The sequence below is a fragment of the Lissotriton vulgaris genome, unplaced genomic scaffold (genome assembly GCF_964263255.1).
Source record: "Lissotriton vulgaris unplaced genomic scaffold, aLisVul1.2 SCAFFOLD_1492, whole genome shotgun sequence".
Classification (NCBI taxonomy): Eukaryota; Metazoa; Chordata; class Amphibia; order Caudata; family Salamandridae; genus Lissotriton; species Lissotriton vulgaris.
Window position 1 is genome coordinate 786 of NW_028243325.1, and position 72,089 is coordinate 72,874.

At 45.6% G+C, this 72,089-nt stretch overlaps 1 protein-coding gene and 1 long non-coding RNA gene across 3 annotated transcripts; both read left to right on the top strand.

The window, feature by feature from the left end:
* Positions 1 to 7,078: 7,078 nt before the first annotated feature.
* LOC147668414 (uncharacterized) lies at positions 7,079 to 33,715 on the top strand. The gene is made up of 2 exons (XR_015304069.1): positions 7,079 to 7,209; positions 32,953 to 33,715. It is a non-coding gene; the product is annotated as an uncharacterized LOC147668414 (long non-coding RNA).
* A 381-nt stretch (positions 33,716 to 34,096) lies between these two features.
* On the top strand, positions 34,097 to 37,425 carry LOC147668415 (uncharacterized). 2 transcript variants are annotated; one of them, XM_086948561.1, is made up of 5 exons: positions 34,097 to 35,012; positions 35,181 to 35,264; positions 35,517 to 35,804; positions 35,886 to 36,142; positions 36,227 to 37,425. In XM_086948561.1, exons 1-5 carry the CDS (start codon positions 34,361 to 34,363, stop codon positions 36,659 to 36,661), a joined length of 1,716 nt encoding a protein of 571 aa, XP_086804687.1. In that variant the 5' UTR covers positions 34,097 to 34,360; the 3' UTR covers positions 36,662 to 37,425. The 2 variants fall into 2 exon arrangements, with proteins under 2 accessions (XP_086804687.1, XP_086804686.1); XM_086948560.1 differs by having other exon boundaries at positions 34,097 to 37,425.
* Positions 37,426 to 72,089: the final 34,664 nt, after the last annotated feature.

Consider the following 72,089-nt stretch of genomic DNA (forward strand, 5'->3'; position numbering starts at 1 on the left):
ATTGAACTGTTGAATGGTGAATGCGTGTCTGACCCAAGTGGGATTGTGGATTGCTTTGTGGATCACTTCCAGACGGTTTACCAATCGGTGAGCGATAGAGATGAGTGCGACTCCCGTTTGCTCCTGCGTGATATTGCGCTACCCTGTCTCTCGGATGAGGACAGGTCCATTATGGATGCGCCTATAAAGGTGGATGAGGTCGCTGGTGCTATACGTTCCCTTCGATCTGGTAAGGCTATGGGGCCCAACGGTCTGCCCATCGAGCTTTACAAGTTGCGTCCTGACAAGATGGCGGCATACTTGCGAAATATGTTCATGGAGGCCTTTGAAACTGGCCTCCTTCCTCTTGATCAGCGCTTGGCCACTATTGTTGTCATACACAAGGACGGTAAACCTCGTGACCGATGTACTTCCTATCGCCCCATTTCTTTGCTTAACGCGGAACCTAAGATACTGGCTAAAGTGCTTGCTACTCGTTTGCTTGCGGTCATCTGCGACCTGATCCATCCGGATCAATCCGGTTTTATCCCGCACCGGAACACTGCACTTAATCTTCGGATGCTTCATGGAGTTCTCGCGAGAGCTGGGACGCTGACCGAACCCGCCATTTTGGCTTCCCTTGATGCCACCATGGCTTTTGACACCATCGAGTGGCCCTATCTCTGGGCGGCTCTCTCGAAGTTCGGTTTCGGCCCCAATTTTATTGCCTGGGTCAAACTCCTCTATGCACAACCACTGGCCCAGGTGGTGGTAAATGGCAGGGTGTCTGGTTCGTTTACACTTGGGCATGGCACCCGACAGGGTTGTCCGCTGTCTCCATTGCTTTTTGCCCTAGCGCTGGAGCCGCTGGCAGAGTGGCTTCGGTGGGAGCCCTCGATCAGGGGCATCCGGTGGGCCCCTGATCTTGAAGATCGTGTCTCGCTATATGCTGATGACATTCTCCTTTATTTCACCTGACCCCAGAAGTCACTCAATGTGCTTTTTGACGTCCTCACCTCCTTCGGGGAAAATTCGGGTCTCGTCATCAACTGGACCAAATCCTGCTTTTATGTTCTGGCAGGGGAGCTCCCTCCGTTGCCTCGTAGGTTCCCGATCCAAGTGGTTGAAACTGGTTTCAAGTACCTGGGGATTCATATCTCCTTGGATTCTTCCGTCGGTTATGACCGCAATTTGTATGCTCCTCTCCGGCGTCTTAAACTGGACGTCCAGCGGTGGCGTCGCTTGCCCCTTTCCCCGTTGGGGCGTGCGGCTCTTTTCAAGATGATGTCGCTCCCTAGATTCTTGTACGCACTTCAAAATGTCTTCGATCCTATACCCTCTGGGTATTTCCGTGAGGTTGAGAGCCTTCAGAGGCAATTGATTTGGGATGGGCGAGCTCGTATCTCCTTACCCAAACTTACTTTGCCGTGGTACGATGGCGGCATTGCCCTCCCAGATATCAGGCGCTACTGCTGGGACTCCCAGTTGAGCGCGGTTAATCATGTAACCTATTCCCCTGGTTTTGCTCCTGCTTTTGCGATGGACAAGCTCCTCCTGCCGGGTGGGAATTTTAATAGGGCGCTGTATTCCAAGGAGCCATTCCGCGCCCTGACTAGTCCCAGGAAAAGTGCTGTACGAGTGTGGAGGGATGCAAGTGCTGCTACGGGATGGGGCGACAGGTTGACACGAATGACGCCGCTGTATGACTCTGATAGATTGGGTGGCTTGTGGAGAACGAAAGGATTCGATAAATGGGACACGATTGGCATCAGCAAGGTGGAGGATCTCTGGTCCAAGGGCACTATTAAGTCCTTTGAAGCTCTTAAAGTGGAATACGAACTTGATGACAAGGAGCTCTTTAGGTACCTTCAGGTGCGACACGCCTTGATCTCCATTTTCCCTCCGGGGACGGAGATTCCCCAGTCGTCGCCGCTTGAGGATCGGATTCTAGATGGCCATGTGCCAGACAGTACAATATCTCTGATCTATAAAAAGCTTATTAATAACAGGGCGGATCTCCTTGTGCGACTCAAGGCTTCGTGGACCGCCGGCGGCTTGGAACTCGATGACGAGGATTGGCAGATGGCCGTCTCCTCCCCTAAGGAGGTGGCCATTCCGGCTCGCCTTCGTTTTGTACAGCTGAAGATCCTTCACCGAGTATATATGACTGGTACGCGACTGGTGCGGATGGGTTACTCGATTGATGGGTTATGTAAGCGTGGCTGTGGAATGAGTGGTACCTTTTTACATATCATTTGGGAATGTCCTGTGGTGTCTGCCTTTTGGTCTAGAGTGCATGCAATTATGGAAAGGGTCACCGGGGTCTCTCTCTTGCCTGAGGCCCGACGGTGCCTGCTTAACGTCTGGGAGCCCACGGATTGTACTGCGGCTCAGACTTTTTGGGTTACTCTTGGTAACATGATTGCAAGAGGGATATTGCTCAGCTCTGGGGTTCCCCTAGGCCACCCATGATAACTGCTTGGAAGGAGAACATGGACTGGTGCATGTTCAGGGAGAAGACGGTCTATGTGGCTCCGGGCAGGATTTAGTCCCAGTAGAATGCATATCGTGGGAATATTTGCACGCCCCCCATTTGACTATACCATTGATGCTACATTGTACCCGTAGTTGACGTTCCGGACGTTTGTCTGTGGTAATTTTTATATATCAAGCTGCTCGTCACTCCCCCGTCCCTAGCCATATGTCTCACTATTCTATGGAGTTTGGTTCCCTTGCCCTCTCTACTAGAGTCCCTGGAATCGTTCTTTGCCATGTGTCTGTGTGGTTTTTTTGTTAGATGTTCCTTCACCAAAATTTTAAAATAAAACCTATTTCATCCTTTTGCTTATCCTGTACTATGCGCCTGATGCACCGAGAAGTTGCTGATCTATGTAAGAAATGTAGGCTTCAAGATACAATGTTATGATGCTATCTGTCATAGCGGCCGGCCCATTGGGTTGTAGGCAGACGCTGTGTACTGCGCATACCGGAAATAAAGGTTTAAAAAAAAAACGAAAAAAAAAAACATTGTGCAGCGGGGCAGGTTTGTCCAAGCATTCCCTCCCCTCCTCCTGAGTTCAAAACAGTTGCCCCACTAAGATGGGTAATACTGTTATTGTAGGTACTGAACAGACCAATTTTAAACACTTCAAAACTCAAATTATTTTGAAAATTGTTGAATTCCCCTAAGCAGAAGTGGGTAACATCACGGTATAGATTATTACTTTGAAAAAAAATGTTTGATTGAGGCAATGCCTACAATTCTTGCCTCTTATTTGTTGCCTTTTCCTTGTGACGAGCTGATTTTTTCCCCATTGGCATCATATTAATCCTGTAAAGAGCCTTTTTCCTACTTTGTATTTCATGGTTTGCTTTTAATTACCTCAGGGTACCTCATGTTAAGGTAGTTTTCATGTGTTGTGTTAGATTGCCTTGTGTCTTAGCCTGTTTGGAATTGTCTTGCTTTTTGTGCTGAAATGTGAGGCATATATTACTTTGATTTATTTTCTGTTTGTTTCCCTTTGGGTGCCCTGCTTTGTCGTGTGTTGCCTTAGTTTGCCATGTGTTGCTTTGTTTCAAGTCTTGTCGTAGGTTCTCTTGTGTTGTTTTACTGACCCCATTAGTTGTCTGTTTGCCTTGTTGCTTTATTCAAGGCCTGCAATGCCTTAGGTTGCCCTATGTTACCTTAGCTTGACTTGTTGCTCTACTTTTCTGTGTGTTGTCTTTCATCGCTCTGTTCTTTCTGTGCATATGCGAGAGATTAAGCTATTGACATTGTAAATGACAATGCCATTTATTTATCTGTTTTCAAAACCAACACATAAATAAAAAAATTGTCATTTACAATGCCAATAGCTCTAACTTTGGCAAAGGCGAGACCGTTGCATTGTAAATGCTTGTTCCTTCTGTTACCTTAGTTGTTCCTCACCGCCATAACCGCAGTGTCCCCTGCGGCCATGCCCCCCTGACTACCCATTCGCTGCCCCGCTCTCAACCACACACAACCACACACACACAACCACAATCACAAAACCACATACAACCACATACAACCACACACACCACAACCACACACACAACCACACTCAGAACCACACACACACAACCACAACCACACACACTACCACACACAACCACACACACAACCACACACACAACCACACACACACGACCACACACACGACCACACACACGACCACACACACAACCACACACACAACCGCACACACGACCACACACACAACTACACACACAACCACAAAACCACACACACACACAACCACACACACATACAACCACACAAACACACACACACACACACATGACCCTCGACCCCACCAGGTAGGTCGCTCCCCCTCCGCACAGCACCACTTGTGCCCCAGCTGTCGCTGCTGAGGAAGTTAAAGGCTCTCCACCAGCAGCAGGCTACCACCTGCACCTCATCCCTGGTGGCCAGTGGTAGGCCGAAGGTAGATTGTTCATCCTCCACTTTATTGCTTTTATTGTATTGCCTGTATTTTCATTGTTGTGTCTGTGACTGCTGCTGTCTGTCTTCCCCCGCTGCCGGTACGTGGTCCATGCCCCTTTTTCTTCCCTCTGTTCCCCTTGCGGTCCTGTGCTCTCTCTGCCCGGTCTTTCCTACTATACCCCTCGCTGCCCCGGTGTCTCTGCCCTGTTTTCCCTTCTGTTCCCCTCTCTGCCCCTGTGCCTCTCTGCCTGTTCTGCATTCTGTTCTTAGCTGTGCCTCTATTTCTGTATTCTGTATTTTGCCTCTGTGCCACTCGTTTTTCCGGTACTTCTGTGCCCTTTTTGCCTTCTGTGCCACTCGTTTTTCCCTCGTTTTTCTGCCCCTTTTGCCTTCTGTTCCACTCATTTTTTGTTCATGTCTGCCTTCTGTGCCACTAATTTTTCCCTCGTTTTTGTGCCCCATTTGCCTCTGTTCCACTCGTTTTACTGTGCCCTCCTGCCCTCTGTGCCACTCGTTTTCCCTTGTTTTTGTGCCCCTTTTGTCTTCTGTTCCACTCGTTTTTTGTGCCCTTTTGCCTTTCTGTGCCACTTGTTTTTCTCTCGATTTTGCGCCCATTTTTTCTTCTGTTACCTTCGTTGTCCCTCACCGACCTCGCCGCTGCGTCCCCTGCGGCCCGCCCCCTGACTGCCCATTTGCTGCCACCTCCCCATATATGCCGGCCGCTGCGCGGTCGTGCTAAAGGCACGCCTAAGTCAAGCCCGTCTGCACCTCCGCCCCTGGATCATGCCCTGCCAGAACCCTTGGCCCCTGCACCTGCCACGACGACCGCCGCCACTACGACGCCTGCACTCTGCACGCTCTCAACTCCGGACGGAGCCACACCTGCTTCAAGGCTGCCCCGAAATGCAGGCACGGCCCCTTCACCTGCCGGAACTGCAGCTACACCAGCCTCGGAGCCGATGAACAACCCGCCAAGAAAGACCTCAACCACCTCCGATGCATACTACTAAACACCCGCTCCGCACGCAAGCATGCCGTCGAGCTCTGGGACCTGCTCGACACAACATCCCCGGACGTCGCTTTCTGACAGAGAACTGGTTTAACAACTCCTCCGCACACGACATCGCCATAGCCATCCCTACAAGAGGCTACAAGATCACCCACAGAGACCGCACCAACGGAGTCGGAGGAGGTATCGCCATCGTCCACAAGAACAGCATCAGGGTCTCGACTAGCACCGACAACACGCTCAGCACCGCCGAACACATGCATTTACAGATCCACACAGACCCTAACTCCACCCTCAGAGCACGACCTCAACATAATCTCCTATGCCGATGATACTCAGCTGATCCTCTCCCTCACCAAGGACCCCATCACCGCCAAAGCCAACCTACGCTCCGCCGACCTCTCACTCACCACCGTCCCGCGCATCCGAAGAACAGCCACCGGTGGGAGATCCTTCTCCTACCTCGCCCGAAGACATGGAACACACTCCCACTGAGCCTACGACAAACCCAAGACCTGCTGACCTTCAGGAGGATACTCAAGACTGGCTGTTCCATCAGTAGCGCCCCCCGCACCTTGAGACCCTTGTGGGTATGTAGTGCGCTCTACAAATGATTGATTGATTGATACAACCACACACACACACACACAACAACAAACACACAACCACACACATACACAGCCACACATGCACAACCACACACAGACAACCACACACGCAACCACACACACACACAACCACACACCCACACACAAAAATCTTTCACTTTTTGACTCATACATTTAGCAGAAACATAACTTAGTACCATTAAAATAGTTGTGATGGGGAACATTCATGTGGGGTTAGGATTGGCTCGACCAGAGTGGTTGCTGACTTGGAGGAGTATGGAGTTGACCACCTTGCCTGGTCCGGTTTGGATACAAGCCAGCGATGCTTTGCTGCAGGCTCATTTGCCCTGATAGCTGGTCAACAGTTTGAGGAGGAAGAGGAGGTGAAGAGCTGGCTAAATGTGCCATGAGGCTGGCAGTTCAGTACATCCCTGAGAAGGGAGCTTTGAGTCCTGTAGTGTTCCTCTTATACCACGTGCAATTCACCCTCTCCAAAGCCTCAAGAATTCCTGGGTGTGAAGGGCGGCTGATTCTGATTGGCTGCTTGATAGTTTTCCAGAAACTCATGTTCTTGTTTGTTCATGTTTGTCAGTAGTTAATGAAACACGCCCAGGCGTTTTATCTCTTCAGTTGACAGAAGCTGCAATAAAAGTTTCTTTGTCGTTACAAAATAATATGAATGGCCAACGAGCCTCTGTAGGTCAAAGAACGGAAGGGCTGGGGAACTATCATTCATCTCACTGCTAATCAGAGCCATGTCATGCTTCATCCTCCGTCGGGCCTCTGATTTGGCCAACATCGCTTAGAACACAGGGACTTTAGAGACCATCCTTTTAACGAGAAAAACAAAACTACAAGTCCCATAATCAATAGTGGTGGAAGGTGTCACACATGACCTGGGACAACATCCGATTCAGCACATCCAGTTCCATTTTTTAAGTATTTGACACAATATTGAATTTATAACCTTTTGTTTTTTATGGTCATGAGTCACCAGAATACTAAAACGTGTCTTTTATTTTCAGGGTCACTTAAGTAATGGTCATCAGCTTGGAAGCTCTGTTCATTCTTCAGTATTTGTCATTGATCTCCACGTGTGGCTGGTTTGGGTCTGCCTCCTGCATCGTTCCCGATAACTCGCACAGGTAAGGAGCTTGTAGCAGCAATATTATAACCCCTTACTCGTCTGTAAGAAGTGCGCTCCGAGGCAGGTATCCGATCATTTTTGTGAAACAAGCAAGCGCCCATATCTGCTATGTACATTTGTTAAAATAAAACACAATCAAATGACAGTATACTGTTCCGGAGGTTCAGTCCCAGAGTCATTATCTGTAACTGAACGCAGACACCCTAGGAAGCATGTGCTTTTAAGACAAGTTGCGTTCACTCACCTGAAGGTGACATGCTTCATCATTGGGATATACTCCTCACCAGGCAGACCCTACAATCCCTGGCGGGCACCACAAGAGAGCACTTTGTTGGAGATCTTTTATTAAGTACGCCAGTTGAACATAGTAGGACAGAGGATGTTGTGTCATAAGATGTGAGATTGGTGAAAGTCTGAATATAAGATCAACTATCGACCAGTTGCCGCAATATAGTTAATGTGATCTTCCTGGTCCATGTTGAGATTAAAAACAGTGGCAGAGAAATTGAGGAACTAATGGCCCCTATCACTGTGTGAAACTGTCGATCACCTATGGACCTGCTGGAAAGCTGGAGTCTATACTTCAGGCCAACTTTTTTCATGCCTTGTGTAGTCATGGAGCAATCTGTTGGCATTTCATCAGGACCAAATATGGGAAAATGGGTAAATGTGACCTAATCTTCTCCACAGCGTGAGGAGCTCTGTAACTCAAAGCCCTGCACGTGCATAGGTGATAAGGTGCCTATTACCATCTTACTACCACAGGTGAGCGCTGTCTAACAGAGTGCACTAGATACGATAACCCTCCTAAAATTCAGGGCATACTGACTTATCCAATAGCGAGGACGCCGCATCAGAGGGCAACTGGTTTGAAAAGCACATGCTTCCTAGGGTGCCTGCGTTCAGTTAGAGATAATGTCTGTTGGACTGAACCTCCAGAACAGTATACTGTGAGTTGATTTATATGAAGAATGTGTATACTGGACTGCCATTTTCCTCTTCATCTCTTGCGATATGTAAAATAAAACACAACACACCAGGAGGCCAACAAATCTATCATACATTAAATGCAAAAATAGCAAAAGGCCAAGCAAACTAACAAGTGACAATTGTCTGTGCAATGGACGAGAGCATCCGCCCTAAAGCAAGTTGGAGTATATAATGCTAATGCTACACAATGTATTTTTATACACTTTTCTCCTAATACAAGTCAATGAAACATGAACACGAGATAGAAACAGTTACTAAAACAACACTAATGAGTAGGAGGCAGGATCTTCTCTCGAGAGGATTGTGAGGAGTCCATGAGGTGCAGATCAAAGATACACAGAAAAGCTGAAGAATTCACTGTTTCTGGAAATAACACTTCTGTTTGTCAATATTCAATTTACTACAAGATGCAGGAAAGTGTGCAGATGGACATCACTAAATAAAATGGTTCTGGGCCCTAATAGAATCATATAACTTTGCAGGCACATTAAGGCGAACAGACACATCAAATTAATATAAGAATATTGTAATTTGGTGATGCAATATATCAATGCACGTTGTGGCATTCATGTGTAACCAAATCGGTGTTAAAGAAACCAGTATATCCAGTTATGCTCAATTCCTTCTTCCCAGTGGCCACCACTGCTGCTATCCAGCTGTATTCAGCGGTGTCTCCTGTGACCTGGAATCCTACATTTAATCAATACCAAAGGTCGTCAATGCTTCTAGCCAACTCCGGTCACTGGTGCCACTCGCACCCCCACCACCCTTGGGCCTGTTATTCTTTTAGCCAGCTCCAGTCAGTAGTGGCCCCTTGGACCTGTATGTAAGCCTACTAGCCAGCTCCTGTTAGTACTGGCCCCTGGGACCTGTTATCATCCTAGCCAACTTGAGTCATTAGTAGCACCTTGGGACTAGTGATCATACTAACCAGCTTCAGTCAGTATTGGCTCCCTGAGACCTATTATCCTGCTAAGTAACTCCAGTCAGTAGTGGCCCCTGTACCTTAAATCCTGCTAATATTCAAAACCAGAGGTCAACTCTACTGCCAACCAGTTCCAGTCAATATTGACATGCATTGTTACCCTGCCTGTAATGAATACCAGAGGCCAACGTTGTTGCTAGCCAGCTCCAGTCACCAGTGGCCCGTCACATATTATCCTCAATAGGATCAATGCCCAAGGCCTATGCAGCTGCTAACCTGCTCTAGTCAATAGTGACCTCCCAGACCTGTTATTCTGCATATAATCAGCAAGGCTTTGGTTCTAAAAACACTCACCCCACATCCTTATGGTATATTAGCAATGTAATTTATTTACATCACACGGTAGGTACTGCACTATATCACATGATCCCAAAAACAAAGAAAATCAAAATGTCCCTAACCGTTCAACACTTCACCTTGTCAAAAATGACCAAATCTCACCAAGCACTATAGCATGCCGTATCACATGGCACACTCAGCCACAACATGACCAGATACCACGGCAGGGATTCGGGGCCATTAATCCTATGTTTGAGGCATGTGTGCTGTAGATGTAATTGCTTTGCATACTCCTGCCATCTTGTGTTGGGTCCGGATGTTTGCAAGTTGTTTTTCTTTGAAGAAGTCTTTCCAGTCACGAGGTAAGGTGACTCTTCCTTTCGGTGATAGTGCACATGGGCATTGACTCCATTGTTAGATAGTTTTTTACCCCCAGCGGGTTTGGATGTGTATTGCTGCGCTCCGAAACCGTTCTTCAGGTTCCCCTTGGTAGGCAGTCCACTTTACCCTCGACAGTATTGTTTCAGTATGCATTTCTTTGTTCTCTGCGTTTCAGATCAATCAACAAACTATCCATTTTCGATAGAAAACCTTGCGGGCAACCGTCGGGCTACGTAGGGCCAGCCTTCTATAAATGGAACGGACTCCATTCCATTTCTTTCCTTGGTACCACACCAAGTACCCTCACACCGACCTACATCAAGTTTGTAACTTATGCCTCTCTCCGGAGCACAAGGAGGAAGACTGCGACGCTTGTAAGTCGTTGTGGTCCAAGAGGACTCTACCCGATCATCAGGCTCGATGACGAGAGAGGCAGCGCCAAAGCATTCAACACACTCTGGATATCTTTGCAGAAGAATCTGACCAAGAAGAGATAGAAGCATCCTCCGTAGAAGAAGAGGCCCTCTCGATTCCAGAGTCTGATTCCGAGCTCGAAATCTATCTGGAGTCCCAAGATGTGCCTTCGGCACATGGTACAGTGAGTACCGAAGAACCCTTGCCCCCTAAATCCTCTTCTAAAACTCATAAGGCTACGGCACCACCTCTGCCTTCTGGTCAAAGTCGGCACCGAGACAATGTTTCCAACGCCACGTCCCTCGGCACCAAAACAAACCGTCAAGCCTTCCAGCTCCGGATCGAGTCAGAAGAAATTTCCTTCGGATCCGAAATCATCAGGCTCCAAGGACAAATCTGGTTTGGAGCCTAAACCCTCCGTCGCGAAACACAATCATGCTTCGGAGCCAAAACCCTCTGCTTCGAAACACAATCTCGCTTCTGAGCCGAAACATTCTAAAGACTAGCCGACTACCGAGGACAATGTTCTTGAGCCTCCAGAACCAATTTTAGACGTCCTTAAGGCCAAATTGGATCCCATACAAAATACATTTGTAATGAATCCTGATACTGGACATAAATCCAGCGAAGCACAAGCATCCTGGAGAGGACACTTCTGATAAGATTCCCTTAAAGAGGAAGGAGATGGCTACTAGCCATGTTTATCCTGCGTCACAACCCTCCCTACCTCCACCTTCTTTTCCACAGTTAATAATTAAAGAGCCCTTACACATAACACCTCAGGGATCTCCACATCCAGATCCAGATGTGGACAAGGTGATGATGATGCTCATTTGCCTGCAGACCCATGGAACGATTACACCATTGACCTCCAGTAGACAATGAGCCAGACCTTTACCCAGCAAAGCCATCACCACCAGATGATAATATGGCTTATGATCAGCTCATTGCTTGAGCAGCAGAGTATCATGGGGGTACCATACATAAAGAGACATTAGAGGAGGACTTTTTATTTGAAACACTTGAGTCTACGCACAGGTCAAGTCAAACACTCCCTATGCTTGAAGGCATGATGAGGCATGCAGATGATCTCTTTAAAGATCCTGTCAGAGCATGTATTTTAACTCCAAGGGTAGATAAAAAATAAAACCCTCACCATCAGATCCTGCGTTTATTAAGGGACAATTACCTCTTGACTCCCTAGTAGTGTCCAACGCTTGCAAAAGAGCTAACTCGCAAACCTGTGGAGATGCACCTCCCCCAGATAAAGAATCCAAACTTACAGATGCCTTGGGGAAACGAGTAGCTGTTCAAGCCCCTAACCACTGACGCATCACAAACACACAGGACCTACTAGCTAGGTACGGCAGGGCACACTGGGATGAGATGGAGCAAATGCTCCAATATCTCCCAGGCGAACACAAAACTAAGGCACAGCAGTTAGTTGAAGAGGGGAGACTCATTTCTAAGTCCTCAATGAGATGTGCTTTAGACGAGGCAGACACCGCAGCTCGGGAGATCAATACCAGCATTCTCCTTAGAAGGCGTGCATGGCTTAGGATTCCAGCTCGGGAGATCAATACCAGCATTCTCCTTAGAAGGCATGCATGGCTTAGGCGGGTCCCAGCTAGGGAGATCAATACCAGCATTCTCCTCAGAAGGCGTGCATGGCTTAGGATTCCAGCTCGGGAGATCAATACCAGCATTCTCCTTAGAAGGCGTGCATGGCTTAGGATCTCAGCTCAGGAGATCAATACTAGCATTCTCCACAGAAGGCGTGCATGGCTTAGGGTCTCAGCTCGGGAGATCAATTCCAGCATTCTCCTCAGAAGGCGTGCATGGCTTAGGCGGGTCTCAGCTAGGGAGATCAATACCAGCATTCTCCACAGAAGGCATGCATGGCTTAGGATTCCAGCTCGGGAGATCAATACCAGCCTTCTCCTTAGAAGGTGTGCATGGCTTACGATCTCAGCTCAGGAGATCAATACTAGCATTCTCCACAGAAGGCGTGCATGGCTTAGGATCTCAGGGTTTCCTGAGGTTCAACAGCCCGTTTTGAACACTCCCTTTGACAAAGAACACCTGGTTGGTCCTGTAGTTGACCAATCCTTAGAAAAGAATAAAAAGGACACTGAAGTAGCAAAATCTATTGGAGCACTCCAGTCCCCATCCAATAGAGGCTCCTTTCGCCGCTCGTTTTACACAGCAGGGTCCGAAACAACATCCTCAGACTAAAATGCTTCCTCTTGCAAAGGTAACATAAAATCCTTTTCCTCTAGAGGTTTCTACAGAGGAGGGTATAGAGGAAACAATTCCAAAGGCAGACCCCTGCTCAAGAAGCCCTCAGCGCCCCCACCGACCTCAAGAACTACCGACCCATCTCCCTCCAAAGTCACAGAGAAGATCGTCCATACCCAGCTAACAAAATTCATCGAAGAAAACTCCCATCTCAACCCCTCCTAATCTGGATTCCGCAGCAACCACAGCACCAAGACCGCTCTCCTCGCTGCCATAGACAACATCCACACCCTCCTCGACCAAGGGCACACTGCAGCTCTGATCCTACTTGATTTTTCTGCGGCATTCCACCGTCCCCCACCGCACACTCACCGGCAGACTCCACGACGCCGGCATACAGGGAACCGCCCTTGACTATATCCGCTCCTTCCTCACTGGCAGAACCCAAAGAATCAGACTGCCACCCTTCCTCTCCAAACCCACAGAAATCAACTGGGGAGTACCACAAGGATACTCGCTCTGCCACACGCTCTTCAATATCTACATGGCCCTCCTCGCCACCATCGTCAAACAGCACAGACTCAGTATAGTATCCTACCCCCACGACACCCAGGTCATCCTCTCTCTCACAAAGGACACTACACAATCAGACAACAGTACATCTACTTCACCAGTTGGGGTTTACAATAATTGCACAAAAATCTCACCTGTTTCCGGCACAAGTGCAATCTTATCTGGGAGCTTCCATCAACACTCTCAAAGCTCTAGCCACTCCCAATATAGCCAGGATTCACAATATCCAGGCCACACTATTACAATTTCAACTCAACCAATCATTACCCGCCAAAGTCTTCATGCATCTGCTGGGAATGATTGCATCCTACGTTGCAATCGTACCTCATGCAAGCTTCACATGCGTCCTCTGCAACAATGTCTAGCGAGTCAGTGGAGTCAATCACAGTGGGCCAGATGTACGACGTGATCTTGCATGCGCAAACAGGTTTGCGAACCCGTTTGCACATGCAAAATCACTGTTGGCCGTGTACAATTCCAAAATAGCAAGTCGCAGTTTATTTACGACTCTCTATTTAAGAATTGCAAGTCGCAATTAGGAAGGGGCATTCCCTTCCTAATTGCGTCCGCAATGCTATGTGTGAATGTTTTGTGACCACAATTGCGGTCGCAAAGCACTTGCAAATTACCACCCTCTTCAAGAGGGTGGTAATGCAGTCGCAATTTCGAAAGGGTTCCCAGGGTACTGTGGTAAATAAAATTTACCGGACTATTTTTCTATACATTAAATGACAATAAAGGATAGCTCAATAAAATGAGAGGCAGAGTCCGTGGTATCTGAGTCATACGGGCTTTAATTAAGCAACTCGAGAAGCTGGACATCTAGTTCCATCACCACGAGGGTTCAGGAAGGGATATTCAACATATTATTAACATCACACATTATATATAGTAAAACAGTATAATTGCATTGAATACAGTAGGCGTGACAAGTGAAAAGAAGAAGATAAGAACATATGGGCGTAAAAGAAGGCGTGTAATAGGCGTACACGGAGGTGTGTGCTAGAAACGTCACAAAAAGTGTCATAAGTGGGTGGATGCATAGGAGGATTCTGCAGGGTCAGCAGAAACCTTTATTCTATATGCGCGCGCAACTGGCATGACGTGGTAAGGACGTGTAACTGGGGAGAGCTGGGGGACTTGACTTTAGCTCTAGTAGAAGAGTCTTGGTGTCTGGGATGTCAGAACGACCTGCACCTATAGCCTATCTGATATCTCATGTTTGGAGGATGTGTTGTCTGAAGTAAAAGGTCTCTCGGGCAGGGGCCATACATCACTGAATACTAAGGAGTGCATACGTGTCTTGGTACAATGCGCGGGGGCCATGGGCCTACCATAGTAACGGGTGCTGTAAATCGCTTGCAAGGAGACAGGAAGGCCGGGCCCTTTACTCTGCAGCCGGGAATATGTTTACCTATTTCACTAGACTGGAATGTGTTTTCGAGGAGGCTGAGCAGATAACTGTAGGCAAAATACTGTCTTGGCAGGCAGACCAGGCCGAGCCGGGCACCGCTTCGCTGGGCAGGAAGTAAGGCAGAGGTCAGGGATGCATACCTAAACGGCAGCTTTCAGAGACAGAAGAGACTTCAGAGCCTCCATTCAGGGCCTAGCTCGGCAGAGCCAGGAAAACGTGGCTTCGCTTTAAAAGTGCACTATGTAAAGACGTTGGCAACATGGGTTTAGAAACCAAATTAATGTTGCTTTCTTGGAGGACTTGGTAGATAACATGTTAACGTTGGACGCAAATGCATTTGCGTCTTCATTTTCGGCCATGGAGGGAAAATGCATGGAGGTCATGCACATACATGGGACGTTGGGGTACACGATAGGGGACATACCTGGTCATATAAAATTCGATTTTCCTCATTCCCTCCTTGTCCCCTACGTTCCCTTCAGGATATATCTATGTTCATGAGACCATCTATCTGTTCATATAACATCATTTGCTCGTCCTTTCTCATTCGAGCACGGGATCGTGGGCGTGGACGGGGAATATAAGCTGTGGCGCACAAGCCGCAAATCGCTGGCCCACATTGTAGACAAAGACAACAACTGAATACTATAAGGAGTATTATTCCTAGGAATGACAGTACTTTCCATCCCCAGGCGGATATCACACTCCAGAACCAACCGGACCAAGTCCAGGTGCCTGGATTCTGGTGCATCTGGTGAGCTATCTCATGAAGCCTTGTGATGGCTTTGTATACTGACGGTGCATTATTAGGAATGAAAATGCAACAACTAGATCCGATCACTCTACAGGCCCCGCCCCTATCGGCCAGGATGACGTCAAGGACAAGGCGATTTTGAAGAACAACAAGTCTCATAGCAGACTGCTCTTAGGTCAAGTTACCTAGGGCAAAAGTAGTCTCATTCACTATTGCTTCAAGGGTACGTGTCAATCTACGTATTATTTATTATTGTTTTGGACAGGACCTATAAACCAAAAGTAACCTTTAATGTAATTCTTATACTGATCCCATGCCGATTCGGAATAATCAATAACAGGAGGAAGATCTCTCTTATGTCTTACATGCACAAGACGTGAATTTCGATGATAATCAGGTGGGGCTAGAAAAACAGGTGGCAGTAGGAATGCAATGTAACATGTTCCATCCCAATCTAAGGGCAGACGTACATAAGCTGTTGACCCACAAATAAAATAGGAATGGCGGGAAGCTTTGAAAGTAGACTTTCCTTTATCACTGTATTCGACCACAGTACTACAATCACTGTGTCCTAGGTGTACTGAACCATTCTTTCTAACGCATAATTCACCTTTCACTGGTAAAACTGTTATAGATGGCAAGTCCACATTAGTCTCGGACTGGACGTTCAGAATCATAAGATTAAGTGTAAAATTCCCTAATCCATACACTTCATTTTCTAGATCAGTTCCTGTCCTTTGGGGAAGACCTTCCTTGTCTGGGAAACATGCTCTATTCATAACTGTATTCAAGTCTCCCCATATCCAATTGCCTTGGGAAACTTTGGACTTGCTGTCTAATGATGACATTAAAGTAAACCATGCTCCGCACGAACCATTGTGTGAAAACGGATAAGGAAAAAGAGGCAGAGCTCCCTTGTATTTCTGATAGGGAGGGAGTCGGCCACATACCCAGCAATTTGTGACATTGCTGGTCTGGTGAGAATGGTGTAACATACTGATAAAGGTGTTGTTGCGCAGTGCAAGTCGATAGGAGAGTTCGTGTGGGGGCAGGTCACTGAAAGTGTGCTCTACGGTATCATTGAAAAAAACATGTACGTGTGAACCATGAGGAGGAAAGAAAACATGTAAAGTCCAGCTTATACCAATAATCGTAAGACTCAGAAAAAACATAAAAAGTAACGTGATAATGCATCTGCTGTGCAGATTCTTACAGTATTTCATTTTCTTGACTTTCTGTCTATCTCTCTCACTATGTGGGTCTATCTCATACATGTCAGAAACCTGTCTAACCGCTTCACCCAGGGGGGACTTAAACAATTAAACGCTGTCTGACTTACTAGACCTCAACTTAGTTCTGTATTCCTGTTGCGGAGTTTTTTCTAACAGGGGGAGTTTAGAGTCTGTATCAGGGCAGTCTTTGAAAAAAGTCTTTGGACACAGTCCACGAAATCTCTTCACGTGGCTGGAGTGGAGCCACCCCTTCCTTCCTTCGATCTTCACAGCGGTCCGCGTGGTCATCAACACCAGTTTGGGTTCCTTCCACCTGGGCTCCAGAGGGCTTGAGCGATCGAAATTGCGCACGCAGACCAGATCGCCTGGAACGATTTCATGCGGTTTCACCTGGGTGTTGTCCGGGAAGGCAGCCGCGACCTGTGAACGACAAGAGTGTAGTGCAGACATCAAGGAAGCTAGGTAATCTGTCAGCATGTTACTGTCAACATCTGTGATTTTGCGGGGCATAGGCGTACCCCACATGTTTGGGGGACGACCGAAAATGATTTCATAGGGGGACAAACCAGTTCTAGAATGGGCTACCATATGCATGTAAAAGAGGGCAACCGGCAGGGCTACCATCCAATCTACGCCTTTTTCTGCACAGACCTTCGCTAAACGTGTTTTCAGCGTCTGATTGTGTCTCTCTACAAGGCCAGCTGCCTCGGGATGTCGTACACAGTGGAATTTCCACTGGTATCCTAACAGGAGTGATACCTGTTTCATAACCTCGGACGAGAATGGCTGTCCATTATCTGAATACACGACACGGGGCAAACCATATCGTGGGAAGAATTCACGAACCAACTGCTTGGCAGTGGTTACGGCAGTGTAATCTGGAACTGGATATGCTTCTGTCCATCTGGAAAGGGCACATACAACTACAAGGACGTACTTGAATCCGCGACATCTGTCCATCTGGATATAATCCATCTGGAGGACTTCAAAAGGGTGGTCAGGAGGATGAAATCCACCTTGTTCCACGGGAATGCCTTTGCCTGGATTGAACTGGCAACAGATCATACAGGTACGTACTTTCTGTTTCGCTGCTGCACGTAAATGCTTGTTGAACCATATATTCTGGATGCTGTCTAACATGGCTTTTTCTCCTAAGTGTGCTGGACTATGTGCTGTATTGATGATAACTTGAACCATAGAGTCGGGGAGAAACCATGTGGCCTTTCCCTTCGTCAACCATCCCTGATCTGTCTGGACCCCTCCTTGTTCAGACCATTTCTTGATTTCGTCTGGAGTGGCATGTGTCTGTATGTCAATTACATCTTGTGTGGGATCCCTGGCTGTCATGCAATGTGTCAGTGATGGTACATCTGTCTTTGTCGTGTCAGTTGGAATGTCTGTATGAGTCTGAGCTGTAAGCTTGGCTGTTCGATCTGCCAGGTCGTTACCCTGGGAAATAAAATCAGTGACTTTCGTATGTGCTTTGCACTTCATGATGGCTATGGCTGTAGGCAAGTGTATTGCTTTTAACAGAGCTTGAATGAGGGGACCATGCTGTATCTTGGCACCGTGGGAGGTCAGAAAACCTCTCTCTTGCCACGACTCCGACTCCGAATGCGTACTGTGAATCCGTGTATATGTTTACTTTCAGGTCCTTGGCTCGTACGCAGGCTTGGGTCAGAGCGATGAGCTCTGCTGCTTGAGCAGACAGTGTGTCAATACGATGTGTTTCTATGACTTCAGTTTCAGTAGTCACTGCATATGCGGCTACTAGCTCTCCTGTACTTGTTCTCATGCATAAACCATCCACGTAAAGTGTCAGGTCGGGGTCAGTCAATGCAATGTCAGTCAAGTCTTGTCTGGGCTTTGTTACGGTATTAATGACTTCCACACAGTCATGTGGTACGGGATCTGCTGTAACTGAGGGTAACAGTGTAGCTGGGTTCAGTATGTTGCAACGTCTAATTTCTATGTGTGGCTGAAACAATGTCAGTTCATATCCTGTCAGTCGTGCTATGGTTAAGTGTTGAGTCTGTGTTCTGTTTAAAAGAACTTCCACGGAGTGTGGAACCTGTACTGTCAGAGGATGTCCTAATACTATGGAATCGCTTTGTCTGATAGCTAGAGCTGTTGCTGCAACTGATTTCAAGCACGCAGGCAGAGCCTGGGCTACTGGATCCAATGTACTAGAAAAATAGGCACAGGGCTTGTGTTTTCCTGCTTGATCTTGTGTGAGGACAGGCAATGCTGTACCGTCGCGTTCAGTGACAAAAAGTGTAAAAGGTTTGCTGTAACATGGTGTCGCTAAAACAGGTGCTTGACATAGGGCTTTCTTCAATTCGTCAAAAGCAAGTGTATGTTCCTGAGTCCAAGGGAGGACAGTCGAAGTTGCTGCCTCCTGTGTTGTCAATTGTATGAGTGGCTTGGCTAGATATGCATACTGGGGAATCCATTGTCTGCAGTAAGAAGTGAGGCCAAGGAAGGCCCGTACTTCCTTTTGTGTCTTGGGTTGTGGCAAATGTGCAATTAACTGGATGCGTTCAGGTGTCAGCTGTCTCCCCCTCTTGGACAGCAAGTGTCCTAAGTAAACCACTTGCTGGGCACAGAATTGGAGCTTCGAAGGGGATACTTTATGCCCCTTTTCGGCCAAAAAATACAAGACTGTCAGTGATGCACGTTCACAGTCACGTTCTGTACGGGCTGTGATTAACAGATCATCGACGTACTGGAGCAGGGCAGTGTCAGTTGGCATGTGAATACTGTCTAGTTGTCGTTTCAGTACTTGACTGTAAATACTAGGACTTTCTGTGAACTCTTGAGGTGCACGTGCAAATTTGAAGCTACGGCCATTTAAACAGAATCCGAAAAGGTACTGGCTTTCTGGATGAATGGGGACACTAAAGAAGGCGTTCTTGAGGTCAATGACAGTAAAGAACGCTGCTTCGGAATCAATGGCAGTCAATAGGGAAGAAATGTCTGGGACTACCGGGTACTGGGGTATGATGCATTTATTTAATTCTCGAAGGTCGATCACCAGTCTGTAGACTGGAGGTGCATTTGGGTCAGTTCGTTTAAGAATCGGGATGATTGGAGAATTACATACATTGGAGTCAGTTTCTACAACCACTCCTTGAGCAATGAGCTCGTCAATAATTTTCAATAAGGCTGCTACAGCCTCAGGTGGCAACTTGTATTGTCGGATTCGGGGTAGTACAACTCCTTGCTTGAGAGTAACGGGATATGGCGTAATATGCATGCAACCTACATCAGTCGGACCTTGTGTCCATAAATGTTGTGGTACATTCTGCAATCGTGGATCAAAATCTCTTAACACATAATGACCTTTAAAATCACGTAAAAACAATCTCACTCCTTCAGGAGAACAACAAATCACTGCTCCCAGTGCTTTCAATGTTTTAATACCAAGCAAGTTTTCTGGACATGATTTCGTAAGTAACAAGTCTGTAGTACGGGATAACGGGCCAACTTCTAGGGAAACTGGCTTTGACACTTCGTTAACAATAGGCTTTCCTGAAAATCCCAGGGAAACATTCTGTGAGCCTGAGAGGGGTGCCCCTGGAACCTCGTCATGACTGATGGTAGTTCTGCTCGCCCCTGTGTCAATCAAAAATTTTCTGTCTTTCCCTAATACCTGACTATGTACATAGGGACCCTCTTGATCTACAGGAACCTCGATAAGGGGCAAGCCAACCTCCCTCTCTAGGCTGTTTCATGAGTACTGCTGATAATCGGGATAATCTGACTGAGCATACTGATACATTTGCTGTGTGACATGTTGAGTGGCAGCTATGGGTTGGGGTTGGGGTACCGCTACTGTCTGTTGTGTGTTCTGAGGAGATCGCGTATTCTGTGGAATATTTTGCGGAACCTGATCTTGTCTAGGAGGACGCGGTCTTTCTTTCGTCCTTCCTGTAGCAATATTGTATTTCAAAACGGTACATTCATTTATATAGTGACCTGGCTGCTTACAATAGTTGCAATTCCCTTTAACGGGAGCTACAGAATGACTAGTCTGTATAGTACCCCTCTTCTGACTGTCACCTGGAACGGACTGGGCAACTAGTACTTTCATTTTCGTATCTTTAATACGTCTCTGTTCATGTTCGTGTTCTTCTCTGATTCGATTCTGGTGATACTGTAACATTTATAACATTTGGGAAGGAGTATTAGCTTGCCATGTACTCTCGACTTTCAGAACTCTATTTTTAACCTGTGGTAAGGAATTCTCTACTAATTTGGTTACGAAAAGATGTGGATAGGATTCACTACTTGTTTTCAGGCCGCTATTAATAATGAAACATTTCTCGAATCTGGAATAAAAATCACTAGTGTCTTCGTCTTGTTTCTGTTTGCAGGCTGAGATTGCATCCCAGTCTTCCTTTTTAGTTGCTAGTAATCTTGGCAAAACCTGTACTAATAACTCGGGCATTGCTTTGGCAAGGTCCCCGAGACCAGTACCAGGGACTCGTGTATTTTCTTCGTTTTCTAATGCTGCCCAATCAATCTTTTTCTCTCCCACCTCCCATTGTTTCTCTTTCAGTTTCTCGTAAATGCAAGCAGGCAACAGTACTTTTAACATTTTAAGTATATCGGGATACGTATACTCTCCCATGCGGAGCATGTCTTTTAATTCGCGGTGAGACCCTGCAGGGTCTTTATCATGGTACGGTACTAATTTTTTCATTTCCAATAATTCCATTTTCGTTGTGGGGGTGTAAACAAATACTCGTTGAAGCGTACCCCCCGTTGTCTGAACAGGATGAACTTCTCGTAAAGGATTCTGTCTGTCTATGTAAAATGTTTTCCTTACTGGGGGTGGAACGGGAACAAAATGTGGAGTCAGGAAAGTTCTGTACTTGTGTCTCTGTTCTAGAATGACATTAATTAAATCGGTACCTAGGCCTCTCCATCTTTTTAGGAGTAACTCTTCCAATACATTATGTAGGGGACCTGGATCAGAATGCTGACTTTCATACAGTGTAATGAGGTGTTGGATCATGTACATACCAGCTAGTCGCTGTTCGTCTGGGGAAAGATTAAAAAATGTTTGGGCTACTACGTCATCTTGATATACACTAGAATTGCCGGCCCATTGGACTGCTGACCGGGCTAGTTCTTGTTCAGGCATAGTACTAAGTTCACTGTAACCTATTCGATGTTTCAATACCTTATCGGTAGCTTGGAATAGATGCTCAAGAGAACATTGTTCTGGTATGGGAGGAAGAAAACGTTTCTTGCATTCTGGGCGTATGGGTCTGTCAAAGGGGTTCGCCCTACCTACATATGCTATTCTGTCTGGATCCTCAGCTTCTATATCACTGTCTTCTGAGACATCACCATCCGTTTTCTCGGCTTCTCTTGCTTCTTTTTCCCTTGCGTGTATTTCTATAATTTCTTTACAGATCTTTCTGTACATAGATTCTATACAACCTTGTTTACTATGTTTACCATCGGCTATGTTGTCACTCCATTTTATCAGAGTTTTCATCTCGTTTTTATCTTTACCTGGCTGGTCTTGTTCCCTTATCAAACAATTTATCAAAAACTGTAAGATCATAGTTTGAATCTCCACTTTCCTGTGTGCCATGGCTTCGTGAATACTTTCTGGTTTTTCTCCTGTTCTAATAAAATGATATATGTTGTCTAGATGTTGCTTCATGTCTGGAAAAAGAGTCAAATAATTCGTAACACGTCGTATACTTCCACTTTGTGACGGTGTCTAAAAATACTGGCAGACTGGAAGACGGAAGACACCTCCTTGGTGCCTGTTCAAACAGGCACCAAGAAGCATCTTGCCGGTCTGCATTGTAGAGGCTCACGCCGGATCCTGAAGACTCTGTGACACAGGACACAGACTTCCAGACATCTCTGACGCTGCTCGACGTTCCCAGCAAAGCTGAGACCCGTGGCGGACACGAGATACGTGATACGGAACTCCTGGACATCCTGCATTTTGCAAGCTGGATCTACTTTCCGAGGTATTTGGAAGTTGTGCTTTGGGGTGCTTGAAGCCCCAGATCCGAGCCACATTTGCACCGACGCACAGGCCTCCACACTCTATGAGTGTCCCGTGGAGCCCGCTCCTGCATTTCAGCTCGACGCGTCTTCGCGGTTCCTTGCCCTTTGGCTAGTGAGCCCCTGGAAGACTTTCTTTTAAAACTAACTCGCTTTCCTGGTTGCTCCAGGCTTGCTCCAGCTTCCCTACAAACGATAAGCTCCTCAGACCTTGCTGGTCTGCTCCGAAGCCAATCTTCATCTCCTGCGTAGATTGCGTTTGCCAAGGCTTGTTGGGTCCAATCCAGATACCGACACCGCAGTCCACTAGATCCTTCGTGGGACAGCTCGAATCCAGCTCCTGGTCATTGTCGACGCCTCCTGGTCCTCGTGGCTGCAGAGACAAGCCTCACTTCTTCACCTGAAATCACCCGAAATCGCCTGGTTCCTTCCTGGTCACTGGCTAGTGACCCAGACTCTGTCCCTTCTGCTTTCAGGTTCTTCAGATCTTCAATCCACTCTTGGATCAACCTGGACACTTTTCCTCTGGTCGCCTTCTGCACTTCTTCGCAGCTCTCCATTGGAATCGACGACGAAACCCGACACGAAAAGACACCTACGCACCCGGCTTCCCTGGGTGAGGTAACTCGAGTACTCTGGTGCTCCTGCGGGTATTGACTCTCCTAGTGTCCTAGTCTAAAAGGGCTCCATCGTAGTTCCCTCCCGTGTGCCCATAATCTGTAACTTTGTAACTTCTTCGTTTCCCATAGAAAGTCAATGGTAACCTGCGGCTGTGTTTAGTCACTGCACGCGTCTCCCGTGGTCCTCCTGCATCCTAACCGTTGGTTGTTTAGAGTAGCCCCAGCGATTCCACAGGCTATAGGCCTGCTTTCTATTCCAAAACTGGTTCTTATACACACGTTTCTTTTGATGACGTGATGGGCACTGTTGTCTGCAAAAGTACAGACTTTATTCTGCTTAAAGTATCAATTTGTATAGAAGAGACATTCAAATTAGGCGCTACACACACACACGGTCTGGTTCCTCGTGCGCATAGCCATGGCTGCAGCGCACAGAGACCCTACACTGCTGCACACAGAGGAAAAAAATTAGAGGGAACATTGAATAGGACGCTGGATTGCATGTGTAGATAGCTCTATGCTACCTTCATACATGGCCATGGCATTACTCCACTTGACTCGTTACTGCGGTCTCTGTCGCAGTCTGGGCAGTTCTTTACAAATTTATAATGGTGCAGGCTCATCCCCGGCCACCAGTATACTGATTGTAATTCGGTCAGAGATTCCTTCATCTGTTTGTGCCTTGGACCTTCACCCATGTGTGCGTCTGCTATTAATAACTTTCTCCGATTCGTGTTTGGAATTTCCCTATCCCCCACTCCAGGGATTCGAGCAAAATTGCATAATTGAGTGGATAGTTCACAGGTAATGCTGCACAGTTGCCTTTTGAAGACGTTTTAACTGCCAGCATGGTTTCCCCGCCTATGTATTTTTCTGAACGCTTTTTTGTGGCTACGGAAGCCGGTTTACTTGCTTCCGCTATGGCTGTATTAGCCAATGAATTCCCTGCAACATGCACGCCATCACGTCAATGACTCAGAGTGTGTATCACGTGAGTTTTTTGTAGTTCTTTCTGTAAAAGAACTACTTGTTTCCAAAGCATCTTATGCTTGATTGTGGCACCTGTGTCATCCTTGTAATCATTTTGAACCCAGCTCTGCAAATCATTATTGTAGGAGTTGACGCAAAAAGGCGAATCGCACACGATTAGTGTCGAGGATTCACGTTCGGCATTTTCAAGAGCCATCTTTAAAGATCTGATTTCAGCTCGCTGAGCCGAACATTTTCTCAGTGATTCAGTTTTTGTTATTTTCGGTCTGAATTTACCGCAGAGCCAGCGACCTTTAATAATCGCGCAGGCTGCATCGTAGGATTTATCTTCTACATTGTAATGCTGTACAAATCTGTCTGTATAGATTATACAGGAGTACTGTTCTAGAGGGAGAATTTCGATTGGCAGAGGACATCCTTTTTCATATTTTAAATCATTCAGTTTTTTCATGTGCGGGGTGAAATAGTATTTCACGTCTTCTGCAGCAAGAGAATTTTCCCACTGTATCCATTTCGGATCCAGTGACACTGTAGGCAGGTTTACTGGGCTGAATAGTGCCTCGAAGGTGGATTCTGCTGTGAGAACAGTGATCCTTTTGCCTTGTGCTAGTGCTCGTTCTTTCGCTATAGCAGTTTGCACTGCCTTTACAGTATTTTCTGTGAGACTGAATGTTTTTTCTGCTTGTGTGTACAAATGTGATTTGTAAGCTATTGGTACCGTTTCTCCCTCATTAGAGGTCAGGTACGTGAATCAGCATCTTCCTGGGATTACTCTGATTACAAGGTTGCGTGTATTGTCACGTGTTTCTAATTTTGTTTTCGCTAACATGTCTGTTTGCAGTGATCTCATTCAAATTTCCGTGTGTTTTTGAGTCCAGTTGATTGGTTTAAAATCAGGTTTAATTAATTCGTAGAGAGGTTTAATCCTCTCTGCGTAGTCTAGAATGTAAGTTCTTCCGAAATTCAGGAAGCCTAGAATCGATTGTAAGTTCTTCAGCGTTTTGGTGCTTGGAGTACAGCGCACTTCTCTAAGAAGTTGTCCGCTAGGCTTTTTCCTTCACTTGATAATTCGTATCCTAAGAATAAGACTGTTAGATGGGCAAATCTCGACTTTTTAAAGTTGAATTTGTAACCCTCTGCTGCGAACCCAAGTATTATGGTGTTCACCCTTTTCAAGTGAGTATCCAAGTCGTCGTCTGTGAGATAGATGTCATCGACATAAGATAATGCCTCATCATCATAGATTTGTAGTAACTCTGTTACTCTGGCTGAGAATAGTCCTGGGCTGTTCTTAAATCCCTGTGGGAGCCTACAGAAATTTTTCTGTGACCCCATTATTGAGAAAGCGGTCAAGTATCTGCTTTCTGGTGCAATGTTTTGGCAAAAGAACCCATTAGATATGTCTAATGTCGTTTTGTATTTTTTGCGAACTATGTTATTCATTAGTGCCGCACTGTGGGAATTTTGTACTGCAAATGTTTTGCAACATGAGTTAAGGTGTCTGTAGTCCAAGACTAGACAATATGAATCGTCTGGTTTGGAGACAGGAAACAAAGGATTGTTCATTTGAGAGGTGCATGTTTCAATTACCCCTTGGTATTCAAGTTGATCTAAAATCTCCCTGATCTGTTTTTTAGCTTCTTGCTTAATTGGGTACTGCCTTTGTGCAGTCGGTTGACTTTTTAACTGGATTTTGTGAGGAGGAGAGTCCTCATCCCATCCTACATGATTTTTGTATAATGCTGGTGCCTGGGCTACTGCCCATTTCCTTGCATATATATATTTAGTGTGATAATAGCATAATCATTTCTTCGCCGTGAGGGCACTCCCTGACAAACTCTGGGGCCAATCTTTCTCGGCTAACAGGATATCATAGCCTTTTGAGAGGTTATCCCAAAATAGACCCCTTATTTTTCTAGTCTTATCTCCCTCTATACGCAGTGTTATTTCGTATATCTTATGAAGTTCGCTAACTCTGGTGTCTGCAGTTTCTACCTGAATGTATTCATTCGTGTCCACTGTCTCCAGATGACTCATCAGGATCTTGAGAGCTATGGTGATTTCTGCTGCACTGTCTAGCATTGTCTGTGCCCACTCTCCGTTTTTCAGCTGTGTCCTCAGTATTCTCGGCATGTTCGATTACTCTAATACTGGCTACCTTCTTCCTTGGGAATTGTAATTTTATACTTTGAGCAGGTTCCTTGTCTTTGGACTTGGTGTGCTCTTCCCTTGTGTCTGACCGTCCTCTACTTTCCGATTTCTGCGAAAAAGATCGAGAGGGATGTGTATCAATACTTTGATATCTATCAGGCTTTTTCAAGTTATCCCTATTTCTAAGGTTATATCTTTTCTCAGAGTGCTCCCTCTGGGGAGACTGGTGTTCTCGAGTCGGAGTTCTTTCCCTCCGTCAAGGAGACCTTCCTCTGGACTGGAAAACTTTTTCTTTGAGAGTGGATTGTTTATTTCCATCCCAGCTCTTTTTAGGAGTGTTTAGGTTATTTTTAATAAATAATTTTTCAGGATTTTCGAGTAGTTGGGGTTTTACTGGTTTCCCACCCAAACTATCTCTACCTAATTCTTCATAGCATTTTTCTATGATTCTGGCAAGCTCAATTGGTTGATCTGTTATATCTGTTTCTTTCAATTTCTGGCGGATCGCCACAGATGCTGCTTCTCCTTTTATATTGGCTAGTAATATAGCCGAGACCTGCTTGAAGTCTTTCAGTAATTTCATACCAAGAGTTAAAGCAGGTTCTGGACCGTATTCATTCTGAATTTGTTTTAGCACATCCGGTATTACCGCCATGGACGGAACACCATGTGTTTTTGTGTAAATGGAAGCAAAGACTGTACCCCAAGTGTCACAGTCCTCCACATGTGGTGCGACCCCCATCGGAAGGCAGATAGTCAGAATTCTGTGTTTCTCAATAGGGGTTGTATTCGAAAATTCTGCCTCTATTTGAGTAATTTTCTGTGCTAACCAGAAAGGAATTTGTTCCCGTTTTGCAGGAGTTTTTCCAAGACATGATTGTATGTTTTGTGGTGTAATTTTATTTGTGTTCTCCTGATGAGGGGTCAGCTGTGGAACATTAACAGCTGTTTGGACTGTTGCAGTCCGCATTACATATTGGACTAACTGTCTATGTATTTTAATCAGTAATTTTAGCTGTGCTAAAAATTCTTCTCTTGACATTTTTTCAATGTCTGGATGTGGTGTGTAGCAGGCTAGAACCGGCCACGTTGCTCCTGGTCTACCTAGTGGACCGAGCCTGGTGATGTGATCATTATGTTTTAGGGCGCCTTTAAACCAGAGCAGGTGCTCTTGGTATTTTAATGGGATTTCAATCTCCCCGAAAGGAGCGTACTTTTCCGGTGGTTCCTCTATTTTGTAATAGTGAAACTCGTGTGTTGTAGCGGTTGCCGCTGGAAAGTTTATCCAAGAATAGAATACCTCTGTCTGCCGATATTCGTGTGCCTCTATCACGAAAATGACTGTACCACCTTGTGATGTCAGTCCGTTTTCTATAGATTTTGCAGTTATAGATTTTCTTATGTTTGCCGGGATGATAATTGCACCCGGTTCATTAATCCCTGTAACATCGGGACCCTGTTGATTCGCGCCTACTGCGACTTCATTGGTTCCGTTGTTATTGCCATTTTATTGCATTGTATTAATGAAGGTTTGCAGAGCAGGTTTCCAAGTAAACAAAGATTAGGTGCACAATATCTTGGAACACTGTATCCTTCAACGTTGACTAAACCAGAAACTTTACATAGGAATCTCTTCCTACTAAGTTCCGGTGGATTTTAACCACTTCAGACGTCTATTGGAGTATTTACAGGAGAAAGGGTCTGTGTGAAAAGCACGACTGAGTTACTCTAACGTCTTGCGTTAGTTTTATCGCCTTACCAAGCGTTGGGCGCCATGTAGTGCAGTTCCTATTTTCCCTATAGGCCCTGCGCATTGGAATAACATAAACAGCAGTGTAGACGTAGGACTGCGGTCTTCTAGGTCTCTACTGACTATGTTAGACTTAATTTAGGTTTGCGCCAGCTAGCTCAGAGGTCACTGGAAACTTTCTTGACTGAATAGGAAGTGATCAGCTTCCCTGGCTCAAACAAGAAGGGATTCAGCTTCCGACAACCGCATAAACATGACAACTTTGCTCCTCAGAATAAGAGTCAATCTCTAGAGTCGTGTGAAACAATAGACAGCTATTTCACTCAGTCAGTTGTGCAGATTTTACTTTCACCAGGATGCAGAGAATAGAGAGACGGGCGTTTTTCAATAAAATATATTATTTATTCAGCAGTCTTCCTTCTCTTGCAAGAGAAATGAATTGCCACAATTGCAAAACCTGTTATTATGAAAAGTGCGTACAGTAAAAGGAGTATTACGAAATAATACTGTAAAAGCATTGATATGGTTTCTTAGCCATAAGATGGTTAAAATGAATAAAATATATACATTCATATATACATTAGCTAACGACCTCAACTGGTGCTTCTAACTATGCCTACCCCTCTGTACCTGACCTAAGCCTAATACATGGGAGGGAGTAAGTAAGTAGCAGTTTAAGTTAAGTTGGTTTTGCCAAGAGCTTGTTTCAAGAATTCTCTCTAAGGGTTTAGTCAGCACCGTACCTCTGGAATAGAATGCAGGAGGTCTGGTATCTCCTCTCAGGACCCGATATCCCAGTTACCCGCAAGGGTAGGCTGGAAACGCCGGAGCTGGATTTTCTCGGCAGGAGAAAAGACAGCGTCTTTCTCAGCGCGTCAAGGAGGGGGAGGGGCAGCGTCCGTGGGCTTCTCGCATCTGCTGGGCTCTGCAAGGGACAGCTGTTCTGCTCCAGTATTCACCACCACCGTGTGCTTGCTTAAGGCAACGTTGGTATATTTATACCTGAAAGGTGCCGAGTTTGACGTAAGTTTTTGGACATAAGACGTCAATAAAGATGTCATTAAGAACTGGTCGTTCTTACAGTGCTCGCAGGAGTTCTATTACTAATCAAAACAAAGCAAGCGGGGCTTTCCCAGGTTGCTGGGGGGTTTGAGATGTCGAAAGAACTCGGTGTGTTATCTAGGAATCTAAGGAAGTGGCTTCTGCTGTGTCATGGACTGTCATGAGCTGCAGAGACGAGTTACTGAAATATGGCTCTGATTGTTTATGCCATTATAGGGATATGTATTGATTATAGCCGTATAGGGGCATGAGGTCACAATATTGATCGGGGTCCTAGATAGAACACAACAAGGCTAACTGTTCACAAACTTCATCCCCAAGTTCTTCTTCCCTACTTTCAAAACTGAGGCTTTCCAGTGAACAACGCAAAAGGCCCAAACTCTGCATCCAGGTTCCCACACCCAGCATCCAAAGGCAATGCCCTGTGGATGATTTGGTCAGGGATATTTGCTTACCCTTTTCCGCCTCTCCTGCTAATTCCATTACTGGTTCGGACACTCAGACAAATGTCCCTCACATTGATCTTAATAGCCCCCACATGTTCTTGTCAACCTTGGTACTCTCATCCTTAGAACTCTCAGTGGTTCCACATCAAAAGCTACATCTCACACCTTGTCTCCTCACTCAGAGCCATTGAGAAATCAGACATCCAATTCCCAGAGAACTCAGCCTAGCGATTTGGCTCCTGAAGTCATAGAGTTTGGTTATTTACAACTACCACCAGACTGTATAAATATTCTCAAGGAAGCTTGGAAGCCAGTACTAGAGCATGTTATGCAGCAAATGGAAACATTTTGTTGCCTATTGTAACAACAACAATATCAATCATCTTGATGCGTTTGTGCAGAATCATTTGTTAACTGTTGCATTTACAGCAATGTGGATTAACTTACACATCCATTTGTTTACACCTGGGAGTCGTAACTGCATACTTGCAAAATAGACAACACCTATCTCTCTTCAGAGTACCAGTGATTAAAGCCTTCATGGAAGGATTAAAAAGGGTTATACCGCCAAGTATTCCCCCTGCTCCAGAGTGGAACTTAAACATAGTCCTTACAAGGCTAATGGGCCGGCCTTTTGAACCAATGCACAAATTTCCGTTACAATTCCTATCATGGAAAGTTGCTTTCCCCATAACGATAACCTCACTAAGGAGAGTTGATGAACTTCAGGCATTAACTATGCAAGAGCCTTTCTTTCAAGTTCACAAAGACAGAGGGGTTCTACGTACCAATCCTAAATTTCTCCTTAAAGTAGTTTCTGCTTAGGGGTAACTTGGGTACGATATCAAATCAAAATAACATATCATTAGCAGTTTCACTATTAATTGAACCATCGGAATTCTTGTATAGAATTTATGTGCTGCAATGATAATAGAGCAAAAGACACACAATTGATGGACGGAATGCAGAACAAATCAAAACATTCACCCCAAGTCAAGAGATCTGGGTTGAATCCATCATTATGCTAGTTGCTAGTTTTGCCGCCATCTTAGGGAAGGTGCTGGGTGACGGTGCATTTGGCCAGACGATTCCACCCCCAGTCAGTACTTAAGGCGCCTCCTAAGCAGCGCATTTCATTGACAGAGCACTTGTCTCCTGAGGCGGAAGCTGGGAGCAGCTCACATGGCTCATTTTGCACATCCCACTTACCCATACCCATTTAATTTAGTGGCCTTGCCCTCTGCATCCGATCAGGCGCTGGGAGGGGAAACTGATTGATAGTTTTGCCGCCATCATAGGGAAGGTGCTGGGTGACGGTGAATTTGGCCGGACGATCCCACCTCCAGACAGCATAAAATGACATCACACTCTCGACCGCGCAGCGGACGATCGCAGCGGCTGCTATGTGCGTAGCGACCCTAAAGTCTTCTTTATGGACTGTCCGGGTGAAAAGATAGTGCAGGCATGCCAGACTAACATGTGCTGCAGACAGGTGCGTCCAGTTCTGATACCCTCTTGCGCTCTAGGAGCATTTAGGAGTATCATGAATATAGTATAGGGGGTCAGTTCTGTCACTCCAGTTACCCCCAATGCGTGTATGCTCTGTCGTAAGTGTCTTACCCTTTCACAGGATGAGTCAGTCTTGTCTGGGTCTCTTTCCTGTTTCCCGACATTTGAATGGCACCTCCGAAGACTCGCGAGAGCAGTGACCCACCAGCAGGTTTTGTGGAGCGCTTTTGTCCTGGATATAGTGCTGCATTTAGTAGGGCACCCACTCTCTTTTCTTTGCAGTTGCCTGAAGATAAGCAGTCCCAAGGTAGCAGTCACACCTGGCCTGTCTGTAAGTGCAGCCCCCTCTGGAGGCCTGACCATCAGCAATTGAGCCCACATTGTGGCCGGTTGGACCACAGGCATAAGCTCAGACAGGGTGTTCGACACTGGAGTAGTTGTAGTCCCTCATGGACCTCTGACACAGAGTGGTCAGAAATTCAGCAGCTAAAAGCCCAACACAGGCTCTCCAAGAAGTCAGTAGATTCAGACTTTGTTGTGTTAGGAATTTGGCAAATGCAACCTTGAATGGGCATGTTGGCAGCACACAATCGTCCTACTGGGCCTCAACAATCATGTTGTCGTAGAGTTTTATTTTCTGCCTTGAACTGTTGGGAGAGTCTTGGCATCCCTCAGACTAGCTGGTCTTGCTGGATGGCTTTCTGGCTCGCCCTACAGATAACGAGGATGTGTCGGACCTTGCTTTTTCCAGGACAGCCTTGTCTTCCTGATGGATAGTGAAACTCCCTTCCTTTTCTTACCAGACAGGCAGGCTTCTAGGCAGACTTCTAGGCTCTTCAGGACAGTTACACAGCTTTTCCATTAAGTAATTCAGCTTACAGGTGATGTCCATTCAATTTAGATAAACTGTCAGGCTGACACCATCCCTGGTGCCACAGCAGGCACCTGCGTACTTTGTAGAGCACATTATTCCTTGGTAACAGAGGACTTTGAACTCTGGTATAAATGAGGGATAGATGGTCCCACTTGTATACACAACTGGCAGACAGGAGATGGTGTTTGTCGCACTCTCACATTGCATTTATGCTACGCACACCAACACCCTAAACATGCACTTGATGTTATTGCAAAGTCTGGGCACAGGAATAGAAATGGAGCATTACATGGGTGTGTCAGTAGAAAGACACTCCACTGACCATGATGCAAAGATCTAATCAGGCTATTGGTCCTTACAACAGGGTGCATTGCCATCACCGCTCTAGCTGTTAAACCCATGACAGTCCTCTGCCTTAAATGAGGGCACACTTGGTGTGACCCTCCAGGTCACAGGACCGGTCCAAGATCTCTTATAGTCCCTTGTTAGAAGTTGCACAGTACTGGGGTGGCAGAAAAATCTCATGTAATTGTTTTGTGGTAGATTTATCCCAGTAACGTGCAGTTACAGTTTTGACGCCATGTACTGGGGAGTTGCCACGAGGAACAGATTCTTCTGCCTGTCAAACCACATGCCATTCACTATTTCATACATTTTTTCTGCTTTTATTTACCACTTGTTTTAAGCAGGAGGTAGATATATGCATGTGGTTGGTTGGGGGGAGATGGGTGAAGCAGGGGAGGGAAGGGGAAAGATATTTCTAACAGAGGGAAGAATTGTGTGTTTCCCCCAGTTATCTGCTTTTGGGATTCTATGTTACAAGTCCATAGGGTACATGTATCCTTTCTGAGCTTAATAAAATGTTGGAAATTCTACAAATCCTCACTCCTAGATCCAAGTACTCTCAGGCTACCATTCTACACCCTGCTCTGTCTGAAGAACAGCTCAACACTTTCAACATTTTGCAATTCTGCTTTGATATGGCTTGTAAATTATTTTTGGGGATATTTACATGTATTAACTATTTAATTTTAATACTATAGGTGATTGAAATTACGGACGAAGAAAGCAAGATTTAGCACCAGCCAACTGAATGTTAGTGCCATAAGAAGGATTATTTTGAAAAACTGAAGGACATCCAGCATTCTAAGTTTAAACAATTTCCAAAATCTAGGTGTGGTGAGGAAGTGGGAGCTGAGGAAAGTACTATACCTGTAAGTGAAGTCTCTAATTTTGCATTTCATTAACCCAGAGCAAAGGCATATCTGTCCACACAGCATCGGAAATAGTGCCAGAAAGACCAATCACAACGTCCTCATCTGAAATATTATCAGAAAGACAAATTGCCTCAGCATGACAGAATAACGTTCATCTAAAGCACGCATGATCTAAAGCATCATGTAATTTCAGAGAGGAAGCACACACTGCATAAAAGAAAGATATAACAAAAGGTTTCTTCTGCAAACCATCAAAGAAAAGACACTGAAAGAAGACTCCGAAACTGGCACGCTAACAACCAAAAGATTGGAAAATCACCTTTGTTCAACAACTGTTTTTAACCAGTTACGCAAGTTTGAGACTATCTGCCTCGGGATATAACACCTCGACCCACTCTGCTCACTCTGGCGAAAACGTTAAAAATTCACCACTTTATTGTGTTGTTCATGACCATCTCAGATTGTTTCCTTTTTATTGTGTGCTGTTCTGTAATTCTATGTAAATCGCCTCAACCTTATCTGTTGTGCAGGAGTGATATTTAAAACTGTTAAATATCAAAATGGATTAAATGAGCACTGTCTCGCTATAGCTACTGTAAATAAATCCTTGTCTTCAGAACTACAATCCTTAACCTTACACCAAACACAGAACGGGTAAAAGGAACTGATGTTCTGCGACTGATGAGCCACAATATTACTGTGCATGTTCTAATGTTCTCAGTTACTGCCATTACGCCAGTGCAAAAAGGTACTTCTCAGTTTAATCATTAAATATCAGACTAACACCTTATCACTGCATTGCTAAGAACCTATACTAATAGATTTGAGAAAAACTTCAGTCACAAAATAAGTTGCTGCCGGAGAGGCTATAACCAAAAGACTATTATCTGCTACAAACATTTCGACCGGTGTTACAGGGCTGCATCCAGACATATTTTGCTCAATTCAAGTGTTAAGAAGATTACACACAATATCTTTTAGAGATAAATGCTGAACATTATCTAAACAAGCCCGACTCTAAAATCGGGTTCACTCTTACCGTGGCATATAAGCAAGAGAAAACTAAATGTAGAGATATTAACTCTAGGAATACACATTTTAAAAACACGGGCTGTGAGAACAATTTCAGTGTTCAAACCCGCCTCAATCAAAGCAAAATAACCCAAGTTGGGGAAAAAGTTACCTGTGCCAAAAAAGATTCAGCCATAAATCTCATCTCACTGAATTTGAGAGAATGCACACTGGGAAAATCCTCTCTCAGTGCTCTGAATGCCAAAAAAGTTTCAGCCGTAAATCTAATCTCACTACGCATATGAGAATCCACACTGGGGAAAAACCTTATCAGTGCTCTGAATGCCAGAAAAGGTTTAGTTTCAAAACGCAACTTTCTCTACATGCATTAACCCACTCTGTGGAAAACCCTTATCAGTGCTCTGAATGCCAAAAAAGTTTCAGCAGTAAATTTTATCTCACTGAACATATAAGAATCCACACTGGGGAAAAACCTTATCAGTGCTCTGAATGCCAGGAAAGGTTTTATAACAAACAACGTCTTTCTCGACATGTAATAACCCACTCAGGCGAAAAACCTTACCAGTGCTCTGAATGCCAGAAATCTTTCATTTACAAAAACAATCTCACTACGCATATAAGAACCCACTCTGGGGAAAAACCTTTTCAGTGCTCTGAATGCCAGAAATGTTTCAGTCAAAAATCCAGTCTCACTCTGCATAGAAGAACCCACACTGGGGATAAACCTTTTCAGTGCTCTGAATGCCAGAAATGTTTCAGTTGCAAAGGCAAACTCACTGTACATACAAGAATCCACACTGGGGAAAAACCTTATCAGTGCTCTGAATGCCAGGAAAGGTTTGGTAACAAAGAAAGTCTTTCTCGACATGCAATAACCCACACTGGGGACAAACCTTATCAGTGCTCTGAATGCCAAGAAAAGTTTTATAACAAACAAAGTCTTTCTCGACATGTAATAACCCACTCTGTGGAAAAACCTTACCAGTGCTCTGAATGCCAGAAATATTTCAGTGAAAAAAGAGACCTTACTCGACATACAAGGACCCACACTGGGGAAAAACCTTATCAGTGCTCTGAATGCCAGAAAAGGTTTTGTAAAAAACAAAGTCTTTCTCTACATGTATTAAGCCACACTGGGGAAAAACCTTACCAGTGCTCTGAATGCCAGAAATATTTCAGTAAAAAAAGAGACCTTACTGTACATACAAGGACCCACACTGGGGAAAAACCTTATCAGTGCTCTGAATGCCAGAAAAGGTTTTGTAAAAAACAAAGTCTTTCTCTACATGTATTAACCCACACTGGGGAAAAACCTTACCAGTGCTCTGAATGTCAGAAATATTTCATTAGAAAAATAGGACTTATTATACATATAAGGACCCACACTGGAGAAAAACCTTATCAGTGCACGGATTGCCAGAAATGTTTCAATACCCAACCCGAGCTCACTCGGCACAGAAGAACCCACACTGGAGAGAAACCTTATCAGTGCCCGGAATGCCAGAAATGTTTCATTGACAAAAACAGTCTCACTCATCATATAAGAACCCACACTGGGGAAAAACCTTTTAAGTGCTCTGAATGCCAGAAATGTTTCAGTGTAAAAATCAAACTCACTAAACATACAAGAATCCACACTGGGGAAAAACCATATCAGTGCTCTGAATGCCAGAAAAGGTTTGGTAACAAACAAAGTCTTTCTAATCATGCAGTGACCCATTTTGTGGAACAACCTTATCAGTGCTCTGAATGCCAGAAATGTTTCAATGAAAAACGCCATCTCACGGTGCATATAAGAACCCACACTGGGGAGAAACCTTATCAGTGCTCTGAATGCCAGAAATGTTTCAATGTAAAATGCCAACTCAAGGTGCATATAAGAACCCACACTGGGGAAAAACCTTATCAGTGCTCTGAATGCCAGAAATGTTTCAGTTTAAAAAGTAGTCTCTCACAGCACATAAGAATCCACACTGGGGAAAAACCTTATCAGTGCTCTGAAAGCCAGGAAAGGTTTTGTAACCAACAAAGTCTTTCTCAACATTCAATAACCCATTCTGTGGAACATCCTTATCAGTGCTCTGAATGCCAGAAATGTTTCAGTATAAAAAGTAGTCTCACACGGCACATAAGAATCCACACTGGGGAAAGACCTTATCAGTGCATTGAATGCCACAAATGTTTCAGTGAAAAAATCAATCTCACTCGCCATATAAGAACCCACACTGGGGAAAAACCTTATCAGTGCACGGATTGTCAGAAATGTTTCAATACCCATACCCAGTTCACTCGGCATAGAAGAACCCACACAGGAGAGCAACCTTATCAGTGCCCGGAATGTCAGAAATGTTTCATTGACAAAAACGGTCTCACTCATCATATAAGAACCCACACTGGGGAGAAACCTTATCAGTGCTCCGAATGCCAAAAATGTTTCAGCCGTAAATCTGATCTCACTGCACATGTGAGAATCCACACTGGGGGAAAAACATCAGTGCTCTAAATGTCAGAAAAGATTCAGAGGTAGTGATGGTTACAGGCACCATAAGAAAACACACCATCAAAAAGACTTCAGTGCTCCAAGTGCCAGAAAAGCATCATCAATTTTAAGCGCAATCTCACTCTACATGAGCAAACGCACACAGGGAAGAAACATTACCTATGCTGTGAATGCCAGAAATTCCTATTTTTTGATAGGCACAGCCTGACTAACCATAATCCACTCCATACTGATGAAAACCTTATGAGTGCTCTGAATGCCAGAAAAGCTGCAGAGAAAAACACTATCTCACCATGAGAAACTCCACACTGAAGAAAATCCTTATGCCATAAAAGCTTGAATCTGAAAGACAGAGTTATGCTTCATGAGAGATCCCACTCTGGGAAAAAACCTTACGAGTGCTCGAAATGCAAGCAAAGTTTTGGTCACAAATTACTTCTCACTTTTCATGAGCGAACTGACACGGGAGAAAAAAGCCTTGTGTGTTCTGAATGTCAGATAAGGTTTAATCACGAATACAATGTCACTTCACATGAGAGAATTCACACTGGACTAAAGCCTTATACAGGAGGGGAAAGCCAGAAACGTTATACTCATAAAGGAGATCTCACTAAACATGAGAAATGCACCCGCACCAGGTAAAAAGTAAGGCGTATCTTGAGTTGCAGAAAAGCTTCTAACAACCTGACTTTACATGAGAGAACACATATTGTAGTTTCAATAGGATTAATAAAGAAATTCTTGCAGGATAACTTAGGCTGCCCGCATGCAACCTCCAAAGAAATTTCAGGCCTTGAAAATATTTTAATTGCAACAAAATCCACAATTTGAGTATCTGAAAGTTACAAAACTCTCAAGGTCTTTACTTGACACAGAGAAGTGTTAGTACTTGCAAACATCAACTAATTAACAAAAAATTCACAATATTAATGTCTTACATTTTCTCCACCCAAAAGGTTTCTACTCACACTTGTTTCTTAACATATGACTGAAATCTAGAATTTCATGATAAGATTAGGCTAGGCGGTGTTCCTCAATGAAGAACTCTGCAGGGAGAGGCTGAGGAGAGAGTGCATCAGTGAAGGGACGGTGCAAGGAGAGGCTGAGGAGAGTGCATCAGTGAAGGGACAGTGCAGGGACAGTGCAGGGAGAGGCCGAGGAGAGAGTGCATCAGTGAAGGGACAGTGCAGGGACAGGGCAGGGGGATGCTGAGGAGAGAGTGCATCAGTGAAGGGACAGTGCAGGGAGAGGCTGAGCAGAGAGTGCATCAGTGAAGGGACGGTGCAGGGAGAGGCTGAGCAGAGAGTGCATCAGTGAAGGGGCAGTGCAGGGACAGTGCAGGGAGAGGCTGAGGAGAGAGTGCATCAGTGAAGGGACAGTGCAAGGAGAGGCTGAGCAGAGAGTGCAGCAGTGAAGGGATGGTGAAGGGAGAGGCTGAGGAGAGAGTGCATCAGTGAAAGAATGGTGCAGGGAGAGGCTGAGGAGAGAGTGCAGCAGTAAAAGGATGGTGCAGTGAGAGACTGAGGAGAGTGCAACAGTGAAGAGGCGGTATAGTGGAGCTGAGGAGAGAGTGAAGGGATGGTGCAGTAAGAGGCTGAGGAGAGTGCATCAGTGAAGCGATGGTACCGTGAGATGCTGAGGAGAGAGTGCAGCAGTGAGTGATGGTGCAGTGGAGGAGTGAGGGCTGCAGCCTGGATGGGGGGGCTGAGCAGAGAGTGCAGCAGTGAAGCGATGGCGCAGGGAGAGGTTGAGGAGAGAGTGCAGCAGTAAAAGGACAGTGCAGTGTAAAAATAAAAATATGCCTTACCTCTAACATAAACTAAAATCAACATACATACCTGCCTGAACAACTCCGTGCACAGCGGTGCACATCGCTGAAGGGAATCGCCACGGGCCATGTTGAACCTAGAAAAGAGAGAATAAACATCTGAGAGTAGCCCCCCACTTACCTCCTCCATCACCAGCTTCGGAGAAGCCACACGGATAGCAATCCCCATGTCTGCAAGCTTGTCCAGCACATCCTGTAAGTCTAGGTTACGCCGGGACTTGGCTCGGGACAATGCGCGACCCTGAAAGATCTTTAAATGCCGAGGAGCGGGCGATTACTGCCGAATGTCGTGGCGTCATTCAGGTTCAACTGGAGCACGTTTCCCAGGAAGGGCAGCGGGGCGGGCCCTGTGGGTCACCGGTGCGAGGGATACCACAGCCTCCGGAGCTCCAGCAGCAGCAGTATGGGGCAGACCAGTTTGGGAACTTAAATCAGATATACGCTATTGTCTTTGGTATTGTGCGCTAAATGCGCCGAACAGGCCATTTTGTGATAAGGTAGCGCTACAAAAACACAGCCATTAAAACATACATAATAAAGTGTCAGTCAGTTCTCCCCCATTAAAATTGTGCGGGGAAATGATTCTGTAAAAAAGATCAATATTAGATTAAACAATTATGATTTGGCGGTAGTCAGATGCCCTTTTTTCTGTTCTCAAAATTAGTGATGCTGCACACTTTCTACTAACTCCGTATAACTCTTCTTTTTCAATGATCTCTTTTCTTAGGTGCTATGTAGAGCGCCAAGATGCTTCTTTTCTGTCTCTTAGCTGCACAGGTATTCTCTTCTGTCCCGTGCCAGTGCTAGCTCAAAAAATTATGTAGAATATAAATTAAGTAGCAATGTAGGTGAGAATGAGCATTTTACATAAGTGGCAAGTTAGTGGCGGAGTTCACAGGGTGTACATTTCCGTAAGAGGGTGTGTCTGCTTCATCACAATGCCCTTAACCCCTCCGCCCTGACTGAAGCGTACCTGCGGAGGTCAGGGTGGTGAACATTTTCAGAAACACTCTAAAAGGGACTACAAATTGCGTTTGTTTCTTTTAATACCACAGTGCAAAGGTTGAAAATGCTTTACTGTGGCAGAAGATGCATTCAGCGACATTTCGCCCAAAATGCACTCTGTAACCAAAAGTTCACTCAGAATTATTTAAGAAAGCGACGCATTTAAACACCTGTTGATGAATATCAACTAACCCGCTCACCATCTCTCATGCGCTCCCTCATGCACATGTAATCAACTGTGATGATCCCACACCCCCATTCTCGCTGGTACTGCTCAGCTGGATTCTCTGCACATAAGGTGCTATCTATTAGCCTTCTCGCATCAGCACCAAGTTGAAACCATCCAGCTTTCTCCCACTGCACATCTAGGACTCATTTGCCTTATCACCTTCAGACATCCAGACTACATAACCAGTCTTCAGAGTAATAGGTGCGCCTCTAATATTTGATTTAATTGTGTTTTTCACATTAGCTGTAAATGCCACTCAGTAAACAACCGGCAGTAGTGGAAAGCAGTGACCTATAACCCCAAAAGCGTTGCACACCTCGTGCAGCTTATACCCCGCCCACAAGTGAATGGCTTGGAACGGATTCGCACCCCCTAAATAGGGAACCAGGCCGTGCCCAGGGGATGCCCTTCTGGCACGGTGGAAAAATATGCTGCCCCCAGTACTGCAGTCAGCATGCCAGCCAGCTGCAGGCCGCCCCTGGGGAGCACCCCGGACCCAGGCTGCGTATGGGGGGGTCAGGTGGACTTCCTTCCCTTTGGACGGAGGAGTTTGGCCCTCCACAATGAAAAAGAATCAATCAGTTCTACCGGGATCCCTAGTCAGACAAAGCCCGGCTCCGGATTCTCCCCGAGCTCACCCACTCCCAGGATACCGACCTTCAGGAGATCCTGCAGCCGAGACTGGCACCGAGGAGGACGGGGACGGCGAGGCAGAACAGGCCGGCGTCGGGGCGCTCTTCTTGGCTGACTTCTTCTCCTTCTTCCAGGGGAACTCTGCTGCCAGGGGCAGCCCCCCGGGCTAGGCCAGGGCCGGGTGCGGGGGCTGCTGGGCCCCTCCATTCAAGAACCGCTTCTGGCCGCGGGCCCTGGGCTGGCTGCCGCTGCCACCGCCGCTGCTGAGGTTGCCGTGGCCGCGGCTGGGGATGCTCTGCTCGAAAGGAGGAGGAATTAATGTTGAGTCCTTGATTGATGAAGTTTGGAATGTCTCCAAAGCTGAGGAGGGAGCTGAGGCGGTGAATGGCGAAGCCAAGGAGGAGCAGCCGAGGCGCTCAAATACATGGAGAGCGGGCGGGGGGCGGTTCGAATCCTTCCTTTTCGGTCGTTCATTTCAGGTGTGGGACGGCAACTCTCGCTCAGACCCCCTCCCTCTCACATGTGGAGTGCCCCAGGGGTCCTCGCTCAGTCCCACCCTGTTTAATGTCTACATGGCCCCCTTGGAAGATGTTGTGACCCCCTACGGGATAAAAATAGTAAACTATGCTGACGACACCCAACTTGTCGTTTCTCTTTCCCACCTTGACAACCACCCAGAAATCCTATTGAACTGCCTGCAAGATATACACACCTGGATGTGCGAATCTTCCCTGAAGCTGAACGGTACAAAAACCGAAATCATGCTCCTGGGTAATAAATGGTCCTCCATCCCTCCATCAGTTTGGCCGGACGCCTTCGGTGATATCCCCACGCCTAAGACAGAAATCAAAACACTAGGTTTCTGGCTGGAGCAGGACCTTTCCATGAAGACCCAGGCAGCCAAGACCGCTGGTACTTGCTTTGGCCTTCTCCGATCAATTCGCAAGATTCTCCTTCTCCTTCCCCCCCTGTCCAGGAAACTTCTGGTTCAAGGGCTTATACTAGCGCGGCTTGACTATGGTAACGCCGCGTACCTCGGCGCTCCTGAAACCACCTTGGCCAAGCTCCAACGTGCACAAAACGCTGCGGCGAGGCTCATTTTGAACCTCCCTCCCAGAGCCTCGACCAAACCGGCCCTTAAATCTCTGCACTGGCTCCCTGTGCACCAGCGAGTAGAGTTCAAGGCCCTGTGCACCACGCACAAACTCTTCAATGGGGAAGGACCTGCCGCCCTCAAAGACATGGTCATCCCCTACAAAGCCCCCAGAAACCTTCGCTCTGACAGCGAACATCTGGCCATAGTCCCAAGATTTAAGAAGTCACGCACCGGTGGCCGTCGCTTCTCGGTCAATGCCTCCTCAAAATGGAACGCACTTCCTCGTATGTTGCGTCTTGAACCATGGCACGCCCTTTTCCGTAAAAAACTTAAAACCTTCCTCTTCCCCAAATAGTTCCTGGTCTCCCCCTTCCTGGATTTCACAACCTTTCAGCGCGGGGATGCCTTCGGGTCACCAGGCGCTCTATAAATCACAAAATAAATAATAAATAATAAATAAACAGACAGGGGGAAGTAGGCACAAACAGACACGGACAGCGAAAATACATGGAGAGCGTGAGGGGGCGGGAAACAGACAGGGGGAAGATGGCACAAAGGGAAACAAACATGGGCTTACCTTCACTGCGAAGGATAGAAAATGGCGGACACAAGCTTCCGGATTTTGAGGATTTGTGGGCGTGGTTTTGCTGTCCTGAGTGACGGACGACGTCACAGGGCTAAAGAACGCAAAAAATCACGTCCCCAAATCCGAAAAAGACGGGGCTTCTTTGGAGGGACGGCTCTCTCCTCCAATGGCTGGCCTCCATTTAGGAAGCCAGCCAATGGTGGAGAGGCAGGGCAGGGAGGCGGGTTCTGAAGCCCTACTAAACAACATTAAATCTCGGACTTCCGGTCTGCCTTCGGCAGACCTGATATTACCAAGACCTAAAAAGGTTAAAAACCTGGCTCTACCCTCGAGTATGCTCCTTGGCATCCTGCTAACTCCTTCCTGGCAGGGGACACAGTCTCTCGGCCCTGCATCACAGCGCCAGGTTACCCATAGGGTGTCAGTTGCGCTTTACAAATAATGATAAATAAATAAATAAATAATTGTTCACCCTGTTCACTCTACGCCAGAGCAGCTTCTGCCCTTTTTCTGAGAATTAGCAAAATCCAGACTCTCTCACTCTACTATGAACGTTTTTCTGGCTGCACTTTTCAAATTCCGACAGGATGGCTCCAATTCTCTTTATTCTTCAAGAATTATTCAACAATTTTTCAAAGGCTTATTTCAGATGTTCCCTAAAATTCGACGCCCGCCTCCTCCTTGGTATCTGAACATTGTGTTGGCACAACTCATGAAGTCCCCATTTGAGCCCATTCGTAGGGCTGATCTTAAATTCATCTCCAAACCACCTTTTCTTCAATTCACCAAAGACGCTGTGGTGCGCCGCACTAATCCGACCTTAATTCCTAAAGTTCCATCTGATTGCCACCTGAATGAGCCTGTCATCTAAAAGTCTTTTTTCCCTAATCCACAGCAATAGCAAATTTCTCCGTACATGAAGAGCTAGGTATACCATTTCTATGTGATAAAATAGCAGTAAACCCTCTAGTATGTTGGCTAAATTGTTGGTTAAATAACGATGTACCTCTTACTCAGCTTATATTGAGGGAAGCGCTAACATGGGAAAACAGGCTTAAGGTTCCATGGATAAAGTATTTAAGTAACTGCTTCAGGGAAATTGGGCGCCCGAACTCTTCTTAACTCCAAAATCCATTACGAAACTGGATGTTATTCTTGTGAAGAAGGCTTTTATCTCTTCCAGGTACTTAGTCAGGGACGCCGGTGAAATAAGGAAAGGAAGTGTACGAAAACATGTGCTATTAAAAACAACTTTGCTCATGGAACCGTCCCTGTCATGGCCAATGTCAAGCTATGATCGTTTTCTGTTGACAAGGTTCAGGCTGGATTTATTTCACTTATTGCTGGCCGTGCCAAAGGGATCCTACCGTGGACAAGTGTTGCCGGCTTGCGGCTGCGACGAAAAGTCTCCGCAAGACCTGGCACACTTTTTATTCTTCTGTCCGTTTTACATTATACCACGGAGGTTATATTTAAAACCCTGTCTTAAAAAATTGAATTTCTCTCAATTTAGACCAGCACTTTATTATCTTCAGATGCTAAGCTGTGATTGTACCCTATTTGTATGCAGTTTTTTAAAATTAGCACTCAAATTTAGGAAAAGTATGAAAGGTTAATTGTACCGGTAATAGATATATCTCTAGAAAAATACTAACCTTTTTATATCCTCTGAACACTCCTTTTTAACATTTTGAGTGTACATCCTGCCTGTAACTTTTTGTAACCTTTTATAATCAATTTAATCTAGCTGTTTTTAACTTCTTTATGTAAATACGAGTCAATATATGTTTTGTGTGTAATGCTTTTATGGTTGTTATTTTAAATAACCGAATAAAGTTATTTGACTTGACTTGACTTGACTTGACTAATCCACAGTTGTCAGCAGAAAAGACTTTACATTCTCTAGATGTTAAGAGATGTTTGAAATGTTATTTGCAAAGAACAACCAGTATCCGTAAAACTGATCGGCTCTTCATAGCCTACGGCAGGATGCGTAAAGGACCTCCAGTTGCTAAACAGACTATTGCATATTGGATATCTAGAGCAATTTCCTCTTGCAATCAGCAAGCAGGCAAGACACTTCATGTAACGATTAAAGCGCACTCTACTAGAGCAGTCTCCTCTTCTACTTCTCTCTTTGCTGGTGTGCCTCTTCATCAGATTTGCAGAGCTGCGACCAAGCACTACTGTCTGGAAGCTGCCAACAATGCTGATACAGCTGTGGGGCAAGCGGTGCTACGTAATCTTTTTAAGTAAGGTGAGCCTCTGTTTTTTACCTCCTCCTGCACACATTGTATATATGTATATATTTCTGTTTTTGCAGATGTGCCCATGTTTACAGCTATACTGTAATATGCGTATATGTATTCTCTCATACTCTGTTTACGGTTTACTTATGGTTTACCATGCACAGTTCTCAAATTACTGCTATCTACTCTGATTCAAGAGTGTGAATCTATGAAAGATACCCCAATACTGGAGAAGAACATAAGTTACTTACCTGAAAACTGTGGTTGTCCAGTATTGGTATCTTTCATAGATTCACATGCGACCCACCCACCTCCCCTCACAGGCTCCCCTCTTCTCCTTGGCTTTTATGCCACACTTGTGCTAAAAAATCTGAGAGCCTGCGCCTCTGAGGAGAAGGTTCCAGAGAGTTCTGTTGCCTGATTGGCTGGAATTTGGACCATATCTAATGACTTGGACAAGTTATTAAAGTGACAAGTTTTTTCCTATTACCTTCTATGTTACAATACCTCCTATTGCTCTTTTAGCTATGCTTTCACTATGCTATTGCTATATTGCTATTTATTCTATGTACCGTGGGACTCACACTTCGACGACAGGCATTCAAGCATGTGAATCTATCAAAGATACCAATACTGGAAAACCACAATAACAGGTAAGTAACTTATGTTCATCTTCCTGATCTTATGGAGCTGAAAAAAGCAGGTAGAGACCACCGTCCCAATCTGGGATTTCATAGACAGATCCCAGTCAATTGTGATGCCAAGGCTTTTAGTTGATCAAGATCACGGGTACTCATAGTACGGCCCGCGGGCCGCCAGCGGCCCGGCAAACCTTCCTTGGTGGCCCACGGACCTTGCAGACATCATACCCGTGATTTAAAAAAATTTTTTTTAAAGAGTTTCTGCAAACACTGGGCGCGACTCTGTGAGAGTCTGCTGCTCTGTGGGGGCACGCCATTCCAGTGATAGTCAGAGTGGAGCTGCAAGGGCACTAAGAGGTGAAATACAAAAGCCTCATTAACATGAAAATGTTCTTTTAAAGTCCTGTGAAGTGCTCAGGTGCGGCTGTATGTGTGTGTGTGTGCCCGTGAAGCTGTCTCAGCTGGGGCACACACAGGCAGGGTGAGATGAAAGAGGGAGACAGAGGGAGGTAGAGGGAGATAGACAGAGGGAGAGTGGGACAGGGAGGTAGAGGGAGGGAGAGCGGGAAAGGGAGGGAGAGCGGGAAAGGGCAGCAGAGGGAGGGAGAGCGATGGAGAGCGGAAGGGAAAGGGAGGCAGAGGGAGGAAGAGCGAGGGAGAGGGAGGGAGAAAGGGAAAGGGAGGCAGAGGGAGGGAGAGCGAGGTAGAGAGAGGGAGGAAGGGAAAGGGAAGGAGAGCGAGGGAGAGGGAGGGAGGAAGAGAAAGGGAGGCAGAGGGAGGGAGAGAGGAAGGGAAAGGGAGGCAGGAAGGGAGAGGGAGGGAGGGAGGGAAAGGGAGGCAGAGGGAGAGAGAGTGAGGGAGAGGGAGGGAGGAAGGGAAAGGGAGGCAGAGGGATCGAGGAAGAGGGAGGGAGGAAGGGAAAGGTAGGCAGAGGGAGGGAGAGCGAGGGAGAGGGAGGGAGGGAAAGGGAGGCAGAGGGAGGGAGAGCGAGGGAAGAAGGGAAAGGGAGGCAGAGCGAGGGAGAGGGTGGGAGGCAGAGCAAGGGAGAGGGAAAAGCAGAGTGAAGGAGAGCAAGGGAGAGGGAGGAAGGCAGAGCGATAGGGAGGGAGGCAGAGCGAGGGAGAGGGAGGGAGGAAGGGAAAGGGAGGCAGAGCGAGGGAGGGAGGCAGAGCGAGGGAGAGAGAGGGAGAGAGGAAGGGAAAGGGAGGCAGGAAGGGAGAGTGAGGGAGAGCGAGTGAGAGGGAGGGAGGAAGGGAAAGGGAGGCAGAGCGAGGGAGAGTGAGGGAGGACAGGAGAGCGAGGGAGAGGGAGGGAGGAAGGGAGAGCAAGGCAGAGCTAGGCAGAGCGAGAGAGAGGAAAGGAGAGCGAGGGAGAGTGAGGGAGGAAGGGAGAGCGAGGGAGGAAGAGAGAGCGAGGCAGAGGAAGGGAGAGCAAGGGAGGAAGGGGAAGGGAGGGAGAGCGAGGAAGGGAAAGGGAGTCAGAGCGAGGAAGGGAAAGGGAGACAGACCGAGGGAGGCAGAACGAGGAAGGGAAAGGGAGACAGAGGGAGAGAGGGAGGGAGAGAGAGAAATAGAGAGAGGGAGGGAAACAGAGAGAGTCGGAGATAGAGAGGGAGGGAGACAGAGGGAGGGAGATGGAGAAAAAGGGAGGGTGGACAGAGAGGGAGGGAGACAGAGTGAGGGAGATGGAGAGAGGGAGACAGAGAGAGGGAGACAGACCATGGGTGACAGACGGAGGGAGAGAGAGGGATGGAGACAGAGGGAGAGAGGGAGCAATAGAGAGAGGGAGGGAGAGGGAGAGACAGAGAGAGAATGAGAGAGAGATGTGTGTATGCCGGGTCTGGTGGCTCAGTGGACGAAGACACCCGCTGCAGGGACCTGTGTTCAACCTCATGGCCACAGTTTTTGTGTTGCTCTAGCCCCAACCACTCCCCCTCTGACCCCGCCCCCACCGGTGCGGCCCTTGGACACAAACCACACTGTAAATTTTGCCCCCGAGAGAAAGTTTGTGAGTACCCATGTTCTAGATGGTAGGGGTGGGTTTCCCAACTAAGTCGGTCAAAAATTTGAGTTCCAGGACCCACCAATTAGGATCATTTCAGCTTTGTCTGGGTTTAAATGCAGGTGGTTACTGTTCATCCAGCTACCAATATGTCACATGGTAGTTTGAAAGTTACTAACGGAGGCTGCAGACATGTCGATTTCCAAGATCAGTTGATGATTGTCAACTTAATTGAAAGTGCATACCTTCCTTTCGCCTAAGGATTGAATTAGAGGATACAGTTACAGAATAAAAAGGTGCGGTGACAGGGAGGAGCCCTGCGGCACCCCACAAGTCAATTTGACTTTAGAGGTAGAGAATTGGGCACAGTGAACAGCTTGAGTGCGATCCTCTTGGAAAGAGGTAAGCCACTTAAGGGCCAGGCCCTGTATCCCTGCATTGCTCACATTGTCCACCAAGAGGACGATGAAGACTCTGTAGAGGAAGGTTAGTCTCATCCTCTTTCATTTGGGGGTGAGAGCGTCACAAATATACATGTCTCTTTTGGACATAAACTTGTTGCCTGGAAAATATTGTGGTTTAGACTGGAAGTGCACAGCGTCCCTGCCAACCAGGCCCCCTGTGCCAGAGCTCCTTCCCTAAACTGTACACATAATTTCCACAATTGGCACCCCTTTAGCTCACATATAAGTTCCTAGTAAAAGGTACCCCTGGTACCAAGTGCCTTGTGTTTAAAGAGGGTCCCTATGGACTGCAGCACAAATTATGCCACCCTAAGAGTCCCCTCACCTACCACATGCACACTGCCACAGCGGCCTGAGTGTCTTGGTGCAGACAAAACTGAAGAGCCAACCTGTGTGCCATACCCATGAACACTGCTAGAGGGGTGTCTTACCCATATCCCAGGCAGGGAGTTAAAATGTGCAGATTTATATAGTGTGGCTCATCACCCGTGAGGGTTTCCAGATGCTGTCTATGGTCACGGGGTGATAAAGTGATTTGCTCAGAATGACACGATGTTGCGCTGAAGCAGAGACTCAAACCCGGATCCCCAGTTCCCGAGTCGGCAGCTCTGGCTGCTGCACTACATCCTCACACCCCTGTGAGGGCATATCTGCATGAAATGCCCCTGATGCCCCTGCAATATCCTAGTCGATTCCTGGATATTGTAAGTGAACCAGGGAAGTCATAGTAAGTACATAGGCTGGACACTCGTCATTATGAGTTCGCCAGCTCCATGATGGCTTCACTGAAATATGTGATGTTTGGCACCAAGCATCTCAACATAATAAACTTGCGCTGGTTCCAGTGTCGATTTTATTATAAATTGCACACATAGGGCCCCTTAGAGGGGTCCCCTGAAACCTACCAATCGTTAGTGTGGTCATTGACTGGCCCGAGCCAGCCTGCTACCACCAGACTGTGTTCTGACCTCAGGGGAGAGTGCCTGCGCACCCTGAGGCTGAGAACAATGCCTTTCCTGGGTGGAGGTGTTCACGTCTCCCCCTGGACAGGAAGAGCCATCCGTGGTGGGGAGCTTCAAAGGTCTTGCCTCCTTTGTAATGTGACCCCAGCCTCTCCTGTTCGAAGAAGCTGGCCTCCATCATGTCCTCAACCCCCTTTTTAGTGTCGGAACAGGCCGGAAACCTTTGATAGAATAGGCGATGTGCCCCCCTCTTTCAACCCCAGCCCTCGGATGCTGGAGGCTCGGTCAAGTACACTTTTCAGTGCCCACCATCTTGAAGATGATGGGACTTATCCAGTTAGGGCTAGGACTGTGTCCTCCTCTCACAGAAGGTGGGCATGTTAGAGGGCCTAGACACCCCAGGCATAGGGCCCATTGGACACCACCTGTCACTCCCTTATAACACCCTTAAATCTAGTTATTTAGGTGGCATCCCCAGTCCATGAACTTCAGTTCCTGACCACCTAAGAAGAGCTGGGCACTACCGATCTGCACCAGCAGAGAAGATTGCAGAAAACTACTGCATACAGGTGTTCCAGGACCTTTTGTCTAAAGTAAAATCTGGATCCCCTACGGATTGCTGCCCACTACCCGTCCTAAAAGAAGCCTTCACCGGCCTCCCGGGTCCAGACCTCTCTCTTCTGAATGAGTCCCTATTCCAGGGTTGTGTCCCTAAGGCCTTTAAAGAGGCAATTGTGGTTCCCCTTCTGAAGAAATCAGGGGCCCAGATCCTGTTGAATTACAGCCCAGTCTCCTTGCTCTCGTACCTGGCAAAGGTACTGGAGGCTCATGTGGTGAAGTGCCTTTCCAATTTTATTGAACAATCAAACTATCTCGACTCACACCAAGCTGGGCTTTGGTCTGCCCACTCTACGGAGACCGTAATACTGGCGGTATTGGACTCCCTGCGAGAGAGGGCTGACAGGGGTACTCCTCAGGCCCTGGTGCTGTTAGATCTCTCAGTTGCCTGAGAGACACTGTCGACCATGGTATCTTTGTGGACCATGTCAAGGAGGCTGGCATTCAGGGCTCAGCCCTTAGTTAGATTAGCTCCTTTCTAGAGGATCGCTCCCAGTCAGTCTAGAGCGAGAGTCCACCATGAGTGGACCTCTTCTGGACTCCTCGACGTTACCTGCAGCCTCTGCAAGGAGACCCCCTCAACCGTGACTTGCTCTGGTATGCGTTTTCTGACACCAAAATGCACCCTTGCAGCCATCCGTCCTGGGCTTTGGTGAAGAGGACAAAAGGTGTTGCTACGTTCCCGAGAATCAAAACTTACCATGACAGCTTTTGGTTTCCTTCGACCGGCCTCCTGGCCCGAGCCTGCAGACCTTTTCCAACTTGGCCTGTCTTTGATGCTGTGTTGGCATCTTGCACCCGGGAGTCCCTGTGCCGCTGGTGGTGTGGTGTAGTCATGGTGCTGCCTTGGGCCATGTCCAGTGTTGGCCTCAACCCCCAGAGACTAGTTCCCCCAAGCCGCTGTTACCTACCTGTAAGCAGCCTCTGTCCGATTGCCCAAGTCCCCCTTAATTTGTATTGGGTTTCCAACCTTGAACTTGCACCTGGGCACCCCTGCCTCGCTGGTGGTGCACTGTTGGTTCTGAACAGAACCTTGTCCAATACTGACCTTAACTTTCGTAGAATGGTCTTGTAAGTAGATGTTGCCTATACGTATGTTGAATGTTTTCTTCACCCCATAGGTTAACATTGCAAAGTCTGGAAATTGCACTAATTTTCCACTTTTTATATTGAACATATTTCTATTGCAAAATGTATTTACTCAAGATGAAATTCTGTGGGTCTGCAAAATAAATCTAACCAATTGTCATTTCATAAATTGGTCTCAGATTTATTCATTGAGTGTGTGTCATTTATTGCCACTGTGTGTACAACAGTATGTGTCATTTATTGCCACTGTGTGTACAACAAATGCTTAAAACTACCCTTGTATACTGCTCCCCCACGCTACCACAAAAGAGCAATAGTATTATCTACTTTAGCCTCTGAAAATCTCTGGGGATCCACTGTACTCTCTGCACACTATACCTCTTTTTGGTGTAGACCCAGGCACGACCAGCAATAGGAAAACCACATGGTTCACCGACGCCATCAAAGACTCAAAGAAATCCAGCCGTACTCTCACAAAAACCTGGCGCCATAAAAGGACGACAGAAAACATGACAGCCCTCAAGAACGCCACTCGCGAACACCACCAGCTGATCCGCACCACCAAAAGGACATCGTTCAAAGAGCGGCTGGACAACAACACCCACAACAGCAAGGAACTCTTCAACATCGTAAAAGAGCTCTCCATCCGCAGTGCCAGCAACAACGACATCACACAGTCGCAAGACTTCTGCAACTCCCTCGCCACGTTCTTCTACCGTAAGATCGCAGATATACACAACAGCTTTGATGCCCAGAATCCGCCTCCAGTCACCAAACCAATGACCCCCACCACCACCCTCAGCGCCTAGACCCTCATCAGCACAGAAGACACCACCCACGTCATGAACACCATCCACTCTGGCTCGCCCTCTGACCCATGCCCCCATCACATCTACAACAAAGCCGACACCATCATCGCACCCCAATTCCGGAACATCATAAACCACTCCTTCGCGTCAGCCACCTTCCCAGAGAGCTGGAAGCATGCAGAGATCAACGCCCTTCTGAAAAAACCCACAGCAGACCCTAAAGACCTCAAGAACTTCCGCCTCATCTCTCTTCTTCCCTTCCCGGCAAAAGTCATCAAGAAGACCTTCAATAAACAGCTGACTGCTTTCCTCAAGGTAAACAACTCGCTCAACCCATCCCAGTCTGCGTTTCGAGCCAACCACAGCACCCAGACCGCCCTCATCGCAGCCACCGACGACATCAGGACCCTGATTAACAACGGGGAGACAACCGCCCTCATCCTCCTAGACCTCTCAGCCGCCTTTGATACCGTCTGCCACCGCACCCTAATAACCCACCTCTACAACACTGGGATCCAAGGAAAAGCCCTGGACTGGATCACCTCGTTCCTCTCCAACAGAACCCAGAGAGTCCGCCTCCCGCCGTTCCGCTCCGCGGCCACCAAGATCATCTGCGGCGTACCCCAAGGCTCCTCGCTCAGCCCAACCCTCTTCAAAATCTACATGAGCCCCCTCGCCGCCATTGCACGCAAGCACAACCTCAAAATCATCTACTACGCCGACGACACCCAGCTGATACTCTCCCTCACCAAAGACCCAGCCACCGCCAAAACCAACCTCCAGGAAGGAATGAAAGACGTTGCAGAATGGATGAAGCTCAGTCGGCTGAAACTGAACTCAGACAAGACGGAGGTCCTCTTCCTCAGACAAACCCCATCCGCCTGGGACAACTCCTGGTGGCCCACAGGGCTGGGCACCGCACCGACACCCACGGACCACACACGCAACCTGGGAATCATCCTGGGCTCCTCCCTCACGATGACCAAACAAGTAAACGCCATCTCATCCTCATTCTTCAACACCCTGCGCCTGCTCCGAAAGATCTTCCGGTGAATCCCCACCGAAACCAGAAAGACGGTCACCCAGGCCCTCGTCACCAGCCAACTGGACTACAGGAACACCCTTTACGCAGGAACCACAGGCAATCTTCAGAAACGTCTTCAGCACATACAGAACGCCTGAGCACAACTCATCCTCGACATCCCTCGCCACAGCCACATATCTGCCCACCTGAGAGACCTGCACTGGCTCCCCGTCAGCAACAGGATCACGTTCAGGCTCCTCACCCACACACACCAAGCACTCCACGATATGGGCCCCGAATACCTCAACAACCGCCTCACGTTCTACACTTCTACCTGCCAGCTCCGCTCCACCAGCCTTGCCCTCGTCACCATCCCACGGATTCGTAGAGCCACCACCGGAGGAAGATCCTTCTCCTACCTGGCCGCCAAGACATGGAACTCCATCCCCACACACCTACGACTGACTCAGGACCATCTCACCTTCAGGAAACACCTCAAGACCTGGCTATTCAAGAAGTAGCGCCCCCTCTTCAGCGCCTTGATACCCTCGCGGGTGAGTAGCGCGCTTTATAAATGTATTGATTGATTGATTGATTGATAGTACAGTGAGAGCCGGCTCCCCACGCTTAAGTACTCTCACACACTCAGACATAGACAGACAGACACAGACACTCTCTCTCTGTCTCTCTCTCTCACACTACCTCACATAAGAAACATATATTCAACTTCTAAATGACACTTTCAACTAGGACCATTAGTAAAAAGGTTCATGCAGAATTCATAAGATCCTACTTGTAAGGATATCTGTGCAGTCATCCCCATGACAGGAAAGAAGAAATGCAAATGAATTAATCAAATGCTTTAGGAGGCTGAGCACTCTTAAACTAAGAAATGAATGAAAGATAAGCCAGGAATAGAGAGAAACAGAAAAAGAAATAAGAAAGACAAAAAAAAGAGGAAAATAAAGATAATAAAAACAAGGGAGATAGAAAGTACGAAAGAAATAAATGAGGCTCCCATATATTATATTCAGTGGTGCTTGTAATACGGTGGCCAGGATATCCGTCACGTTTGTGTCTGAGTAACCCGGCCAGCGAACTCTAAATCAGGCTCTTGACACTTTCCAATGTTGCTGCTGTTAACTGTGCACCATTACTTCCTCAGAAGTCACGGGCAAGAGGCTCCTGGTCGCCTGTCACATACTTTTTATAATTACAAGGGTGTGACAACACCACATAACACCGCATAAACAACAAGTGCAAATTAAACCGCAGGGTTCAAATAAACCCACACACACACCGTAAGATTACGCTGTACTAAACACACAAGCCTCAATAACAGGTAACTAATACAAAGACTGATGGACATAATGAAGCAGACCTAGAGATACATGCATAGCACAGACCGGATAAAGGTCTTGATTTAGAGTTTGGTGAGCAGGGTACTCCTTCACAAGCGTAGTGGAGTATCCCGTCCAACAAACGGATGGTCTGCCTGTAAATACATCGGACAGCCCTTCCTCTCTAGATCAGGCAGTCTAATGTATTTTTCTCTTATTCAGGACCAACAGGGAATACCTGGCAGTCGTGGTGAGAATTTCTTTTTAAATGAATCCCACTTCCTGGGAGAAAATTAATCAGGGAGAAAGTTCCAAGGGTGTGAGAGTGATTAGTTATTGTTTTTTAAAAACAAACTCCAGCTTTGGAAGCTTGTTGTTAAAAAACACAAAAGTTGGTGAATGGCTGCCTGAAACATCCCCAAGGGATCCAGAGAATTGTAGATCAACTTCCTATAGATGGTTGAGATTGCTTTTTCGGTCAGTGGATTAGTTAGCAGCTGGTCCTCCAGTAGGGATGCATCAGGCAACTTCCCCCCTTCCCAGATGTGACCTTGCAAAGCGTGACCCACCTGCAAATGTAAGAACCGTTTTTAGTCACCTAATTTATACTTTTGTTGTAGGATCGTGAAGGACACAAGTGCCTGTCCCCTCCACACATCGCCCGGCCACTCTAAACTAACCAATCCCCATTTTGTGAAGCCCTGCAATCCTCCCACTGCACTTAAGAGATCACCATCATACAGTGGAGTAATTTCAGTCAACTTACCTTCTCAGCCTAAACACTTGGTAGCCTCTCTCCACACCCTTACCACTGTTTGGGTATGAGTAGATATGGTGCACTCATACTTTCTTCAATACAGCACCGGGGTGAGGTAACCTCTCTTGCTCATGGCCAATTGATCTACCCGGTAAGCAGGATCCTCGCGGTCCGCAAAAACCCAGTTGTTGACTGCCGCCAGCTGCGTGACCCAGTTATACTTGAGAATGCTCCGGACCGCCAGTCCACCTTAATCTCCCCTCTATACCTTACTAAGCACGAAGTGCAACCATCCCACAACGGGAGCCAAAGTTCTCAGTCTACCTTTTGAAAGTAAATATCTGGTGGGATCTTAAAGGATGTTTTTTGCACGATGTACAGGAGACCCTGGAGGGTATTCACTTTAAATAGGGCAACTCGGCCCACTAAGGAGAGCGGGAACGCCTGCAAGTGTGGGGCATCCCAGCGAAGCCGGTCTAATTTCTGGAGTATGTTCCTGTCTGTGGCTCCCTTGTAATAAACACGGCCAAATATTTATGGTTTAAATCTTTATTAATTTTTAGACAGAAGAAAAACAGGACCCTCAGCTCCCACGACAGAATGCAAAGGAGACCACAAGGTCGCAATGTTTAGCATTACCACAGGCAAGAAGCATGGAGCGGGTCGACAGAATCAACAAGAGAAGAACAAATAAAGAATTTCCCAAACTAACCCCCCACCCGCCCCACCCGCCACTTGTTCACCGAAAAACGTAAAATTGGAAGGGATAAAGGGGAAGGCTACGCCCTGATCAGCGTCGTCTTGTATGAATTTTCATGGAACTGTCACTAGGAGTCTGCGCGTCTGGGAGACGCAGTAGTCGAAGATATCTGGGCCATGTCAACTCTCGAAATTCGGACACCAGGAGGGTCAAGAAGGGTCATCACAACTCAGGGATCTCCGACCCCCTACCAGCCAGTGTGAGTGTGAATTTCTCCATACCCAGTATCATCCAAAGCCGTTGAAGCCAGCCGGAGAGTGTAGGGATTTGGGCGGTGCGCCAGGGGATCAAGATGTTCTGCAAGGCCTCCCCTATGGCAATCACTATTAGTCGTCCTCTTCAGGATTTAAGTGGATTCATCAATGGGTTAGGCAGGCCCAGGAGGATATAGGAGGGAAAACAAGGGAGCCGAGTTTCTAAGTGAAGATCTATTTCATCCAGTACTTGGGACCAGTATGGCTGTATGTGGGTGCATCTCCAGAGGATGTGTTCCAATGTTCCTTTCTCCCCGCACTCCCTCCAACAACAGATCGCTACATCGAGGGTCAAAGCGATTCACGCGCTCCGGCGTATAGTACCAGTTAGTAACTATCTGACACATGAAAGTATGCCTTAATTTCATTGCCCTTGATTCATACTCTGGACCATAGTTGAGGGATAGGTCTAGGCATAGTCCTTGCAACACACTATAGATTTGCATGCGGCAGAGGCCAGAACTCAAAAGTCACGGTACCAGATACAAGTAGGTGGTAACTCAGGGCAGGGGAAAACACCTGTTTTCCGTGGGAGGGAAATTCCCATCTCAAAAATCTACATTAAAAATAAATTAATAGTATTCTTTTTTAAATATCTGTTTGGTGCCAGTCCATATGACTTTAATATCTGCCTTTGGGGTTCTATGTTACAAGTCCATAGGGTACATGTATCCTTTGTGAGCTTAATAAAATGTTGGAAATTCTACAAATCGTCACTCCTACATCCAAGTACTCTCAGGCTACCATTCTACACTCTGCTTGTAAATTATTTTTGTGGAAATTTACATGTATTATGCACTAACTATTTAATTTTAATACTATAGGTGATTGAAATTACGGACGAAGAAAGCAAGATTTAGCACCAGGCAACTGAATGTTAGTGCCATAAGAAGGATTATTTTGAAAAAACTGAAGGACATTCAGCATTCTAAGTTTAAACAATTTCCAGAATCTAGGTGTGGCGAGGAAGTGGGAGCTGAGGAAAGTACTATATCTGTAAGTGAAGTCTCTAATTTAGCATTTCATTAACACAGAGCAAAGCCATATCTGTGCACACAGCATCAGAAATAATCCCAGAAAGACCAATCACAGCATCCTCATCTGAAATCTTATCAGAAAGACAAACTACCTCAGCATGACAGAATAACTTTAATCTAAAGCATCATGTAATTTCAGAGAGGAAGCACACACTGCATAAAAGAAAGATATAACAAAAGGTTTCTTCTGTAAACCATCAAAGAAAAGACTCTGAAAGAAGACTCCGAAGCTGACACGTTAACAACCAAAAGATTGGAAAATCGCCTCTGTTCAACAACCATTTTTACCCAGTTACACAAGTTTGAGACTATCTGCCTGGGGATATAACACCTCGACCCACTCTGCTCTGGCGAAAACCTTAAAAATCGACCACTTTATTGTTTTCATGACTATCTCAGATTGTTTCTTTTTTAATGTGTACTGTTCTGTAATTCTATGTAAATCGCCTCAACATTATCTGTTGTGCAGGAGTGACATGTAAAAACTGATTAAATGAGCATTGTTGCGCTATAGCCAATGTAAATAAATCCTCGTCTTCAGAACTACACCTTACACCAAACATAGAAAGGGTAAAATTAACTGATGTTCTGCGACTGGTGCGCCACAATAGTACTGTGCATGTTCTAATGTTCTCACTTACTGCCATTAGGTCAGTGTAAAAAGGTACTTCTCAGTTTAATCATTAAATATCAGACTAACACCTTATCACTGCACTATAAGAATAGTTTTGAGAAAAACTTCAGTCACAAAATAAGTTGCTGCCGGAGAGGCTATAACCAAAAGACTATTATCTGCTAGAAACATTTCGACAGGTGTTACAGGGCTGCTTCTAGACATATTTTGCTCAATTAAAGAGTTAAGAAGATTACACACAATTTCTTTTAGAAATAAATACTGAACATTATCTAAACAAGCCCGACTCTAAAATCGGGTTCACTCGTACCGTGGCATATAAGCAAGAGAAAACTAAATGTAACGCTAGTAATACACCTTATAAAAACACGTGCTGTGAGAACAAATTCAGAGTTCAAACCCACCTCAATCAAAGCAAAATAACCCAAGTTGGGGAAATAAGTTACCTGTGCCAAAAAAGATTCAGCCATCAATCTCATCTCACTGAATTTGAGAGAATGCACACTGGGAAAAACCTCTCTCAGTGTTCAGAGTGCCAAAAAAGTTTCAGCAGTAAATCTTATCTCACTGAGCATATGAGAATCCACACTGGGGAAAAACCTTATCAGTGCTCTGAATGCCAGAAAAGGTTTAGTATTAAACGGAGTCTATATCAACATGCATTAACCCACTCTGTGGAAAACCCTTATCGGTGCTCTGAATGCCCAAAACATTTCAAACTTAAATCACTTCTAACTGCACATTTGAGATTCCACACTGGGGAAAAACCTTATCAGTGCTCTGAATGCCAGAAATGTTTCATTGACAAAAACAGCCTCAAACGGCATACAAGAACCCACACTGGGGAAAAACCTTATCAGTGCTCTGAATGCCAGAAATATTACATTGCAAAATGCCATCTCACTCAGCATATAAGAACCCACACTGGGGAAAAACCTTATCACTGCATTGAATGCGACAAATGTTTCAGGGACAAACCTAGTCTCACTCAGCATATAAGAACCCACACTGGGGAAAAACCGTATCAGTGCTCTGAATGCCAGAAATGTTACAAAGCAAAATGCCATCTCACTCAGCATATAAGAACCCACACTGGGGAAAAACCTTATCAGTGCATTGAATGCGACAAATGTTTCAGTGACAAACGCAGTCTCACTCGGCATATAAGAACCCACACTGGGGAAAAACCTTATCAGTGCTCCGAATGCCAGAAATGTTTCAGTGACAAAAGAAAACTCACTAAACATACTAGGACCCACACTGGGGAAAACCCTTATCAGTGCATTGAATGCGACAAATGTTTTAGTGACAAACGCAATCTCACTCACCATATAAGAACCCACACTGGGGAAAAACCTTATAGGTGCTCTGAATGCCAGATATGTTTCAGTGAAAAAAGACGTCTCATTCAGCATATAAGAACCCACACTGGGGAACAACCTTATCAGTGCTCCGAATGCCAAAAATGTTTCAGCCAAAAATCTAGTCTCACTGCACATGTGAAAATCCACACTGGGGAAAAACATTATCAGTGCTCTAAATGTCAGAAAAGATTCAGAGGTAGAGATGGTTACATGCACCATAAGAAAACACACCATCAAAAATGATTCAGTGCTCCAAATGCCAGAAAAGCATCTCACAGTACATGAGCAGACGCACACAGGGAAAAAACATTACCAATGTTGTGAATGCCAGAAATTCCTATTTAATATGCACAGCCTCAGTAACCATAAGCGACTCCATACTGATGAAAAACCTTATGAGTGCTCTGAATGCCAGAAAAGCTGCAGAGAAAAACGATATCTCACCATGAGAAACTCCACACTGGAGAAAATCCTTATGCCATAAAATCTTGAATCTGAAAGATAGTGTTATGCTTCATGAGAGATCCCACTCTGGGGAAAAACCTAATGAGTGCTCGAAATGCCAGCAAAGTTTTGGTTACAAATTACTTCTCACTTGTCATGAGCGAACTCACACAGGAGGAAAAAGCCTTGTGTGTTCTGAATGTCAGATAAGGTTTAATCTTGAATACAATGTCATTTCACAAGAGAGAATTCACACTGGACTAAAGCCTTATACAGGAGGGGAAAGCCAGAAACGTTATACTCAGAAAGGAGATTTCACTAAACATGAGAAATGCATCCACATGAGGTGAAAAGTGAGGCGTATCTTGAGTTGCAGAAAAGCTTCTAACAACCAGACTTTACATGAGAGAGCACATGTTGTAGTTGCAATAGGATTCATCAAGAAACTCTTGCAGGATAACTTAGGCTGCCCGCATGCAACCTCCAAAGAAATTTCAGGTCTTGAAAATGTTTTAATTGCAACAGATACACAATTTAAGTATCTGAAAGTTACAAAACTCTCAAGGTCTTTACTTCACAAAGAGAAGTGTTAGTACTTGCAAAAATCAACTAATTACCAAAAAATTCACAATATTAATCCCTTAAATTTTCTCCACCCAAAAGGTTTCTACTCACCCTTGTTTCTTAACATATAACTGAAATCTATATTTTCATGATAAGATTAAACCTAGGCGGTGTTCCTCAATGAAGAACTCCGCGAAGTGTAAAAAAAAACTCTGCCGCTCTACGTGGAGTTCTACGAGCAGCAGAGTGCGTAAGGGTCATGCCGTTCGTGGTGATTTTGATCTCCGATTGTTTGTCATGCCCTGTAAAATTAATCGTGAATGGCATCATGTGCAGCGCAAGAGGGTGCAGCTGCTTTACTCGAGCGGCAGCTTTGTCAATGCGAAGGAAGGTTTTTCAACGCGAGTGCTAGTGACCTGCCGCGACCTTTCGCGTTGAGAAATCCGACAACGAATCTCGCCAGGAAGTGGATTTTGCTCCCCAACTAGACCTTGGCGAGCGCGAGCAAGGAAATTCTCATCAGGAGGTGGATTTTCCTCGCTCCAGTACATGACGTTGAAGATCGCGAGCGTGAAAAAAAACCTTGCTACGCTCCACGGTGCAGAGTTTTTAGGAACTCCGCGAGCTCTGCGGAGTACGCGAAACTCTGCAAGCGGAATTCACCACCCGGAATTAGATAATATACAACAGCAGGAAAACATAAAAAAACAGTTACTTGCCTTTGGTAACGCTCTTTCTGGTGGATATTCCTTTACCTACAGATTCCTTACCGTGTGAATATTCCCCACACGCCAGACTGGATCCTCAAACTTTAAAGTAGTCCTGCTGCACACAGTAGGAAACATCATGCAGCTCAGTGTCACATCATCCTGCTCCAGAAGTGACAAGCGTAGACGCATAGAAGCACTTCCCATGTGCACTGTGAACAACTACAAAGGTCTGTGAGTTCATTATCTCACTGGTCTGTATCACATATGCAGGCCCTAGCCAGATATTAATTCACCATTTTTATCAAGATTAGAATTCAGATGAAGTCTTTTCAATTCCAAAAATTCTAATTGTGTTCTCAGCAGCAAGTGTATATATAAATCGTTGAGTGGTTACTGCGCAGTGCTAAAGTTGAAAGTGATATGATAATAAAACAGTCCGATTCACATTTTGCACACAGAAACAGGGGTGTAAATACTTTTGTACAATACAAGTTAAGCAAAGGCGATTCTTAGAAGATATCATTTATATGAAATAGTCCCTGTATAGTCAATGTTTCAACCGTTCCAGTTAATTACCATGGTCTTATCAGGATGGTATATCGCCGCTTCTCCAATATGATTCTCAACTATATTCAATATAACCCAGTAAGGATTCTTCTGTATTTCGGGGCAGCGCACCTGGGAGGAAGTCAAATTCAACTGAGCAGTTCCAGGGCCCGTTCGTCGGACCAAACGACTGCAGCCAGTGAATCCTCGGCTCGCTGTCAAACAAGTTCAAGTCTGACTCTTCCTGATGAGACCATCGTCATTGACTGTCTTGTCTGTGAGAAGTTGCACTAGCCATCCTGTGATGGTGGGCAGGAAGACATTCACTGCTAAGTGAAATGCTCGCAACTCCAACAGCTTGTTGTGGAGTTGGGTCTCTGCCTGTGACGAGGGTTCCCTAGTCTCTGTCTCCCATATGGCCTTCCCATCCCAGACGTGATACATCCGTCACCACTGTTAAGTCTGGGTGGAATAGGGAGAGGGGTCTGCCACTGGCATAATCTAATTCACTGGAGAAAATGTTGGGTACGGCCTACAATAGGGTGAGTAAGTGTCTGGACGGACACAAAGAGGTTTTGCAGCTGTACCAGTTGTAGCAGCAGGTCCCTCAGTGGCATGATGTCCCGGACTTTGCCTTTATGTGCTATGGCTTTGAAAGAACTGGGAGACCTGTTGGGTTTGCAGCAGGGTCTGGCGCTGGCAGTATTAAAAAACCCTACAGTAACCAAAAGGGGACGAGATTTGTGATGAAATTGCGTGGCGGAGGCAGACAGACCAAAGGAATCTGCCTGGGGCCTAGTCCACTTTCTTGCTTAAAAGGCGAGAGCCATCGAATAGCTTGTCCATTAACGATGCTCGGGTTTCTTTAGAGAACAATATGGACCTAATCTTGGCAATGCACTGTAGTTCTACACTCATGCCAATAGCCTGACCCAAGCAATAGGCTATGTCCAAGTCACAACATAGTACAAACTTTGCTGCAACACATCTATCCTGAATAGCTTGTGTTCGCCTGCAGAATTTGGGCCACTGTTTCCCACAGGGCATGATTATATTTGGGAGCATTGTCATTGAGACCCTCCAGGATTTAGCGATGTGCCAAAAAAATCGCCAGTTTTGTAACAAGTCTGCATTTTTCAAAAAAATTCCAGTGAATGCTACCTCGTCCTTGCATTGATCCAGAGCTCGCCAATGGGCCAATAAAAGGAGGAGTCTCAGCAGCAGGCAAGTGATGTGTTCTTTGTTTATTTACTCCTCACCGGCCTGCCTGCTGTTTTGCATTCATCTGGAGGGCTTCGGACTCCCCCACCAGACAGTAGGACCTCATCTCGCGCATTGTTTCCAGTCTGTTTGTCAAGTAGGGCCTTTTAGATTGAAGACTAACCATCTGCGTGCGCCTTCCGCGCCATGGTACTCCTATGATCTGAAAATGTAGGCACCAATAACAATTGTGGAGGAAGAGTTGCAGCCTACGGTTCAACACAGTTAAATCACTTTCATCATTTGGTTATAAAAATTTAGCAACTCCCAGCCAAAAAGCTGTGATGAACTAGCCGAATTCTTTTTCCCAAGTAAATAAAATATTCCTGGATTTTAAGATAACACCAGATAATCTTCAGGGACAGATACAGTGGAGTAACGTACGGTGAATAAACTAACTTACCATTCCTGGTAATGAGTACATTCACCCCACTTTCTGAAGAGAAAGTCTCTAATCTTATTAGCACTATGAAATGTGGAGCCTCTGCAGATTCTTGCCCTCCTTCTGGTTTCAGCGACCATTTCTGCTCATCTCACTTTGTTATTACAGTGGTGCTCAAGTCCGTCTTTTTTCCAGATGCTTAGAAAAAGCATCGATTTTGCCACTTCTAAAGACTCCTTCCCTCGATCCCTTAGATGTAAAGAACTACAGATCCAAATTGGTCTTTTCTCTTCCTGATGACATTTTAGAAATGGCCATGAATCAGGAGATCACAGCCTTCTTTGAACATACCAACTGTCTGGATCCTGCTCAACATGGGTTTAGACCCTACTGCTGTACAGAGTCGGCCTTCTCAGCAGTAGCTGAAGAGATCAGATCCATTGTGGATAGAGGAGATAAATGCAGCCTTGAGCCTATTGGATCTTTCGGACACATTTGATACAGTTAACCATTTCTCTTTGGTAAGCCGTTTAGAAAGTATAAGCATCAACGGTACTGCTCTCAAACTGACCAGGTTGTTTTTGTCAAACAGAGGGTAATTGGTACCTTTGGAAGATTTGACCTCTGCCCCATTTTCACTTCCTTGTGGGGTCTCAGGATCTTCAATAAGTCTGACTTTGCCTAATGCCTACAGCACTCCATTAATTGAACTAGTTCGATCCTGTTGCTCCTCTACATTATTTTATGCCAGTGATACCCAAATAGTGGTATCGGTGACTGCAGAACCTGAAAAAGTGGCAGAAGATTTTAGAACGAGTATGACTAGCATCGCTAATTGGATGCAGAAGAATTTCTTAAAATTAGATACGGAAAAAAACAGAGTTAGTGCTATTTGGTAAGGATTCCTCCTTCTGGAACACCTTTTGGTGGCCACACAGTCTCGAGCCCCTTCCTCTCCCAGTTCGGAAGGCTAGAAATTTGGGTAGTCGTCTTTGACTCAAAACTCACTTTTATAAGAGCAATCCAATCAGGTAACCTCTTCCTGTTTCCTTATGTTAAAACATTCAAAGAAAATCTTGGCCTTCCTTCCCATGGAGCTTAGGAAAAGTGTTATCCTGGCTCTTGTCGAATCTAAAATGGATTATTTTAATGAACTTTATATGGGCTCCCATTTGTCTTCTCAATAAGTGGCAAACAGTTCAAAATGTGGCAGCAGGAGTGCTGAAGAACCTCCCCAAATTCTGCTCTGCCTTTGAAGCCATTTAAGACCTCCATCGGCTGCCTATTAGGGAAATAATCAGGTCCGGACTGGCATTTGCGGGCACCGGGCATTTCCCCGGTGGGCTGGAGGGGTGGGAGCCGGTTTTGTGGCTGCAGGGGGCCGCTTTTCTTACAGAGTGCCGGTTTTGTAGCAGCGCTGCAAAATCGGCCCTCTGTAAGAAAAGCGGTAGCAGTGCCTTGCGGGTAACAACCCCCTCCCATCCCGTTACCAGGGCCGGTGGAGAAGCAACCTGCCAGGGCTGGTTGCTGGTCTCAATCCGGCCCTGGAAATAATTAAATTCAAAGCCTTATGCTGTGCCCATAAGACACTGCATCAGGTTGGCCCTCGCTTCCTACAAGATGCTCAAAAGATATGCCCCTTCTCGTACTCTATGGTCCAGCAATACTAGGCTGAGAAGTGTACCCAGAATAAAAAGTGTCCATTGGGGAGGGAGACGTTTCCCCTACTCTACCTCCAGATGGTGGAACTCTATCCAATCATTTGAGGTCAGCCTAAACTATTGAAGTTCAGGAAGGAACTTAAGCCTTTTCTTTTCAGCCCATAGTTTAATGTTCTCATCTAACTGCTAGGCAAATGTTTATGTATTTTATATCCCGTACTGTCAGGTTTCAAATGACACTAGTGCCAGGATGCCTTTTTGGTAATCGTGCGCTTGATTTAAAATGTATTTATTTATTTATTTATTTTTTAATTTATAGAGCGTGAACATATGCCCGAGGGGCGTCTTGGCGCTAAAAATTCAATTCATGATTCCCTACTGAGGTTATCGACCAATTCATTGGCTAAACAGCCAAGTTTTTAAGTTCTTTCTGAATGACAACAGCGTATGACTCATCCGAATTGACAGAGGAAGGGAATTCCAAAGTCTGGATGCTGCAACTGTGAACCGTCTATCTCCCCAAGAGACTGTTCTTGTGCGGGGAACGTTTAGATGAAACAAGGTGGCTGATCTCAGTTGTCTTAGTGGACGGTATGGAGTTATCTGATTCCTAAGGAACTGTGGACCTGAGTTCTGAAGAGTCTTAAAAACCAGGCACATTGCTTTGAATTTTACTCGATTTTTGATTGCCAACCAGTGAAGGTTGCAAATAGTTTGAGCAATGGGTTTGAATTTTGGGGTTCTGGTCAACAGTCTCGCTGCTGCATTCTGCACCGATTGCATTTTATTGATGACTCTGGAGTGTGCACTAGTAAACAGTCCATTACAATAATCGAGTGACGATAATACCAATGCACTTACCAGGGTTTTACCTGCAGCGTCAGGTAAGAATGGAGTAATTTTTTTGATGAGTTTCAGCTTATGAAAAGCTGTGGCTGCAACTTGATTTGCATGAGCCGAAAAATTGAGATTATCATCAAATACCACTCCCAAATTCCTAACCTTTGGGACAGGACGTGGCGGAGTTCCGAAGGATGAAGGCCACCACTCAGGAGACCAGCAGGGGGAGAGGTTTCCAAAAATTACAACCTCGGTCTTTTGGGAGTTTAATTTAAGGGAACTAGTCCCCAATAGCCAGCATACCCTCCTGAAAACGTTTCGCCACATTTTCTCAATCATTATTAATGGCGATGACCAATTGGGTGTGGTCTGCGTAAGAGGTAAGGCCCATCCTATATTGCTTGATGACAGTAGCTAGGTCCGACACATAGATATTAAAAAGTGTTGGACTCAGGGATGAGCCTTGCGGCACCCCACAAGGTAGAGAAAGCTCACTAGATTTAAAAGGGCCCAAGGTAACTGCCTGGGTCCTATCAGACAAGAAAGAATTCAGAAGATTCTTCGCTCGCAGCTGGATTCCCATCTTTCCGACACGGTCGATCAAGATGGAATGATCGACCGTGTCGAAGGCGGCGGATAAATCCAAAAGTACAAGTACTGCCGTACCTCCCTGATCTTTGATGGTTCTGATATCGTCAGCGGCTTTGATTAAAGCTGTTTCTGTGCCGTGATGTTTGCGGAACTCAAACTGGGTATTATCCAGCAAGGCATGTTCTTCAATATACTCTGATAGTTGGTGATTCATAGCTTTCTCTACCACCTTAGCCAGGAAGGGGAGGCTGGCTATAGGTCGATAGTTTTTTAAGTCATCTTTTGCCAGGTGAGGTTTTTTCAGGAGGGGTTTTAAAAGAGTATTTTTCAAGGTGGTGGGAAACGTTGCTGATTTAAAAATGGCATTGCAAATTTGTGTAACCACAGGGGTTAACAGATCCAAGACCGGTGGGAGGATTGTTGGGGGACATGGATGCAGGGCAGATCCTGATTTTATGGTGTTAATATTAGCCAGGATTTGTTGCTCTGTCACCTCTCTAAAATGAGTTAGAGTACATTCCCTAGATATCGTACTGGTTGAGTGGGGAGTTTGCTTGGGGGAGAAGGCCATATAAATATCATTGACCTTCATGTAGAAAAAATTGGCTAGTTCATCACAAAAGGATTGTGACGGAGGTGGGGCCAGATCATCAGTTTTCCCCACTAGTCCCTTCACTACTTCATAAAGCTGTTTACTAGAGTTTTTGGCCTTTTCTATTTGATTACTAAAAAACAGTTTTTTAGCTATAGTAATCATTTTCTTATAGATGCCAAGCGTTTCCTTGTAGCGAAGTTTGTTTCCTTGATCATAATTTTTTCGCCAAATTCTTTCAGCATTCCTACAAATCTGTTTTTGTCTCCTAAGATCTTCCGAGAACCATGGGGCGGAGGGGACTGTTCTATTCCTAGATATAGTTTTTAGCGGTACCAGAGCATTAACAGCCTCACCCAACCACTCAGCATATTGATTCGTAGCTATGTTGGGATCAGATGAAATCATCGGGCAAGTGTTGTTAAGCAGTGCTCTAAAGTCTTCAGTATTTAGTTCCTTCCAGGCTTCAAAGGATGTACGACAAGTATCTGATGGCCTGCCTGCTAATACCTCATTAATAGGAACGGAACATAGAATGACATGATGATCTGACCATGAGACTGGAAGGACATCCTGTACAGATATCCTGTTGTAGTTGGAAAAAAGGCCATCTAAAGTATGACCAGCCTCATGCGTGGGAGAACCAACTAACTGGGAAAGTCCTAATACTTTCATATCTGAGATTAGGTCCGAGGTTTCTCTATCATCTTGCTTATCCAGGTGATAATTAAAATCACCTAAGATTGTGTAGGAGTCCTCAATTGCTACCGACTCCAGCATAGTATTCAAGTCTGTCAGAAAGCCGGTGCGTGATCCAGGTGGTCTGTACAAAAGTACTCCTTTAAAATTATGTGAAGGTGTAAGTAAAATTGTGAACAAAATTGATTCACAAGTAGGTGACAATGTGGGCGTTACTGTTACCGTAAAGTTGTTACGAGCAATTATTGCCAAACCACCACCTTTCATTCTCTGTCTATCCTGTCTGTAGACCTTGTATCCCATAGGAATTGCAACCACTAAATCAGGGTCTGAGGTATTGTCTATCCAGGTCTCTGTAACAAACAGAATATCTAGGTTCCTATCATTAATAAGGTCTGCTATTTCCTGTCGATGTTTAACCAAAGATCGTGCGTTGATCAGTCCTATCTGAATATTCGTTTTTCTTTTATCCCTCATTTTATTGAACTCGGCATACTTTGTAATAAATGGGAGAGTGGATTTACAATCGGGGCAAATACTGTTAGATAGCAGGAAGATAGTATCCGGGTTGTGTCGTAAGCAACAGCCTTCTATGGGAGGTCTTAATTTTAATAAATCTGTCCTAGAAAAGGAGTTGCCGACCAGTAATCCTCCCAGGGTTGTGCCCTAGGCCCGGTCCCGGCGCGGAAGGGCGCAGACGGGCTTGCCTTTGGCGCGCCGCCAGCGCGCCCGCTGCGCGGACGAAATGGCATGGTTCTTATATACAACCCTGAGGAGAGTGGGGGGCGTCCAACTACTGGACCGCCACCCTTTCCTCCACTAAGATGGCGGCTGTAACCCTGTCTCCGGGGGCGTCCACATCTATTCGTGTGCGCCGAGGATCGGGTTTGAGCGAGGGTTAAAATTATTGATCTCCAAAAAGGCCTAAATCAATAAATTGAATCGAAATTCAAGTTTATCATTGTAATCCTATTGTTGGAAAATATGTGATTTTGAACCCCATGAGGTGGTTCCTTTCCAGAAAGCATTCAGGTTGAAATCATGAGTCAAATAATGCTGAGGAGGTTAAAATATTCAAATTGAATTCTAATTACACATGAAATGTTCAATATATTTCTCTTAGTATTTTAATGTGAGGACTTTATTGCTTAAGGAAAATAATTAATTTTGTTTTTCTATATGTAGGAAGTATTACATTAATGAAATTACTGTATCCCACCTTCTTTCTTTCCTTTCCTGTTCTTTATGAATGTTTCTATTGTTGAACTTTAAAGATTGCCCGAAATTAAGAATTGTGCTCTACGTAACTTTGCTGTGTTACAGTATGTTGATTTTTATGTACAATGTTTGTCTCTTATGTGTATGGCAACTGATGTTCTGTTTTGCTTTAATAATCAGCTTATGTTTATTAGGTTTTATTATTCAATAAAATGTTTCAAACACAACAAATGGTAGTTGATATGTATTTACAACTGCAGCATTTTTATTGTATGGGCAGTTTCAAAGGGGCCAATAATATGGTCTGCGGGTTGACGGAGGACCACATTGGCATCAGCAGGGAGAGGTTTGGGCAGGTGATTGGGGATACATGTTAAGTTGGAATTAGGGGGAACAACGCATTTACATTGTGTGGACTGTGACTCCTGGAGTTATTGTGAGGGATACTATGCTACCCTGTAAATGATTTCCCTAGTGATTATTATCATGGTGAAGGTCCCTCAGAAATAAAATGATGTTACTGTCAATGCCAATGGAGGACATCAACTGCCACAGCTTGGACCTATCAACACAGTCGAATGCTGAGAACTGGTCCATGAAGGCTAGGTATATGGGGCTGGAACGAGCCACAGTGTATTTGTTCAGAACCATGTACAGGTTTAAACACTGTTCCACAGTGGAACGACCTGGGCAAATGCCGTTTTGGAAATCGGATAAAAAGTTATTTTCCTCAACCCATGATACAAGTGTGTCAAGTACCATGCGGCCCACCACCTTCACCACAGAGTCCAGCAGAGAAATGGGCCTATAACAATAGGTACTGTCCTGTTATCCTTTTTTAAATGCCGAGACTAGTATCGATCAAGCCCAAGAATTTGTGCGGCCAATCTGGACTGCCGTATTGATAACAGCTGTGAGGACAGGCAGCCAGGTTTTTAAGTGGGCGATGTAGAGATCTGTTGGGATCCCATCTGGCGTGGGGGCCTTGTTTTTAGATAGACCCAGAATACCGGCACTCACCTCTTGCATGGTGAAAATAAGTTCCAACTTGCCTTCCACCCTTTCCTGCCCCTCAATTGGAGGGGTATCCGACTGGAATATACCCTCGAAATTATGTACCCAATTGTCCTCTGTGATTTGGGCATCCAGTAAATTAGCATTATTTCCAGATAGAAGTGGGCTGTTAATAATGCCCCAGAACTTTGAGCTATTATGCAGTGTACTAGCCTCCACCAAATTGATCAAGGCCTCCTCCTTCAGGACAGACTCGCGAGTTGCTAGAGAAGCCTTATATGCTCTTCGTAGTCCGTTGACTGCCACCCGGTCTCGCGGCTTAACACCTAAGGCCTGTCTCAGGTTCCTGGAAGCCTGGGAGCACGCAGAGTCAAACCATCTTGGACCTGGTTGCTAACAGGCCCGTAGAAAGTTCCTTATGACAGTAGACATGGATCCAAATGCACCCATGATGTCCGGAGCACTTGCCTCATCGTCGAGACAGGTGACAAACTCACTGCAACACCGAGTTAAAAGGGACTCGTGGAGTAGCTCTGGGACAATACACCCCCACTTTACGCTCCTTCCCACTTCCACCTCTTTAAGGGGGACATCAGCCCCCCGCCCACCTTGGTATGTCCGAGTGTTCGGGTCCAGCCAGTTGAGACCCAAATGGAGTTGTGGTCCCTGCATTCACTCGCCTGCACAGAAAAATCGGCAACCAGAGAGTAAAAGGGGGTATAAAGGTGAAATCAATAACGGTCTCACACCCTCTCCCAATAAAGGTGGGAATAATGTCTGTTTTCCCCGGAGGCAGCTTATTTATTGCAGATGTTAGATCAAATTCAAGCAAAATGGAGTTAAGCTCAATACCCTGGGGAGTGTGTTCCATGTGTAAGCCTGCTTGTCGTGCACAGCCCATAGCTTCCACTCCTCCTTGCATGATGTCCCTACACATGAGTGTTGAAATCCCCTGTTAAAAAAATGTAGTTATAACTCTGACCTTTCAAGATGCTATGCTGAAGTACAGACCCCAGCAGAGTTATATTTTCCTCATCCGGGTGTGTAACTCCAGCTTTGAAAAAGTTACCAGAGCAGCTTGCTCTTTCCACTGGGCAACAACATCACATGTAAATTGAGAGAGACATACAGTGAGGTATTATAAGAAACTGGCTCTGTATACTGCACCAAAGTGAGGTACAGTGTGTATAGAGTCCAAGGGTCTCCAGAGGTCGGCAGAGGTTAAAGTTAGATAGAACCTTACTCTCTAAAGTGGTAGCTTGGTCGAGCAGTAAGGCAGTATCAGAGGACAGTGTTAAGCATTTGATGTACACACTCAGTCAGCAAATGAATTCACACACTCAAGAACTGAACTCTAGGCCAATTGTTTTTGTATAAAAATATATATTGTTGTTTTATTTCTAGAACCAAGCAAGCCTGATACAGGTAAGCATAAAAATACTTTGCGGTAATCATTTACTTGTATGAACACAGTTCAGTTATACAGTGGAAATTGTACTTTGTTTGATTTACAGGGGAGCAGTAGTATGCAACACTTAGCAAATACAGTACATTGATATGAATAGGCTTTTTCACTAAATTGCAGGTAAGTTACTTTTTGCTTTACTTTTCTAACTCAGTGCTGGATACCTAGATTCAGCACTGGGACATTTCCTAGAAACAGCTAAGTAATTACGTGTTGGTTATTCGCATGATTTTTAAAGAATATTTTCAGTTTTCAAAACTCCACACTTGTAAACTTTTTGGCGTAGTACATTGAAATGAATGGGCTTCTACAATAAATTGCAGGTGCAATACAAAAAGAACAGGTGAATGAGTGTTAATTGCGCTGGGGTGTGACAATAGTGTGAATTCCCAGTCTATCAGAAGCTCCAAGGATAAGGTTGCAGTCACCCACCATCAACCCAAATGGGTAATGTTTGCACAAAACCACATATAGAAGATAAACAAAATATATCCTGAGCTGGACAACAGTACTTCAATACAAGGAAACAAATTCCAAAAGATGAGTGATCTTCATATCTTCCTTTATTAACGCTGTTTTTCTTCATAAAACACACTAGCCGCCAACACGTGTTTCGTCTTGGTGAAGTTAACCATAAACTTCTTCAGGGCAAGAATATTATAATATACATAATCAAAAACTACAAAAGTCATACAATACAATACAATATAATCACTAACAACAGCTAATACACACCTCCATTAAGTCCTATTGTTAACAAGGGAGGTAATGTCGTCCTGATGGACAAGACTAAATATGATGAAGAAATCTTGGGCCAACTAGGAAATAAAGTCTGGTATGCTGAATTAGCCTCTAATCCAATTTTTACCATCATAACAAAAATTAATGACCACCTAAAACACTGGCATTTAGAAACAATTCTCACTGACGATGAATTTAAATATTTGGCTATACACCGACCACGTTTCCCATGTCTTTACACCTTGCCTTAGGTGCATAAAGATGCAGTGTCCCCACCTGGTAGGCCTATAGTATCGGGGATTGGGGGCCCGACAGAGAAACTGTCGGAATTTGTTGATATCTTTTTACATCCTTATGTGTCGAATTTACCATCATATATTAGGGACAAGAAGGATGTTCCTAATATCTCAAATGATTTTACATGGGAATCGGATATGTTGCTAGTTCAGATGGACGTTTCTCAACTTTATACAAATATTGGACATGCACAGGGCTTACAGGCATTGAAATATTTTCTACATAGAAGACCTGTAGAACTTTTAGATAATACTGAGATGATATTAACAATGTCTAAACTGATTTTGGTATAAAAGGGGATGGTGATGGATGGAGTATCTGAACCAATCAAACACTCACACCCAGTCAACAGATCTGGGTTTAATCCATCACCGTTCTTTAGCCCACTCTGCCACCCCAGTTCAGACATGGCCATATGCAAATCAGTCTGACCCTGTGCCTCATGGGAACAGTCCAGCCCGAACTGCCAAGCCATGCCTTCCCTGTACCGGAAACAAGCTTCCGAGGACCGGTTTCTGGCATTTCAGCCGTCTTCAGCCCAGCTTGCCTGAATCCAGTGGCAAAGTGAGCAAGGGACTCACGTCTGAGCATACCCTGCCAACTTATGGCGAACAAAGTGGTACAAAAGGGGGTGGTGATGGACGGAGTATCTGAACCAATCAAACACTCACACCCAGTCAACAGATCTGGGTTTAATCCATCACCGTTCTTTAGGCACTCTGCCACCCCAGTTCAGACATGGCCATATGCAAACCAGTCTGACCCTGTGCCTCATGGGAACAGTCCAGCCCGAACTGCCAAGCCATACCTTCCCTGGACCAGAAACAACCTTCCGAGGACCGGTTTCTGGCATTTCAGTCGTCCCAGTCTATCAGAAGCTCCAAGGATAAGGGTGCGGTCACCCACCATCAACCCAAATGGGTAATGTTTGCACAAAACCACATATAGAAGATAAACAAAATATATCCTGAGCTGGACAACAGTACGTCAATACAAGTAAACAAATTCCAAAAGATGAGTGATCTTC

What these genes read in the sequence shown, in the direction of transcription:
- LOC147668415 (XM_086948560.1), top strand. Translation starts at nt 34,361, where the DNA reads ATGCACACTGGGAAAATCCTCTCTCAGTGCTCTGAATGCCAAAAAAGT.